This window comes from Erinaceus europaeus, chromosome 13 (assembly GCF_950295315.1).
Source record: "Erinaceus europaeus chromosome 13, mEriEur2.1, whole genome shotgun sequence".
NCBI classification, from domain to species: domain Eukaryota; kingdom Metazoa; phylum Chordata; class Mammalia; order Eulipotyphla; family Erinaceidae; genus Erinaceus; species Erinaceus europaeus.
Window position 1 is genome coordinate 7,195,521 of NC_080174.1, and position 72,089 is coordinate 7,267,609.

The following is a 72,089-nucleotide window of genomic DNA, read 5'->3' on the forward strand; positions in this document are numbered from 1 at the left end:
TCATTTCTCAATTTCTGTCCATGAATGAGATCAGCCCATATTCACCCTTCTCTTTCTGGCTGACCTCACTTCACATGGTTCCTCTCTCAGCAATGTGTCTTTGTTGAGTCTTCAGTCAAGATGGGACATTCATTTTCCCACCCCTTGGCTATGGGCTAGCCTTGTGACATGACCCGACTAGTCGAACAAAGCGGAAGTGATGATGTGTACCATCAGAGGTTCCCAGATGTTCTTAATACCATTTTTTCTTTTTTCTTTTTATAACCTTGAGAGATCACTCTATTACAGTTGTATTACCTAGCTTTACTGTAGCAATCATCTCTCTTTATATGTATACATATATATATATATATATATGCCAAAGATTACATTGTACATCTTAAATTTTCACAATGTTACATGCCTGTTCTATAATGGAGCCCGGGAGATACAAGATGGGACCCAGTGAGGGAGGAAGAGGTATAGGTATTTATCTATCTAGATTTGGAACAGAGAGAGAGTGAACTTCAAAGTTCCTAGAAGTGTTTTATTCTTTCAGTTGAGTGGTGAAACACAGATGCTTGTTGTGTTTTACTCTTTATGCTCTACACATATTTTAATATGTCATTTCTTCATTGCTTGAACTAGGAAGTGTATACATATCTAAGATGTAGGTGGAACAAAGACATATGGAAATGGCAAAAATGGACATTTTTATTTTTAAGACTTTCTGAGTGGGGGAGATAGTATCATGGTTATGCAAACAGACTCTCGTATGTGAGGCTCCAAAGTCCCAGGTTCAATCCTCTGTGCTACCATAAACCAGAGCAGAACTGTGCTCTGGTCAAAAATAAAAATAAATATTTTAAAGACTTTCAGAAGATTATTTAATCCATTTGATTCTATAGAATTGATTTTTTTTAACAGATAGGACAGAGAAAATGAGATGGGAAAGGTAGCAGACTTGCTTCACCACTAGTGAAGTTTCCCCCAGGTAGGTGGGGAGTGGGGACTCAAACCTGGGTCCTTGCACATGGTAATGTGTGCTCAATGGGTGTGCTACCACCAGGCCCCTGAGTTTTATTTATTTATTTATTTTTAAAGCAAATCACTTTTTTTGGGAAAAATGGTGACCGATAAGGCTGCTGTCACAGTCATATAATTTCTTTGACAGTTTGTCCTATTTCTTGGCCATAGGACACTGAGTCTCGTACACAGGTGCATTAAAAAATGTCACAAGCAGAAAAGTCAGATAGATTATTGGGGTAAAAGGAGTACTTTTATTTTATTTATTTATTTTTGTGACTCAAGGTTTATCACGGGGGCTCAGCACCTGCACTATGGATTCACTGCTCCTGGAGGCCATTTTCCCTATTTTTGTTGCCCTTATTGTTGTTGTTATTGGATAAGACAGAGAGAAATCAAGAGAAGAAGGGAAGACAGAGAGGGGGAGAGAAAGAGAGACACAGGCAGACCTGATTCACCTTTTGTGAAGTGACCCCACCCCCCCATGCAGGTGGGCAGCTGAGGGCTCAAACTGGGATCCTTACGCCGGTCCTTGTCCTTATCACCATGTTCGCTTAACCCACTATGCTACCTCCAGCTCCCAGAAACAGTTTCACACTGCTGGTGTGAATGTAAATTGGTTCTACCCCTGTGGAAAATAGTCTAGAGATTTCCTCAAAACGTTAAAAATGGACCTACCATACAATATGATTTCTCTCCTAAGTGTTTATCTCTGAAAACACATGCTCAAAGAGATCTTTGCACACCTGTGTTCATTACAACGCTGCTTGTGATTATCCAAATTTGCAAACAAATGTCCAGTGACAGACGAGTGGTTAAGAAAGTCATGGCATTTATACACTATGGAGGATTACTCCGCTGTAAGAAATGATGAAATATTGCCTTTGCTACAACTTGGATGGGACTTGAATCACATGGAGCAACAGAAACCCAGAAGGGAAGATACTAGATGATCTCATTCATTGGTGGGATTCAGGAAACAAATAGAAGGCTGGGTGATGACTCACTGGTTGAAAACACACATTATCATGTGCAATGACTAGGGTTCAAGACCCTGCTTCCCACCTGCAGGATGGAAGGTTCACAGGTGCTGAGGTAGCTCTGCAGGTGTCTCTCTCCCTCTCTATCTCCCCCTCCTCTTCTCTCAATTTCTCTCTGTCCAATCAAATAAAATAGAAAGAAAATAAAAAATGGCCGCTTGGAGCAGTGGAATCATAGTGCCTGCACCAAGCCCCAACAATAACCCTGGTGGCAAAGCAAACAAATAAACAAACAAGAAAAAGAAAACATTTTAACTACTGTTAAAGGGATCTTGCATGATCAAAAAAATCAGTCTGAAAGTAGGGTCTTTCTTTGGCATATACGTGAGTCAAAAACCAGAACTCAACAGGTATGGCCCTGTGAAGAAACCACGCCACAAATTTCCTGGTCCTCTGAAGGAGCCGAGAGACACACAGACCTGAGGCATGATCTTCATCAGTCATCAGGACACACACACAGAAACAGCTGGTTCATAACCCCCATCTCCCCAGGTCTTTGAAGAATGAATTGACGGGTAGATAGAAACATATAATTGAATGACCTCGCTTTGTTCCCTCAACATCTTGGTCTACTTTGCACAAATCCTAGAAATACCTACTGTCATCTTGCTTCACATAAATACTGTGAAAATTCGGTCCTGGTCTTGAGATTTTTGCTTCGTATTAACGTGAGGAGTTTCAGGGAGATCTCTTGGCTTGTCTCCAGTTTGATTCCTTCCTGTTCTCAACTCCTTAGTTTGTTTTTTTTTTAATCAACTTCCCTAAAATATAAGTTAGTTTGACTTCCAGTTCATAGTCCCATGCTACAAATAAGTCCAGGGTGAAAGACCCTCGGGAGAGAAAGGTCCATATGAATATAAGCTTCCAGCCTACTTGTCAACTGATTGGAGCTCAGGGGAGATCAGTAGAAGAGCCCCCCCCCCCACCCCCATGAACTCATAGAATCATGAGAAGTCACACTTTCTGGCTGTTAGAAACCACAGAGTTTTGTTGCAGTGGGTCTAACTGTAAGAATCGAAAACAATTGGCAGTGACTTGGAGACTGTGTAGCAGGTTGAAAGCTACACAGTTTTTTTGTTTTTTTTTTAAATTTTTTTTTTTATTATTTATTTATTCCCTTTTGTTGCCCTTGTTGTTTTATTGTTGTAGTTATTATTGTTGTTGTCGTTGTTGGATAGGACAGAGAGAAATGGAGAGAGGAGGGGAAGACAGAGAGGAGGAGAGAAAGATAGACACCTGCAGACCTGCTTCACCGCCTGTGAAGCGACTCCCCTGCAGGTGGGGAGCCGGGGTTGGAACCGGGATCCTTATGCCGGTCCTTGTGTGCTTTGCGCCACGTGCGCTTAACCCGCTGCGCTACAGCCCGACTCCCGCTACACAGTTTTGTTAACTTCTACAGAGAAGTTTTGTTAAAAACTGGAGACATGGGGGGGGGGGTGGTTTGCTACTGGAGGAAGGAGAAAGATTGGCCCACATCATGTAATGGACAAACTGATCCCTTATGAACTTGAAAGACAGAAAATATATCTTATAAACAGGTGAACTTGCTTATGATAGAGTGTTAAAAGTGAACATGCACTGTGACCATTTATCTCCAGGAAGTGGAATGAATAGTGAAATGTTTATTTTATAATTTCCAGGGAATATTAAACATGTTCTAGGCCTTTTATTTTTATTTTTTGCTACAAAATAAAATGATGTCACATTTCCCAAGTCTCTGGCTGGCAAAAGATCTGCAAAAGTATGACTGAGCTGCTGAAAATGATGAGATCATCGTCTCTGCCTCATCTTGGATGGGTCTTGAAGGAATCATGAGATCCTGTAGAAGGAGAAGAATGAATGTGGGATGATTTCACTTATAGATGGGAGGAGGAAACAAGGAAGAAAAGGCAAAACATACTTTGACACTTCGGCTGATTTAGTGAAAAATAAAACTTCTGTTAGGTTTTTTTTTTTTTTTTAAACCAGAGCACTGCTCAACTTTGGCTTATGGTGGTGCAGGGGATTGAACCTGGGAGCATGAAGCTTCAGGCACAAGCGTCTTTTTGCATAACCATTATGCTATCTCCCCAGCCCTTCTGATTTTGATTGTTTTTGATTGGGGTTTATCAAAATGGCAGGTTTATTAGGTACTTAAAAACCATGATGGCTTCGGAGAGTTAGGGTTCCAGGATACATTGGTGATCAATGGAGAAGCAATTGCAGAAGCCAGACCTTTCCACCTTGTGCACTCCATAATCCTGGGTCCATCTCCCAGAGGAATGAAGAATAGGAAAGCTATCAAGGGAGGGGATTGGATATGGAACTCCGGTGGTGGGAAATGTGTGGAATTTTACCCCTCTTATCCTATAATTTTGTCCATATTTTCTATTTTTTAATATTTATTTATTTATTTATTTATTCCCCTTTTGTTGCCCTTGTTTTATTGTTGTAGCTATTACTGTTATTGATGTCATTGTTGTTGACAGGATAGAGAGAAATGGAGAGAAGAGAAGACAGAGAGGAGGAGAAAAAGATAGACACCTGCAGACCTGCTTCACCGCTTGTGAAGTGACTCCCCTGCAGGTGGGAAGCTGGGGGCTTGAAATGGGATCCTTATGGGCCTTTGCATTTTGTGTCATGTGCGCTTAGCTCGCTGTGCTACCGCCCGACTCCCTATATTTTCTATTTTTTTATTTTATAAATAAGTTAAAAAAAACATGATGGGGTAAATAGTCAGGAGAAAAAGTCTAGCTGGACATGTGACAAGATCACGAGTCCTCAAGCTCAGTTCACCAGTGTCCAGCTACACCATGTGTGGGCTCCAGGGTGGGGGAGAAAGCACTGAGCAGGTCCCAGGAGAAGATGGAGATGGCCAGTGGAAGGGCAAGCTGGAAACAAGAGCGACTTCTGCTACTGGCTTGCTTCAGTGAACTCTTAGACCTTCAATTCCTGTGAGTTTTATGGGCTTTGCTATAGGTCATGACATCAGCCATATGCTAATTATGCTAATGGCAGCATAGTTTCAATTGGTATTTCTCTAATGATAGCTCAAATGGGCGTATCTTCAGATGTCAGTGGGCTATCCCAATTTCCCTTTTGAAGGTTCCACCCTGGGTATTCAATTACCATTCATCTTTGTTCCAGTCTGTTCACTGGCGGTGATGAGGACAGGTTTTAAGCTCACAGTGTTCTGGGGAATTAGCTGGAGGTTTCAGTCCTGGTGACTGCAGACTTGGCAAAACCATCCCAGTCATGCATCTCTATTATCTGAATTAAAAAACATGGTGCCCAATTCCAAATTCGGCACTCATTCTAAACTCTGCCATGTTCCCTGGCAATATTCATCTCTGAGGTCATCTTCCTCTCAAAGACAGAGTGCCCACTCCTTTGGACACCTTGCTGTAGGACTCTGTGGCATTTTGGAAACACATTGTCTATATGATGAATATTTTAATTAAAAAATTTTTCTTGTCGTGTAGGCTGTTTTTTTTTTAAAAAATCTTTATTTATTTATTGGATAGAGACAGCCAGAAATCAAGAGGGAAGGGTGGTAGTGAGGGAGAGAGACAGAGAGACACCTGTGGCCCTGCTTCACCATTTGTGAAACTTTCCCCCTGCAGGTGGGGACTGGAGGCTTGAACCTGGGTCCTTGTGCACTGTAACATGTGCACTTAATCAGGTGCACCACCACCCACCCCCTGAATATTTTTATTTTTAGTTTGAAGAAGAAGAAGAAGCAGAAGGAGAAGGAGAAGGAGGAGGAGAAGGAGGAAGAGGAGGAGGAGGAGGAGAAGAAGAAGCAGAAGCAGAAGGAGAAGGAGAAGGAGGAGGAGGAGGAGGAGGAGAAGCAGAAGGAGAAGGAGGAGGAGGAGGAGGAGGAGGAGAAGCAGAAGGAGAAGGAGAAGGAGGAGGAGAAGGAGGAAGAGGAGGAGGAGGAGGAGGAGGAGAAGAAGAAGAGCAACAACAAGAACCCAATGACTTCCTTTTCAACAAGTCAGGGAGCAAATAAGCAAGCGGACTTCACGAAGTTCACACCAACAGGATATGATTTCAAGCTATAATAAAAAAAAATGAATTTTTTTTTCCAAGTTGGGGCCAAGGGCATTAAGTTGGGATCAAGTTGGGGCCGGGCGGTAGCGCAGCAGGCTAAGCACACTTGGCGCCAAGCACAAGGACTATCGTAAGAATCCCGGTTCGAGCCCCCAGTTCCCCACCTGCAGGAAGTCACAGACTTTGTCTTTTCCTCCTCTCTCGATTTCTCTCTGTCCTATCCAACAATAATGATATCAATAATAACAACAATAAACAACAAGGGCAACAAAAAGGAAAAAATGGCCTCTAGGAGCAGTGGATTCGTAGTGCAGGCACTGAGCCCCAGAAATAACTCTGGAGGCAAAAAAAAAATGACCAAGTTGACTGGGTTTGGCGTAATGCACCAGAGCAAAGGACTCTTGCAGGGTGGGAGTTTGGGGGTGGGGGGGATTCCAGATCCTGGAGCATAATGGCAGAAGAGGACCTAGGCAGGGTTGTTAGAGATTTTACACATGTACCAACAACTGTATTTATTGTTGAATATAAACTGTTAATTCCCCAATTAAAAACAAAAGCAAGGTTTGTACTGAGCCATCGTGGGGTGTTTCTTTTTGCAAGTTGCCCACCAAGGGCACAGCTTTACAAAGGCTGGGAAGAGTAAGGCAAATTTCAGGTCTTTTGAAAACAACAGTTACTATCTCCTTTGAGAGAGAAGTGAAGCTCAGGAAAGTTCATTCCAGAAAAACACAGCCTGTGGCAAATCTCACGGCTTGCTTCTGTCAGTGGGTCTGGCTGCATTGCACTGAAGGGATGGGAGGGGAAATCTAGTGTGTGGCAGGCAATGTGGCCAGAAAGAAGCAGGTGCCCCAGTGTGAGTGAGGGCACACCAGGTCAGCATCTGCTTTCAGTCACTGCCCAGTGGGTGAGGGGTGGCCCAAATTGACCTGAGTTTGGGCCCTGGCACTACACGAGAAGTGTTGCAATACCAGCAGAAGCTCCCATGATAAAGTGTCTCTACCTCTCTCTTCTTTCCCCTTTTCTGTTTATGTGAAATAAAAAAGAATGAAAAAGTCTGTCCACAGACAGTGAAGTCATGGTTGCATGAGACTTTGGCACTGAAAATAAACCAAAACTAGAAAGGTACTGGGTCTTGGGTTTTCACCTCTCCCTTAGATTCTTAGTTAGCTGAGAGGGAGGGGTTGGGGGCCTCCTGATAGGCTGGAGTCCCCCAGATCATTCTAGCATGCAGTCAGTTCAGTCACTACCTTCTGCTGCCTCCCTGCCTCCCTCTGCAAGTGACCTTGGGTCCAGAGAAAGCCAAGGACTTGTCAGAAAGGGACAGGAACATAGCAGAGTTGCTGTGGGGAATTGCTTTGGGCTGATAGTGTTCAGTGGCCTAATTCTGAGTGAAGTTCCATGAAGGTAGCAAATCAGACCTTAGATACAGGAGAGCAAGCTACCTGAGACGGGAAGGGCCCCTGCTGGCCAAGCCGACAGCCAGGAATGAATGGCCTCACAGACACTCTGTAAGGACCCAGCATGTCACAGAGGCCATCGATATGGAATGGAGGCCCTTTGGTTGCATTTCAGATAAAGGGGCTGCAAATGATTAACTCCAAGATCACGGAAGGAACTTGTCCTAGCTTTCTGGGTCCATGGAAAGGCATGGTGGTTGAGCCCATCTCTCTCTCTCTCTTCCCAAATCACTTTATTGAAGAAATGTTGACTCACACAACAGCTTTTATCACAGGGCTACAGCTTCACACCTCCCCAAGACAGGTGTCAGTCTACCTTGCCAGCATCAAGTTGTCTTCTCCTCTCCCATAAGGTACCTTGTCCCCACCTCCTTCTCTCTTCCTCTTCTACCTCCTCCTTTGGAGTCCTTGATCTGAAACAGATCACAGGTTATTAACCTTTTGCCCTGTCTATTCCCTTGCTTTGTTGCTTAAGTCTCACCTTAAAGAGTGTGGTCATTTGGTCTATGTCTGTGTCCTTCTTTCTGACTTATTTCATCAGCACAGTCCCCTCCAGTTCCATCCATATTGCAGGGAAAGAGAAGAGCTTGAAGTTGAGGAGTACCATTCCATAACACTGCACACCTCCCTCACCTACCTCTCTGTCATTGGACTTGGGTTGCTTCCCAATCTCTTGAACCCATCTCTCTCTTTTTTTTTTTAATTTTCAACTTCTTAAAAAATATTTATTTAATTTATTTATTCCCTTTTGTTGCCCTTGTTGTTTTATTGTTGTAGTTATTATTGTTGTTGTCGTTGTTGGATAGGACAGAGAGAAATGGAGAGAGGAGGGGAAGACAGAGAGGAGGAGAGAACGATAGATACCTGCAGACCTGCTTCACCGCCTGTGAAGCGACTCCCCTGCAGGTGGGGAGCCGGATTCGAACCGGGATCCTTATGCCGGTCCTTGTGCTTTGCGCCACCTGCGCTTAACCCGCTGCGCTACAGCCCGACTCCCAAACCCATCTCTCTCTTAAGAAAATTTTTTTTTACTGGCCTGGAAAAATGCTCATAATATAATGTCAAGTGAGAAGTAGGGCAGAAAACATACATAATACAGTTTCGGTTTTGTTAAAAATGTAACATATACATATACACCACCACCACCACCCCACACTCAGAGGAAATAAAATATTAACAGGAAAATTTATAGAGTTGCTATTTCAAGTCAGAGGAGTACTGATAGATGGACAGTTTTTATTTTGCTAATGGACTCCCTGGTTTTTCTAAATTTTCATATTGAACTTGAAGTTATCCTTATAATAAGAAAAATGTTGTTAAAATACCTAAAGAAGACTAAGTCCAAAACACTTAATCATTTTCATCTTTATTGTCAAAAGAAAGGAGACTACTGTTTTCAATTTGCTTTTGTGCGTTCTTTTTAACCAAGTCCTGTTTATCTGTTTCATCTTCATTTGTCTTCTTTTTGGAACTTGCTGTTAAACCGGAATATTTTTCACCAGCGGAATGCTTGACTGGCTTTCGATAAATGATTCTTCATCAGCTGAAGCTGGTTCTTCATCTGCTTTGGCTGCTTTTCTTTCCACTTTAATTTTCATGACCTCATCAGCTATCAGGTCTCTCTTTCTTAAAAACCACCACTTGGGACAGTTCATCATTGTGGTCACCATCTTCATCTGGGACTGGAGCCTGAATTCTCTGCCAGGGAGCTTCACGAGCGCTGAAGCAGGGCTGCAGGCATCTCCTCTGTCTCCCTGCCCTTCTCGACCTGTCTCTGTGGAGTCATCAAGAAACAAACGTTCTCAGCTGCCCACGCCCCATCTTCAGAGACCAGCAGCCCAGGCCACAGCAGACTGACTCCCAGAAGTAGTCCTGTTTTTTCTTAGTGATTTAATAATGATTAACAAAATTGTAAGCTAACAGGGATACAATTCCATACAGTTCCTACCACCAAAGTTCTGTGTCCCATCCTCTCCATTCTTTATCCCTCTGGGACTATGGACCAAAATTCTTGATAGGGTGCAGAAGGTGGAAGGCTTCTGTAATGACTCCTCTCCCCCCTCCCCGAACACAGATGTTGGCAGGTCAGTCTATCCCCTCAGCCTGTTTCTCCAAGAGGAGTAGGATTAAACCAGTCTCTTTGGATGAGTTTTGCTCTGACTGTCTCAGCAGTCAGGCTGGGGGATGTTTGTGCTCTCGTCAGGGTCTGCATTAGGGATTCAGCTCCCTCTTTTTCTATCCATCCCTTTACAGTCTTACCAGGAGATAGGAACAGACAACACATCTTTGTTGCCAAGCTAAAAGAAGGTGCCATCACCACTTAAGATAATGGAGGTTCCTCTTACTCAGCTTCTGAAATGTAGGGAAATCAAAGCCAAATGCTGACTCCAGGTTCCACTCAAAATTAAAGGATTAAGATTCTGGAGAAGCGAGGGGCTGGGGGAAGCCCCACTTTGCAATGCCTTTAGGATTCTCCCAGCATTCCAAGGGTGTCTCTATGGAGATGTCACAGGTGTGGGGCACAGCACCTGGGTTTCACCTAGTAACTCTCTGTCTTTGCAGCCCCCTTCCTCTCCATGCTGCTCTGTGGGGAGGGGCTGTGGTAGACCCCCTCCCTAGAAGGCAGCGGACCAGAAAGACAGCTGTGGTCAGTGGTTAGTCCCTTCGATATTTCAGACCACCTGGAGGAGGATGTTGAGTGGTGGATTAGACATACTAGAGTTTGTTTCTCAGGAGAAGGTGGGGGGTCCACTCATGAGACAAGGGTTGAGTCTTCCTTTCTATTCTCTGTGCTTAGAACAGGTTTTTTTTTTTTTTTTTTTTTTTTTTTTAGATTTAATGGAGGCGGGCAAGTAAGAACAAATGTATATCGTTCTGTTTATGGATATAATTATCAGGGAAAGAAGCCCAAGCTAAGAAATTAGACCTGAGCCCAAGAATACATATGCTGTGATATCATAGCTGTACATTCTTTGTAAAAGATAAGAGAGAAAATTGGGGGAAAGGTGGTTTTTATTTCTAAGAGACAATTGTAGGACACAATATCCCTGCTCCCAATGAGTTCCTCCCCTTCCCACCCCCACCCTCACCCCCCAGTAACTACAAAAACACTACCCCAGCAACCTCCTTCTCCTCACCCCACACAGAGAGCACTGACAATCCCAAGAAACAAAATAAAACAGGGTGACGGCTGGAGGGTAGAGAAGATTGAGGACATGACATTGGAGCAGGAACAGAAGGAGGTGAGGGGGTCTGACTGTGTGAAGCAAGAGAACCACCACACTGGACAGAAGAGATAACCATGACAGAGTCTCCAAGGAACAGAGCAGATCAGTCAGTCACCTTCACCTCTGGAGACCAAGGGAGAGTTCTGGAAGGTGGCCACATATGCACTAACTCTTGAAGGAGTCATACTATTTCCATAGCTTCTAAGCAAACCAGTGAGAGAGGGGCACTCTGGTGTGTTCACAGGAACAGGTGTGAGAGCATCACCGATATTTATGGGGAAGAGGAGGACACAGCAGACAGAGGGGAGGCTGTGAATGAAGGTGTGTAAGTGGGGGAGATGTGGGTCATATTCAAGGCATGACAGAGTTTGTTTGGGAATCTTTGTTACATAAATGAATGGGAAATGTCACCATGTGAAAGCTGCACATGGATGGTGTAATAATAAAAGGCCCAAACACTCAATTCTGAAGCTTAGACCTTACTCTGTAGGCAAGTGGGAATGACAGAGAAGTTTTAGGTGGTGGAATGCAAAAACAGATCACAGAATTGAAGGAATGTCGGGGTCAGGTAGTGGTGCAACTGGTTAAGTGCACACATTACAGTGCACAAGGACTCAGGTTCAAGCCCCTAGTCCCCTCACCTGCAGGGGGAAAGCTTCACGAGTGGTGAGGTAGGGCTGCTGGTGTCTCTCTGTCTCTTTCTCTATCTCCACCTTCCTCTAAATTTCTCTCTGCCTCTATCTACTCTCTGTTATAAATAAATAAATATTTAAAAAATGTCTTAATGCCAGGTCACACACACACAAAAGGCCTGGGTTTAATGACTTGTATCCCTTGTGTCAGAGTGATTTTCATGCTCTCTCTCTCCCTCTTGTTTTAGTAAATAAACTTGTTGAAAAAAAAACAAAAGAAAAAAGAAAAGAAATGGTTGCATGGTTAAAGGAAGGCTTTGGAGTGGAAGCTGTAGTACATCCTCAAGAGATAATGTGGATTTGAACTCGGGTTGTGCTTCTAGTCTTTATTAGAAGGGGATCTGTCAGTTAATGATCAGCTGTAGAGCCGGGACCCTTCTCAAGGTGAATCAGCCTACCCTAATGCAAGGGAACTGGTGAACTAGCTCAAATCTGGAAAAATGTCCAGTGACCGGTGATGCTGATGGCCCAAGTAGACTGCGATGATTCAAGTCACTATGCTGAGTATACCACTGCCTGCTCCCCCTTCTTTTAATTTTAGAAAAGACAGACAGATGTAGACATATATATGTTGAGAGAGAGAGAAAGGAAGAGAGATAGAGAGACAGAGGAGAGAGGAGAGACCACTGCACTGCTCCATCATTAATGGAGCTCCCTAGTGGCATGGCGTCCCCATGTGATGCTAGGAAAGGAACCCAGAGTCTCAGGAATGATGAAGTGTGAGCTAGACCATGTGAACTATCTCTCAGTCCCTGTTTTTTCACGGGAGCTAGAATCCAGGGTCTCGACTACACTTGCTACCTCTGAGTGGCATCTTGGGATCAATGTTCTCATTTTTCATTTAGGAAGAAGAGAGAAGGTGGGGGAGAGAGGAGGACACAGAGAGGAGAGACACCCAGCACCACACTGCTATTTGTGAAGCTCCGCCCAGTGCTGTCCATGGTGCTCCCATGTGGTGCCAGGCTTGGAACCCGGGGGCCCCAAGCATAGCAGTGTGTGCACTCTACCAGGTGAGCTGTCTCCCACACTGAGTTCGATATCTTTTCTTGACCAGCGCTCAGAATCCTTCTTGAACCATCTTTAGTGATTCAGCATCTTCCTCTCCAGCTTTCTAGCCAGGCCCGGTTTCTGTTCTGTTTGCCCCTGCCCAGGACAGAACAGGCCACCACTCAGCCCACCCACCAGCCCCAGGAGAACACAGCTCTCTCCCAGCCCCTGTGAGCCCAGGTTCTGCCTGCTCTCACAGCTCCCTCTTCCACTCCTGCCTGCTCAGACCTGTTCAGGGCTGAGACATTTGCTCAAACATGGACGTGGGAGGACCAGTCTGGCAGGTAGGTGACCTTGCTTAGAACTTCCAAGTGTGAGGGGGGAGACAGCACCCTCTGGAGGTGGAGAGCGGCAGCGCCCCCTCGCCTCTGCACCACCCGTATCTCATGGACACAAACTGATTTTCTTGGCCATGTATTTCCTGCCACCGAAACTCCATCCGTTGTGCCCCCGCCCGGGACAGGGTGACGATCCTGCTGGTTCCATGGAACCACGTGGAACCCCCCCACACCTCAGCTCACCTGCGTGATTGCAGGTAAGGACAGCTTATTAGTTTGGAATTTATTGAGAATAAGTGCTTTATCTTAGTGACAAGCCTTCTATTTCCCCAACCCCCCTCTCTCTGCAGAATGAGAGAGAATATTTTCTGTGTTGGAAGGCTGGTCTACCTTCTGTTGAATTGGAGAAGAAAAACTTAAAGAGGCTCTTGTTGTAAGAGTTCTCAGCTCCCCGAGGCCAGGAACATCCACGTAGGTAGGGCTTTTGATTAGATCTGCTGTTTTACCCGTGGCAGTTACCCATTAAAACACTCTTTCTCTATGTACATCATTCAACAGCCCGGCTACATAGTACAGTAGTGGCTTCATTCTGTCTTGCGTTTTTTCTTTCTCTTTCTTTCTCTCTTTCTTTCTCTCTTTCTTTCTTTCTTTCTTTCTTTCTTTCTTTCTTTCTTTCTTTCTTCTTTCTTTCTTTCTTTTTATCCCATCAAAGCCACACAGGGTGATGTTTTTCCTTCATAAAACTCCCCCTCTTTGTTGGTCCCATGTCTGGCTCTTTCCAAGGAGCTTGGAAAGGAAGTGCGTGTGTGTGTGTGTGTGGGGGGGGGGGGGGGGGGCGGGCGGTAGGTGGGGAAAAAAAAGTAGGAAGAAAAAAAAAATCAGACCCACTTTCCTTTGTTTTGAACTGATTCCTGGGTGGAGGGAAACTTAGAGTGGAAAGGAGCTAGGAAACCTATTTTAGAAATGTTCCTAGGAGCCAACGTCTTAGTAATCTTCGCTTGAGCTTGACAGCTAACATGGGGGTGGGCCAGAAACACTGTCTGGGTTGGTGTCAGAGTTGAGAGTTGAACTAGGAAGTAGGATTACAGCTCAGGGCCTGTTCGATGAATCCACTGCTCCTGTCAGCCATTTCCCCCCCATTGTTATTGCTATTGTTGTTGCTGCTGTTGTAGTGGGATAAGACAGAGAGAAATTGATAGAGAAGGGTAAAGAAAGAAAGACACTTGCAGATCTGCTTTACCCCTCTGCAAAGTCACCCTCTGTGAAGTCACCCTCTTCAAAGCCACCCCCTGCAGGTGGGGAGCCGGGGGCTTGAACTGGATCCTTGTGCCAGTCCTTGCACCTAGCACTATGTGCACTTAACCCAGTGCGTACAGCCTGCCCCTGCCCTTTTAAAATATAATTTATTTACACAAGAGAGAAAGACACAAAGAGAAAGACCAGAGTACCACTCATTTCTGGATGATGGTGGTGCTAGGGATTGAACCTGGGACCTTGGAGCCTCAGGCATGAAAGGCTTTTTGCAGAACCATTATGCTATAGCTCCAACCCTTTTAAAATGTGTTATTGGAAATTGATCCCAGTGCCTCGGGCATGTAAGGTTTGTACTGACTGTACTATTGAGTCACCTCCACAGCGAGCCTCAGAAACTCATCTTCTTATAATTTATTTATTTATTTACCAGAGCACTGCTCAGCTCTGGATTGAGGTGGTGTGAGGGATTGAACCTGGAACTTCAGAGCCTCAGGCATGAGAGTCTCTTTGCATAACCATTAAGTTATCTACCTTCACCAGAAGCTCACCTTTTTTTAAAAAAAAAAAATTACTTATTTATTTTCTCTTTTGTTGCCCTTGTTTTTTATTGTTGTAGTTATTGATGTCATTGTTGGATGGGATAGAGAGAAATGGAGAGAGGAGGGGAAGACAGAGAGGGGGAGAGGAAGATAGACACCTGCAGACCTGCTTCACCACCTGTGAAGTGACTCCCCTGCAGGTGGGGAGCTGGGGGCTCAAACCAGGATCCTTATGCCGGTCCTTGCGCTTTGCGCCATGTGTGCTTAACCTGCTGTGCTAGAAGCTCACCTTCTTAACTACAGTAGCACCTGTGTTTAGCCTGCCCTGTTGCCTCTTTGTATTCCATTTTCTCTGCTGGCCTGGAGCAGAGATTTCAGGCATCCATCTTGCCCTCTCCCTCCTGGGCTCCTCCCACCAGCTGACCTTTCCTTGCCCAGGGATGTCCTTGTCTAGGGGATGATGAGGGCTAGGGGGACCTTGAACCCCAGTTCCACTGGGATTGTCTGAGGCTATGGCCATTTTTGTCTTTGTCTTCATCATGTGGGTCTTCTGCCGTAATAGGAGGAGAGTTTTTTTTTGGGGGGGGGATGGTGGTACCAGGAAGTAGTGTGAAGAGTTTTAGGAGCACACCTAGAGAGGAAGTCCGGTGTGGCTTAGAATGGAGCTAGAAGGCAGGGGCCTTTGAAAGCCTCCTGGAGGGAAGGGTCCAGAGAGTCAAACCATTTTTCTTTTTTTAATCAGTGATTTAATATTGATACACAAAACTGTAAGATAACGGGATAGTTTCATGTCCTGCCCACCACCAGAGTTCTGAATCCCCATTCCCGTCACTGGAAACTGCAGTGGTTCTCCCACGGTCACAGATATGGGTTGACTATTATTTTTTTATCTATCTATCAATCTATCTATCTGTCTATCATTTATCTATATTTTCAGTCCATGCTTTGTCTATGGTCCCATCTTCTCTTCCTTTCCTTTTAATTTTTTTTATATTTATGTATTTATTATTATTTATTCTGTTGCCCTTTTTATTGTTGTTGTAGTTATTATTGATGTCATTGTTGTTGGCTAGGACAGAGAGAAATGGAGAGAGGAGGGGAAGACAGAGAGGGGGAGAGAAAGACAGACACCTGCAGACCTGCTTCACCGCCTGTGAAGTGACTCCCCTGCAAGTGGGAGCCAGGGGCTGGAACCCGGATCCTTATGCCGGTCCCTGCGCTTTGCACCATGCGCACTTAACCATTTGTGCTACTGCCTGATTCCCTTCTCTTCCTAAGTCACACCTACACCTATTACCACTTCTGAATGTCCTTCCTTTTCTCCCCTTTTCCTCTGGGTCTTGATGGAATTGAGTTTCAGAGTCCTCTAGTCATTTTCCCCTAACATTTCCACCCTCTGGGAATATGGACTCAAATTCTGTCTATTTATTTTATTTTTATTATATTTATTTGATAGAGACAGCTAGAAATAGAGAGGAAGAGGGAGATAGAGAGGGAGAAAGACAAAGAGATACCCGCAGCCCTGCTTCTCCACTTGCAAAGCTTTCCCGCTGTAGGTGGGGACTAGGGGCTTGAACTTGGGTCCTTGCACATTGTAACGTGTATGCTCAACCAGGTGCACCACCATCTGGCCCCTTAACCAGAATTCTTTATGGGGATCAGTAGGTGGGAGTTCTGGCTTTTGTAATTGCTTCTCTGCTGGACATGGGCTTTGGCAGAGGGATCCATCCCTTCAGACTGATGAGAGGTTCACTCCAGGTAGGTAGCTCAGAATAAAAAGGCTTAGCTTCTCAACTCTTTGCTATTCCCCGCCTCCCCCTTCTTGTCCTCCAAGTGACTTGCACTTCTACCTGCTTCTTTTCATTTTCCTGAATAAAATTTATGATGTCTGAGGCCATGGCCTTCCCAATTCTTTGGGGAGCATCCCGTGGTGAGCCAGACACGATTGGGGCAATCATGAGCCAGACATGCTTTGGCAACACCCCCCAGCACTTGTCCTGCAGGACAGAGGCGATGCTGAACATGGCTCTCCTCCATGCACCAGCTCTCCTCGCGTCCTCAGGGATGCAGCCTTCCTGGTGGTGCAATAGGGGAAGGCACATCAGAAATAACCATTTTAGGGGCTGGGCGTGTCTCAGCTGGTAGGGTGCACACATTGTCATGTGCTAGTCCTCGGATTCAAGCCTCCCAGCCCCTACCTGCAGGGGGAGGGGAGCTTCACAAATAGTGGAGCAGTGCCTCAAGTGTCTCTCCTTTTGCTCTCTGTTTCTCACCCTCTGTTTAAAAAAGGAAAACACTGGGAGCTAGGAATGGTGGAGTGTGCAGGCACGGAGTTCTAGAGATTATCCTGGTGAGGAAAAAAAATCACCAAAAGTGTTGAGGAGATAGTATAGTGGTAATGCAAAGGACTCATGTCCAAGGCTCTGAGGTCCCAGGTTCAATCCTAAGCACCACTAGAAGCCAGAGCTAATCAGTCTCTCTCTCTCTCTGTATCTTTTTCTCTGCATATCTATCTTTAAGGTAAATGAAATATTTTAAAGAGGGAGAAAGACATAGAGAGAATAACAATTTTAACGCCAAGGGATCCTTATCATTCACATGTTGTTCTATGTAGATAGATAGGATATCTTTCATTTACATACTGTTCTATGTAACAAATGTGTTGCTGAAAAGAATCTCGCTAAGACAAGGCAAATAAAGTCTTGTTTAAAGGGAAGCAGGTGAAGAGATTGGAAGCACCCTAAATTCCCATCATTAGATGACTGGCTAAAGAAGTTATAGGAGATACATTCCATGGAGTAGTACTCTGCAATCAAAAATGATGATATATTATGTCCTTTGGGACAAGGTGGATAGGACTGGAGGTGATTATGCTGAGTGAGGTAAGTAAAGAGACAAAAGACAGCTAACAGTCTAGGGAACTGGTACACATGAGTTTGAAAAAAAATACAGAAGTAAGCAAACAGTTTCTAAGACTTAGTGAGAACTATGGTGGTTATCTCTGGGAGGTGGGAGGGAGGGTTGGGAAACAGAACTTTAGTGGTGGTGGGTGTGGTGTGGAGCTATGCACTGTAGCTTTACAGTCTTGTAAATTAATCACAAATTAAAAAAAAGGGGGGGTGTTGGGAACCAGGCAAGGAAGAAAGTTAGAGATGGAAGTAAGCCCTTAGACTCTGATACCAAACTAAGGTCACCAAAGGGGACAGGGCAGGGGGAAGAAAGGAGGAAGAGCAGTGGATTGTGGTGGAGGGAGCCCGGTACTCTGAAAGTGCTGAGTGTGGTGTGGCAACTCTCATCATTGAAGTGGAGTGCATTTAACCCCTAAAACATGCAACCTTGTCAAAGTACTGCTCAGCTCTACCTTATGGTGGTGCTGGGGACTGAACCTGGGACCTCAGAGCTTCAGGCGTAAAGATCTTTTACAGAACCATTATGTTACTTTTCCTGCCAGTTGTTTTGGTCCAAACAAAGCATTTGCTTTTGCCTGAAACAAACAAACAAACAAACAAAAAAACCTTGTTTTTTAAATCAACCTCAATTAAAAACAAAGAAAGCAAAGGGTGTTAGGGCCAAACCTATATGCAAAACTGCTTCGGACTTACTCAGAGGGCAGTCTGTTACTTTTGCCAAAACAAACCCTTGGCAAAGAGAATCTGTGAGCTGCAGACAGCTCCATCAGCAAAGGGGGGGGGCAGTGCCCTGAAAGTATGATAGAAATTAGAGACACTCCCTCCACAAAGAAGATCAGACTAGTGGTCCGGGAGGTGGTGCAGTGATAAAGCTTTGGATTGTTAAGTATGAAGTCCTGAGTTCAGTCCCCGGCAGCACATGTGCCAGAGTGATGTCTGGTTCTTTCTCTCTCCTCCTATCTTTCTCTTTAATAAATAAAATATTTTTTTTTGAAAGAAGATCAGACACTTCTTACGTAAGCACCATCCACTAAGGGATTACCCTACCGGAGCTCCGACAGACAGTTTTCTAAAGAGATACACATGCCCACAGACACATAAAGAAATGTGCCACTTAATTTATTATTAGAGAAATTCAAACTAAAACTACACTGAGATACCATCTCTCACCTGAGAGAATGGTTTCCATTAACAAACCAAGAAATGACAGCTGTTGGCGAGACTGTGGAGAACAGGTAACTCTGCTCTAACTGCTGGTGGGAATGCAGACTTGGGCAGCCCCTTTGGAAGACTGTATGGAGAGTCCTTAAACAAATAAATGTGGAATTACTTTATGATCAAGCAATTCCACTCTTAGGCATTTATCCAGTGGACACTCAAATACTAACTCAGAGAGACACAGGTACCCCTGTGTTCATAGCTGTATTATTCACAACAGCCAAAGAGTGGAAGCAGCCTAAGGGCCCATCAGCAGATGATGGGCTAGAGACGTTATAGGTAAATACTCTAAGGAATACTACTCTGTAGTCAAAACAGATGATATTATGTCCTTTGGGACAAAATGGCTGGAACTGGAGGTGATTATGCTTAGCAAAATAAATACAGAGATGAAAGATGAACTACCAGATGGTTTCACACTCATATGTTGAATCTAGAGCTCTGATTCACATGAACTTAACAAACAGGCAAACGAAACAGAAGCCAGCAAACTATTTCTAAGACTTGTGAGAAGGCTGGTGGTTCTCTTTGGGAGGTGGGAGGGTGAGGCGCAGAATTTGGTGGTGGGTAGAGTGTGGAACTGGACACTATCATCTTACAATCTTGTGATATACTGTTAATAGCAAATAAGTAAGAAGGGATTGTCAAATGTCACATTACTGGCTCTTTCTGAGTGGGTTCTCTGAGAATTGTTTGCTTCCTGAACACCCCCTCAAAATAGAGAAGGGATGCCAGCAACAGATGTTTAAGAAAAAATATGTGAGTGACAAAAAATAAAATGGAGGGAGTCAGGCAGCAGCACACTGGCTTAAACGCACGTGGAGTGAAGTGCAAGGACAGGCATAAGGACCCCGGTTCGAGCCCCCCGGCTCCCCACCTGCAGGGGAGTCACTTCACAGGCAGTGAAGCAGGTCTGCAGGTGTCTGTCTTTCTCTCCTCTTCTCTATCTTCCCCTCCTTGCTCCATTTCTCTCTATCCTGTCTAACAACAATGGCATTAATAACTACAACAACAATAAAAAACAAGGGAAACAAAAGGGAAAATAAATAGACATAAAAAAATAAAAAAATAAGATGGATAAAATTATCTAGCTAACTGTTTTTCTGTGCATTGAGAATGCTATTTTTTTTTCTTTTTTGGTGTTGGGGCCCCATTTTGTTAGCTTTCTGGGCCTTCTGTGTGGTGCCTTATTTTGAAGATCTCTAGTGTTAGAGAGTTCACTGCCAAGCGTGGTGTGTATGTCTGTGTATACTGAAACATAATTTTGTAACTCAGATTTATTGGCTAAAACTAGAAGGTCGGAAGGAAGAGGAAGGTAGGGAGAGAGAAGGAGAGACACCTGCAGCGCTGCTACGCTTTGCCCTGAGGTGGGGGACTGGAGGCTTCGACCCAGGTTCTTGCACATGGTGACATGCACCCAGTGGGATGTGCCATTGTCTGTCTGCTAAGTAGTCTATGTTTCTCCCTCTGGGGTGTGCATGTGTGTGTGTGGTGGTAGTGAGGGGACTGGAAGCTGGGTCATGTGCGTGGCAAAGCAGACACGCTTCCGGTGAGTTATCTTACCTGTGTCCTTATATTGTTATTTCAAGGTTTCACTGATTTATTAGAGGGGGGGAGGAAGAGAGAGAGAGAGAGAGAAGAACCAGAGCATCACTCTGTCACAGGTGGTGCTGGGGATCAAACTCAGGACCTCCCACTCGCAAGTTCTGTGTTCTGCCTGCTATGTCAACTTCTTGGCTGGTTGCAAGTGGAAAGTTAGAATGAAAGAAAGCAGAAAAGAGAGAAGTGAGTAATGATTTGAGTATGATGTTTTTGTTTTCATTGAGTGATATATATCCATAAAGTCCCCCCCTCCCTTCCTTCCTTCCTGTCAAATCTCCAGTTCCTCTCTCTTCCTTCCTTCCTTTCTTTCTTTCTTTCTATCTCTCTCTTTCTTTCTTTTTTTAATAGTGACAGAGAAGTAGAGAAAGAGACTATCGCACTAAAACTTCCTTCAATGCAGCGGAGTCCCCTTCATTTTTAAGAGAAGACATACTTAAAATTTATTTATTTATTTATTTATAATCGCCACCAGGGTTGTCGCTGGAGCTCAGCTCCTGAATTATGAATTTATCACTCCCTGTGGTTATTTTTTCTCTTATTTTTTCTTTTATTTTGATAAGACAGAGAGAAATTGGGAGGGGAGGGAAGTAGGGAAAGAGAGAGAAAGAGACACCTGCAGACCTGCTTCACTAATCTTGAAGCTTCCTCCCTGCAAATGGGGAAGAGGAGCTTGAACCTGAGTCCTCATGCTTGATAATGTGTGTGCTCAACTGGGTGTGCTCTATTTTTATTTTATTCTCTCTTATTTTATTTGAGAGGGAGGGAGGGAGAAAGAGAGAGAGAGAGCAAGAGAACGAGAGAGAGTGAGAGAGAGGGAGAGAGGGAAAGAGAGGGAGAGAGAGGGAGAGAGAGGGAGAGAGGGAGAGAGATAAAGAGAGGGAGAGAGAGAGGGAGGGAGAGAGATGGAGAGAGAGAGGGAGAGAGAGAGGGAGAGAGAAAGAGAGGGAGAGAGAGAGGGAGAGAGAGAGGGAGAGAGAAAGAGAGGGAGAAAGAGAGGGAGAGGGATAGAGAGAGAGAAAGAGAGGGAGAGAGAGAGGGAGAGGGATAGAGAGAGAGAGAGAGGGAGAGGGAGAGGGAGAGGGAGAGGGAGGGAGATGGAGAGGGAGAGGGAGAGGGAGAGAGAGAGAGAAAGAGAGAAAGAAAGAGAGAGAAAGAGAGAGAGGGAGGTGTGTGCTGGGGATTTGAACAAAACTCATTTTTATAAAAAGGCTGAACTTTCCTCCTTGAAACCTGCCATCAGTGCATTATTTTAGGTGATCTTCTCTACCTTTGTCTTATATCTGGATCCCGTCTTTCCTGGCATTCGGAAGGAAAAGTTGTCCTTGATTCTAAATATTCTGTTTCCCTTCAAGAAGAGGCTGTTTGTAACCACTACCATCCCTTCTAGCTTGGTGTGAGTTCTTACATCCACTTCCCCTCAAAACCACATGGCTTTCTGCCCTTCCTCAGAAAGCAGTGAAGATGTGAACTCTATTCTGATAGTACTTATCAGCCACCAGAGACACTCTGACAAATGATTCCTGAAAATAGAAGATAAGAATGGGTGAGTGCTTTTGCTGCCATTTCAGTCTCTCCCTTTAAAAAATCTTTTTATTTTATTTATTCATTGTTGGATAAAGTCAGAGAGACATTGAAAAGGGAGGGGGAGATGGAGAGGGAGAGAGACAGAGAGACACCTGCAGCCCTGCCTCACCACTCCTAAAGCTTTCCCCCTGCAGGTGGGGACCGGGAGTTTGAACCGGTGTCCTTGTGCACTGTAATGTGTGCACTCAACCAGGTGCGCTATCACCTGTCCCCTCCCTTTCAGTCTCTTTAGTTAGCTCTATTTTTTTTTTTTTGGTTCTGTTCCTCTCTGTCTGATTAAAAGAATACTGGTGGTGGGTGTGGTGTGGAGCTATACACTGCAATCTTATAATCTTATAACAAACTATTAATAACAAATAAAAATTTTAAGATATACTGTGAGCTGGGGAGATGGCTTCACTGAGAGATCACTGGGTTTGTATGCCCATCCCCAGCGCTCTGGGCACCAGTGCTGTTCTGGTTTTTCTCTCTTAAAACTATGCTGATAGGGAAATAGCCCGGTCTGTTAGTTCCAGCTTGCATACCTGAGGTCCTACAGGGCACAGGTTCAATCCCAAGGACCACCTTATTCCAAAGCTTAACAGTGTTCTGGCTACTCTCTCTTAAAATAAATAAATGGAATTATAGTCTTACCTTACAATTTTGTGAATCAGTATTAAATCCTAGTAAAAAATTGAAAGAGAGAGAGAAAGAGAGAGAGAGAGAGAATAGATAGACCCTGGTTATATACACTAAATCTTTTAAATTTTTTAATATTTATTTATTTATTTCCCTTTTGTTGCCATTGTTGTTTAACATTGTCGTGGCTATTGATGTCATTATTTTTGGATAGGACAGAGAGAAATGGAGAGAGGAGGGGAAGACAGAGAGGGGGAGAGAAAGACAGACACCTGCAGACCTGCTTCACTGCCTGTGAAGTAACTCCCCTGCAGGTAGGGAGCCGGGGGCTCGAACCCGGATCCTTATACCAGTCCTTGCGCTTTGTGCCACGTGCACTTAATTCACTGTGCCACCGCCTGACTCCCATACACTGAATCTCATACACATTTGGAGACTCTCTTTAAGATTGTGGAGATGCATCTCCATCAGGAACAACATAATGGATCTCTCTGTGGGCCCCTATAGGATCTTGACCTCAATGTGGATCAACAATGGTAGGGACTGTTCCATTCTCTGAAGGGAGGCTGGACAGCATACTCTACCTACCACCTGAGGAAGATGGGTTCTGAAATTAGTGCAGCCTGGAATAATCGTAGCAGTGACCACAGAATGTGAGCCCAGAGACCTACAGGGATGCAGAGGTTACAAGGGCTCCTGTGCTGAATATGGGCCCTGGGTCAAATCAATTACAGTTAACAATATTTATAGACTTTTCTCATATTTACATGAGATCTACAGTTCAGTCCTGAAATTCCATGCACCAGGGGTGATGCTCTGGTTCTCTATCACCTATCTATCTACCTATCACCTATCTATCTACCTATCACCTATCTATCTATCTATCTATCTATCTATCTATCTATCTATCTATCTATCATCTATCTCTCTTGTATCATCTGTAGTGGAAAAGTTTTTTGAGTGGTGAAGCAGGGCTGTGGGTGTCTGTCTGTCTTTCTGTCTCTCCATCTCTCCTTGCCATCTGGATTTCTCTCTGTCTCTAATCTAATATATATATCTTCCATTGCTATGTACAGTTACCATCACAAAAGAGAAAAGTATAAAATATTAAATGCCATATTTTTAATGGACAAAATATCAATATTTTCTTTCTTTTTTCTTTTTAATTTTTATTTATAAAAAGGAAACACTGACAAAAACCATAGGGTAAGGGGGTACAAGTCCACACAATTTCCACCACCAGAACTCTGTATCGCATCCCCTCCCCTGATAGCTTTCCTATTCTTTATCCCTCTGGGAATATGGTCCCAGGATCATTATGGGGTCTGGCTTCTGTAACTGCTTCCCCACTGAACATGGGCATTGACAGGCCGAGCCATACTTCCAGCCTGCCTCTCTCTTTCCCTAGTGGGCCGGGGCTCTGGGGAAGTGGGACTCCAGGACACATTGGTGGGGTCATCTGCCCAGGCAGTCCGGTTGGTATCATGGTAGCATCTGGAACCTGATGGCTGAAAAGAGAGTTAACATATAGAACCAAACAAAATTTTGACTAATCATGAACCTAAAGGCTGGAATAGTTCAGATGAAGATTTGGGGGTGGGGTGTCTCTGTTTTATAGATAGTTAGTCCTAGTTCAGTTATATTCCAAAAAATGCTATCTTTTTAAAGAGGTCTTTTTTGGACTCCCAACCCAAGGGTGGGGGTCCATCAACACCCCTTTCTTTCCTTCTTTTTTCCTTTCTTTTCCTTTCTTTCCTTCTCACTGCTCTGTATCCATGTTTACATCACACTTGTCAAGAATGTCTTCAGGGATGTCGTTTCTGCCTATTTACTGCCTTCTTGATGACAAGCTGTGAGAATAGGAGGGTCCAAGAGGAAGGGCTCCGCCTGTCTGATTCTCCAGCTCCAGGGTTTGAAACAGGACCTGACCCAAAGGTTGACCAATAGAGAATGAACAGGAGGTGCCTGACTTTATCTGGTGTCTTGATGTATAGTGGGCATGACTCCTAACTCCTAAATCATGAGGTCAGCCCCTTCCAGGTTAAGATTTGAATTAGGCAAGCTGTTTTTATTCATGGTTCTGTATTGAGTAGTAGTTTCAGGTTGACTGATGTGTAATCCACCCAACCTACCTCTGCACACAGGCACAATTTTACCTCTCCAGCCTTTTACTTTTTTCCTATTCAGACAGAGAGAGAGAGAGAGAGAGAGAGAGAGAGAGAGAGAGAAGGATTGAAAGACACCACCAAACTGGAGTTTCCTTCAGGGCTGTTGTTTCTCCCAAGTGGTGTTGGAGTTTGAAGGTGAGCTGAGCCTATGGCAAGGACGGTGGTCAACCATTTTGTTGGTCCCCCATCCAATGATTTTAAAAAGTATTCCTTTTTGGAAAAAGCTAGTAGGTCTATTTTATGTATATTACAAGGGGCCCATGACTTTACTAATTTTTGCCTGAGCCTGACATCTGATATACAATATTCCAGCCTTTAGGTTCATGATTAGTCAACAATTTGTTCTACTTTATAACTTAACTCTTTTTCAGCTACCAGGTTCCAGATGCTACCATGATGCCAACCTGACTTCCCTGGGCAGGTGACCCCACCAATGTGTCCTGGAGCCCCACTTGCCCAGAGCTCTGGCCAACTAGGGAAAGAGAGAGGCAGGCTGGAAGTATGGATTGACCTGTCAATGCCCATGTTCAGTGGGGAAGCAATTACAGAAGCCAGACCTTCCACCTTCTGCACCCCGTAATGATCCTGGGTCCATACTCCCAGAGGGTTAAAGAATAGGAAAGCTATCAAGGGAGGGGATGGGATACGGAGTTCTGGTGGTGGGAATTGTGTGGAATTGTACCCCTCTTATCCTATGGTCTTGTTGGTGTTTCCATTTTATAAATAAAAATTATAAAAATATTCCTTTTATTTATGAACATGAGAGAGAGAGGAGGGGGGAGAGGAGCACTGAAATGGAAAGTAAGACTGAGGAAATGTGACTAAAAAGCTGAACCAGTTCATTCAGGGCTATAGGGTTCTCAAAGCTTCTTTTCATGTCACCACATACTCTGGACTCTTCCTGTTCATATTTTCCCCTATAACAACAATTTCCCTTTTTGGGACTTGGTGGTAGTACACTTGGTAGAGCACACATGCTGCAATGCACAAGGACCCTGGTTCAAGTTCCCAGTCTCCACCAATAGGAGGGAAAGCTTCGTGAGCTGGTGAAGCAGAGTTGCAGGTGCTTCTCTGTCTCTCACTGACTGCCTCCCCAATGCTTCTCAATTTCTCTCTCTCTCTCTAACAAACAAACAAGTAACACTCCCCCTTTTGAAAGAGAAAGCATTTAGTAGTGTCTCCTTTAGGGAAACCAAAGGCCCTGTGAAACTCGATTGGCAACATGCATATAGTTCAGGAGGTCATTTGAAATCATAAGAAACTTCTCTGGAACTTCTGTGCTGTGAAAAGCCAGCTTGGGATACTTTCACTTGCATAACCCCTCTGGGACTCGTGGCATAAATTTGATCCATGCACAAAGACATCCCTTATTTAGAATGTGCTTTGCATCACAGGATATATTGTATTTGATTGTTGATCAAATCTTGGCCATGTACATCTAGTCTCTGATGTATCACTTGAATGAGACTTTATCCTTACATCCCACTGCTGGAGTCTAGATAACATTCTCGTGAATTAGTAGTCATGGAACATTTTGGTTGCGTTTACCAGCCCTAGTTGCAAACCATGCACTAGCCCCATCAAGCAAAGTGTCTCATCAGGCCAAGTGTCGCCCTTAATGACACTCTCATGTCACACCACATTGGGGACCAAATGGGTTTTTCCTCTCCACTGCCAAGTTCACCAGGCAGCCCCATTCCTCAGAGCCTCTCCCCTTCAGCAGACACCCTTCTTCTGCAGCTTTTATCTTCTTGTCAGAAATAGTGATGCCCCACATCATGAATTACAATTTTAACTCCATTGTCAAGTGGTTATTTAAAAACCAGAATGCACTTATTTATTTTTTTCCTGATGGGTGAGTTTAAAGCAGAGAAGAGTAGACAGCCTTGCATCAAAAGATAAAAACTCTCTATATACTATTCTTAAAAAGCAAAACAAACAAACAAACAAACAAACAACACACCAGAAAACACAGTTGAGACTTTTCTGAGCTCTTTTCCTACCAAATGTGGCCATTGGACTCCCATTCCTGACTGTGTTGAAGGTGATTGGTGCTCCCCATCATTCCCCCACCCCCAGCACTGATTTTTGACTTCCCTTGATACCTCGTCACAACCCATTAGGACTGAAAACTGACAAGGTCAGCTGCCACAGCAAAAAAAAAAAAAAAATAGGCACCTTTGAAAGAAAATACTGAAGTGCAGGGAAAAGTGGGTGACTAGGACTTGGGCAATGCTAGATGCTAGGACTCTGTCTCCTCTCTCCACCTCCATGCCTCCATGCCTTTGCCAAGGCTAGCAAAGTCAGCTGAATTTAAGTTGAGGGTTAGGAGAGCTGGTCCAAACACATGTGCTGAGCAGGCTGTTAAGTCCCAAGTCTCCTTTCAGAACCCGGGCTTCAGATAGGGGGGCACTCAGCTTTCTTGACTCCTCAAGGCTTTGCTTGAAATCCCAGCTTCTTAAGGCATGAGCTTTCTCTCTCTCTCTTTTCTGTGGAAGAGGTCGATGGTGTCCCTAGAGTCACCAGGATGATAAAAGCCAAGATTGCTTGTGCTTGAATGGTGGATGGCCCTGGGGACAGAAGTGGCTGTGCTAGATTCCCAGCAGATCTTCGATTTGCAGAGAAAAAGGTTTGAGTGAGCGCAGCCAACTCACTTGTCACAGTCTTAAAGAGTCAAGACACATGTTGATTCTAACTTGAGCTAAAAGGTTGGGAGGAAAGACAAAACCAAACATCAATCAATGACATGACATCAATTTGAGAAGCTTCTGCACAACAAAGAAATCACCACCCAAACAAAGAGATTCCTTAAAGAATGGGAGAAGATCTTTATATGCCATGCATCAGACAAAAGGCTAATAACCAAAATAAAGAGCTCACCAAACTCAGCAACAAAACAAACAAATGAACAAAATTCCTAAATGGGGAAAGGATATGAACAGAATATTCACCAAAGAAGAGCTCTAAAAGGCCAACAGACATATGAAAGTCCTTGATTGTCAGAGAAATGCAAATGAAAACAACAATGAGATACCACTTCACTCCTATGAGAATGTCACACATCAGAAAGGATAGTAACAACAAATCCTGGAGATGCTGTGGTGATAAAGGAACCCTCTTACACTGCTGGTGGGAATGTCAGTTGGTCCAACCCCTGTGGAAAGCAGTTTGGAGAACTCTCAGAAGGCTAGAAGTGGACCTTTCCTATGATCCTGCAATTCCTCTCCTGAAGATAGAAACACACCCATCCAAAAGATCTATGTACACCTATGTTCATAGAAACACAATTTGCAATAGTCCTAACTATTGGAGGCAACCCAGTGTCCAACAACAGATGAGTGGTTGAGAAAGCTGTGTTCTAGATATACAATAGAATGCTACTCAGTTATTAAGAACGATGAATTCACCTTCTTCATCTCATCTTGGATGGAACTTGAGAAAGAATCATGTGAAGTGAGATACGCCAGAAAGAGGAGGATGAATATGGGATGTTCTCACTCCTGGGCAGAAGTTGAGAAATAAGAACAGAAAGGGGAAATAAACACAAAGTAGAGCTTGGACTGAGTTTAGCGTATTGCATCAAAGTAAAGGACTCTGGGGATAGGGGACTTTTAGGTGCTGGTGCTTGGTGGTGGAGGAGGACCTAGGCTGAGGGTGAGAGTGTTTTGCAGAAAGCGGAGAAATGTTACACATGTACTAATATCTGTATTTATTCTAAACCATTAACCCTTCAATTAAAAAAAAAGGCTGGGTGGGTGCACACTGGGGGGCAATCCAAGCCCAGGGTTGGGAAGGGGTATTGGTGACTCAGAACAGTGACGGTGTAGCCTCCACGTGAGGAGAGCAGCAGGTGGTCATGGAATGCAGCCTAGGTTCTTCTTCTAGCGTTTGCCCTTCTTCCGTAGCCAGTCAACAGCGTCAGGTTGAGCCTGATGTAGTTTCGAGACCTCCTTTGAATCTGGAGAGGTGGCAGTCATTGACTATGTGGGTCATAGTCTGTCTGGAGCCGCAGGGGCAGTTCGGGTCATCTCTGGCTCCCCAGCGATGGAACATAGCGGCGCACCGGCCATGGCCTGTTGAATAGCAATTGAGGAGGGCCCAATCATAACGTGCCAGGTCAAAGCCGGGTTGACGCTTGCAGGGGTCTGTGATGAGGTGTTTGTTCTTTACCTCAGCTGACTGCCAACTCTGTTTCTAAGAGTCTGGAACAGAGAAGTTCAGTGTAGGCGTAGGGGACCAGGTTGGGTGACGAGACGTCAAGCGTTGGACAGGGTGGGCGAAGATATCCGCGTAGATTGGCAGGTCCAGTCGAGCGTAGACGTGGGAAATGAACTTAGATGATGCCGCAGCCTAGGTGAGAAGACAGCTCTCAGGTGGCTGTGTATCCTCTCCCTTTAAGGAGGATGAGGGTGGGTGAGGTCAACGGAAAGCTGACAGTCATCTCATTCACTTCATGAATGAAGGGGCATCTGTATCTCACACCATTCTGCCAAGGAGGAAGAACAAGAACTGATGCCTTTTGAGCTGGGGAGATAACATCATGATTCTACAAAGACTTTCCTGCCTGAGGCTCTGAGATCCCAGGTTCAAGCCTCAGAACTGCCTCCAGCCAGAGATGAGTAATGGTCTGGTAAAAAAAAAAATCATAATGAACTGAAATTAAAATAAGAACTGGGCCCTCAGTGAGTCTGCTGGTGTCCTCCATCATTGACCCCTGGTGTGCTTGGGGCTTTCCCACAGCACTGCCTTCTTGCCTTCTGTCTGTGAAGAGGAGCATGTGATATGGGGCTGTCAAAATAACTCACCTGGATAGTCCATCCATTTAGCTATGTGCTCAGCTCAAGTTTGAACTTGGCCCCCAGCACATCAGAGGAAGCTTCAGTGCTGTGCTATCTTCCTTGCTCTTAGATGATATCTATCTATCTATCTATCTATCTATCTATCTATCTATCTATCTATCTACCTACCTATCTATATATCTATCTATCCATCATCTATCTAATCTATTCATCATGTATCTGAAAAAGTTGGCTCAGAATGGTGAAAACCCAGTGGTGAAAAAAAAAGTGAACTGGCATTTCAACTGCTGTTTTCAAAATTATCATCTAGGGGCAGAGCAGTGATATGCCAGGTAGAGCACACCCATGACTGGCCGTCAGCATCTAGGTTCCCTCTCACAGGGATAAGCTTCATGAGGGATGGAGCAGTGTTTTAGGTGTCTCTCCTCTTTATCTCTCTTTTCCTCCCATCTATACATCTCTCTGTCTTTTACTTTCTATAAAATAAGAAAGACAAGTGAAAACATATAGCACCTAGCAATGATAAATGACGACCCCAGTGACAAAAAATTTAAAAAAACAACTCTTTGTTACCAATATATGTGACCCCCCCAAAATTCAAAGACCCTAAATGTGAAGCTCATTATTTCTTCAGAATTGTCATTCTCCTCACACTCCAACTTGAAATTTCTGACAAAGATAGTACTGGCTTAGAACCTCACCTATGTATTCTCAAACATCAGTTCTCCAGAACCCTACCTCATTAAAAAAAAAAAAAAGATAGAAACAGGCTGGGGTATGAATCCACTTGTCAATGCCCATGTTCAGTGGAGAAGAAATTACAGAAGCCAGAACTCTCGCCTTCTGTCCCCATAAAGAATTTAGATTCATACTGTCAGGGGTGGGGGAGAGGTTAGGGGAAGATGACCAGAGGGCTCTGAAACCCAATTCCATCAGGACCCAGAGAGAGAAGAGGAAAAAGGAAGGACATTTAGATGTAGTAATAGGTTTATGTGTAACTTGGAAAGGAAGAGAAGATGGGATCATAGAAAAAATGAGCAAGTATATATAAATATAGACAGATATAGAAATAATAGTCAACTCATATCTGTGACCTTAGGAGAACAACTGTAATTTCCAATGGAGGGACACAGAATTCTGGTGGTGGGAACTGTGAAGAATTATACCCCTGTTATCTCATAATTTTATAAATGAATATTTAGTCACTAATAAAATTAAAATAAATAACAAAAAAGAATGTTGTTTATTTTAGGAGTACACTTTATACCTTTTCCTAATGTGTACTGCCACATTCCAATGAGCAACAAACTATCAAGAATCCTTATTCTTTTCCACAGCCATTGGGCCATTTTATATTCCCAATACATTTCTCCAGAATTGTCTCTATGTCTTCAGTGGAAGTTACCAATCCTCCCTCAAGGTGATATTGTGAAATCTAAAGCTTGCCTACCAAAGCTCTTTAGAGGTGAGGAGTAGCTTACATCAGGAAACCAGGAAATGACAGGTGTTGGCAAGGTTGTGAAGAAAAAAGGGACTCTACTACACTGCTGGTGGGAATGGTTGGAAAAGTGTACGGAGAGTCCTTAAACAAAAAGTGTAATTACCTATGACAAAGCTATACCACTCTAAGGCATTTATCCAGTGGGCATTCAAAACACTAATTCAAAGGGACATATGCACCCTTATCTTCATAGCTGCATTATTCATAACAGCCAAAGAGTAGAAGCAGCACAAATGGCCATCAATAGATGACTGGATAAAGAAGTTACGGGACATATATTCCATTCTCTTCAATCCAAACAGATGATATTTTGTCCTTTGGGGCAATATGGATAGAACTAGAGGTGATTAGTATTAGTGATGAAAGACATATATACCAGATAGTTTTACTCAAGATGTGGAATCTAGAGAACTGATATACATGAACTTGGAAAAAAAATCAAACAGAAGCAAGCAAACTGTTTCTAAGATTTGTGAGAACTCTGGTGGTTATCTCTAGGAGGTGGGAGAGAGGGGGTGAAGAATTTGGTTGTGGGTGTGATGTGGAACTATACACTGTAGTCTTACAATTTTATAACACACTATTAATAACAATAATAATAAAGAGTTTTTTAGGGGCCCACCCCTACTGCCCTTCTGAGGCCCCAACCCCCTGGCTCATGTGTTTCTCACCATCCACAGGTTCCCATGGGGACCATTGTGTCACTGTTAATAATAAGGAAGCTACAACTATTGATTAGACACTAACAATGCTGGCTATTGTCCAAAGTTGCTCTTTCCTGAAAGTCGTCTGTGCTCTGGTGATTGCAGAAACATCTAGAGTTTTGTTTAGAGACACACAGGTATCTCCCCAAACCTTTTCACATAGTTGTTACCTTTAGCAGTCCTTCCAAATGCAAGGTCTTTCTTGGTTCTATTAGAAGAATGCCCCGACTCAACACTACTTAAAATCCACCCACTGTCTGACTCATTTACCCTACCGTCTCCCCAAATACCTTATCGTTTTGATTTCTCTAAACACTATCAGAGGACTATTGCTTTACCGATGAGAACAGACAGCGGTGAGATCAAACTCATAGCATTTGTTTTTTGACTGTTGTAAGATATATTGGAGGTTCAGTTTGCGCTTCATGAGACAAAATGGTGACTGGTAAAGATTTCAAGCTGTGTATATCAACTGCTGTTTTGTTTTTCATCACTTCATTGGTGGACTTTAGCTTGTAGTACAGTTATTTATTTATTCATGTATTTATTTATTGATTAGCTCTGGCTTATGGTGATGTGATGGATTCTACAATAGTTATTGACACATGTGTATATATTTTTTCCATCTTCTCATCATAGATGTCTGCAAAACACACTTACTCCCAATTTAGGTTCATTTCCAAAGTCTTACCACTACAGTTTCCTCCCTTCATTCTCTTTCTCTCTTTGAAAAATATTTACTGCATACAGACAGAGATCCAACCTCTGTGGAGAACAGTCTGGAGAAGTCTCAGAAGGCTAGAAATGGCCCTACCATATGATCCTGCAATTCCTCTCCTGGGGATATATCCTAAGGAACCCAACACACCCATCCAAAAAGATCTGTGCACACATATGTTCTTAGCAGCACAATTTGTAATAGCCAAAACCTGGAAGTAACCCAGGTGTCCAACAACAGATGAGTGGCTGAGCAAGTTGTGGTCTAGATACACAATGGAATACTACTTAGCTATTAAAAATGGTGACTCCACTGTTTTCAGCCGATCTTGGATGGACCTTGAAAAATTCATGTTAAGTAAAATAATTCAGAAATAGAAGGATGAATATGGGATGATCTCACTCTCAGGCAGAAGTTGAAAAACAAGATCAGAATAGAAAACACAAGTAGAGGGAGTCAGGCTGTAGTGCAGCGGGTTAAGCGCAGGTGGCGCAAAGCACAAGGACCGGCATAAGGATCCCGGTTCGAACCCCGGCTCCCCACCTGCAGGGGAGTCGCTTCACAGGCGGTGAAGCAGGTCTGCAGGTGTTTATCTTTCTCTCCTCCTCTCTGTCTTCCCCTCCTCTCTCCATTTCTCTCTGTCCTATCCAACAATGACAACAACAATAATAACTACAACAATAAAAAAACAACAAGGGCAACAAAAGGGAATAAATAAAAAAAAAACAACAACACAAGTAGAACCTGAACTGGAATTGGTGTACTGCACCAAAGTAAAAGACTCTGGGGTATGTGTGGGGGAGAATACAGGTCCAAAAAGGATGGCAGAGGACCTAGTCGGGGTTGTATTGTTACGTGGAAAACTAGAAGTTTTATGCATGTACAAACTATTGTATTTATTGTCGAATGTAAAACATTAATTCTCCAGTAAAGAAATTTAAAAAAAAAGGGAGGGAGTAGACAGGGATACAGACAGAGAGACACCTGCAGCCTTGCTTCATCATTTATGAAATTTTCCCCTGCACGTGGGGACCAGGGGCTTGAACCTGTATCCTCATGCACAGTAATGTGTGCACTTAACGAGATGCACCACAACCTGGATCCCCTTTCCTCCTTCTCCACAGTTCCTTGCTTTGGTGCAACACAGAAAATCAACTGCAGTTTACAAAGGATTTCAAAACAAGTTTGCATAGAGCCAGAAATTGTGGATATATACACTGAAATTTGGAGATAATAATTACCTACACACACACACACACACACACACACACACACACACACACACACACACACACACATATATGAATGACATGGATATAAGTATTTGTACATACGAAGCATACAAACAGGTATTTCTGTGTGTATGAAACTTGGTCCTGGGCATTTCTACATATTCTTTTTCTCCTCTTTTTCCACGCTTGCTTGTGAATCAGCTAAAGACTGCATTCAGTTGTAATTTGCACCTGACCTACAATGATGGCCACGATACTTTCACCTGTGGAAGAGAGAGATCCACTATATGCAGATACCAACGTGGACTCTTTTCAGCCTCGTCTTTACCCTTATTGTGGATAATCAGGTATTTTGATTTGATTTGTGAAATCACTGTTTTTGCAAAGTTGTAAGTAAATACAATCTTATTGAAAAGCAGGGGAAGCAAAGACAAATGGCTCATTAACATATGAAAAGTGTGCAAACTTATGAGTATCAAAGAAATGTAAATTGAAAGAACACTGAGATTTTTTCATCTATCAAACTGGCAAGTTGGAGACAGGATTCTACCCAGCATTTAAGAGAATGAACATTTGTTAAGAGAGTGCTTAGGCAACATGTGCATATATTTAAAAAATGTTCATATCTTTTGTCTCTGGAATCCTATTTCTGGGATTTTATCCTGAGGAAATATTGAAATATTTATAATGCAACATTATGTACAATTGGTGCTAATGAAAAACAACAAAAATATCCATAATAGGGGGTTAGGGAAACTATGATTGATCTCTGTGGTCTGCATAATAGGTGGACAAAGCTGGAAGGTTGTTTATACATTTTACATAGCCAGCGTGCACTGTAGACTTATATATTTGTATGTGTGTCTCTGGTAATGTGGGAGATGGTCATAATGCGTTAAATACCAAGAAACAAGCTACAGCCTTGTGTATTATTATGGCTCTAGATTCTCCTAAAACACTGTGTTTCTCCTCTGTGCATTGGCCAGTGACCTTGGAAGGGGGGGAGGTGGGCCATCCTGGAGGTCCTGGGAACCCTGCTGACGAGGGAGAGAACATAGAGAGGAATCACATGACCTCCTCTGGGAGAAGCTTCATAGAGATAGCTCATTTCTTGGGGGTACAGCAGGTAGATATACCCAAGGGTGAGGAAAGGGCTAAGGTAATCATTAAGGCACATACACAATATGGGGTTAAGTCTTGATCTATCAGGTTTTTGTTCATTACTGGGAAGTTACCATACAAGGTCTGGTCATGAGCTCACCATGCATAGGCAAGCTTCTCTCTAAAGGTGAATCACAAGCCGGGGGGGGGGGGAGGGGAAGTTAAGCAAAGCCAGGATATTTGTAGTGGGTTTCAGTTGGCTATATATGTTAACTTATGGCCTTTGTTCAAAGGGAATGAGGAAGCATGTGCAGGAAGGTTCCTGGCCTGGGAAACTCCATCCATCATAAGGTCATTGAGTCAAGTGGGGACCTGCTTACCGCCCCTCCTGTGAGGAGGGGGCTCGGGGTCAACCCTCTCAGACCCTCATGAAGATGATAGTCTGGATTTCCCAGAGAGTGGCTTTTCCCCACAGTCATGTGCTCAGAGAAGTCAGGATGGAATCATGGTAGCATCTGCAACTTGGTGTCTGGAAGGTGGCAGCACATAAAGTGAGACAAAATGGTTAATAAACAGGAAGCAAAAAGTAGGAACAGAGCAGATGAGAGCAGGAATCCTAGGGTGGAAGAAAGCTAGGAAGTCTACCCTAGGCATGTTTCCAGGAGCCCACATATATGGGAATCCTTGCCTGAGTTTGATAGCTAGCATGACGTTGAATAAGAACAATGTCTAAGAAAATGGTGTCAGAGTAGGGAAAAGGGCTGGAAAGTTGGATTAGGGCAGAGAGTAGCTTCTGTTCTTGAAAATATTCCGTAGATAGAATTATCTATTTACTGCTATCCACCCAACCCAGGGTGGGCATATATATACCAGAGCCTGTGTAGCCTCCTAGCCTCTGTTGGTCTGAGCTCGTAGCTCTTGGTCACAGATGGTAACAGTGCAGGCTGCACTCATTTCAGGACCAGTCTTCCTTGAGTGGCAAGGCAGGGTACTCTAGCCTCCCTTCAGAGACTGGGGTAGCCCCTACCGTAGCTGCTCTATGGTATCTTAATGACAGTGGGACACCTTAGAGTTTGATAGATCTCCCTGATGCTACAGTTCCTTGGTTCCCTCAATGGTTCTCTGGGGTTTGTCTCTGGGTTTCTACAGCTTTAAGCAGCAATTCCAAGATTACCTCCCCCCCTTTTAAAGGCCACTCAGTGACTGAGTGATTCTGTACATGCTTTTTAGATCTGCCGCATGGATTTGAGATGGATGCAAATAGTGGGCCTGCCTCCAATATGGTGACACATTTCTGCTTTAGTCTTTCTCTGCCTCATACCTTTCTCATTGTTCATGTGTGGTCACCAACCTCCAGATAACGATGTTTCCTTCTTGACCAGAGACCCCATTTCTTCTCTGATGAAATTCATTTCCCCCTCTTCCTGCTTCATTTATTGCTTGTTGATTTCTGCTTTTATTTTGATTGCTGTGGCTTCAGGCATTACAATTCTTGCCTTCACTGAAGCTCCCCAGCAGAATCTCCACATTTCCCTATCAGCAGAACTGGGGTTATATGTTCCACTTGGCTCCAGGGAAGCTAGGAGTTGGAACGCCTAGCAAAGCTTCGGTTGCCCAGTAACTGTCACAACTGGATCAGTCAGATCTGTTGATTGAATACACTGTGTCACATGATAAAACTGGGTCTTTTTAGCAGAGAAACTGGAAGGCAAAGAGAAGTGGACAACTTCTTTGTAGTATAAACTGTTACAACCCATAGCTAGGGAAACAAATAATTGAGAAATCTGAAAGGCACTTCAAAATAAATGCACTTACAGGTTTTTTTTTATGAGATAAAAATAAAAAACCCAACTACACAATATGAATTGCCTAGACAATCGCATTGAGAGTAGATGAATAAATCAAAATGAGTCAAACATGTTGGAAATGAAAAATACAAATATAGATATTGGAAAAGCAATACCTATAAATGAAATACTGAACCTGATATAGTGAGGAGAGAGAGAGAGAGAAGGAAGCCAGAGCTTTAAAAGCCACCTGAGTGCACCATTTAGAGCCAAGAGAGTTAGGCCCCCTGACAGAATAACAGAATTGCATGACTGAGGTATCATTGATCCTGGGTTCAATCCCTGATATCACAGTACACCAGAACTGAACAGTATTCTGGCTCTCTCTGTCTCTCTCTCATAAAAATAAATGCAAAAATATAAAAAGAAAGAGGGGTGGACAAAGAAAGGAAATTTTTTCTTATCTTTTTAAAAGTTTATTTATTTAATTTATTTGATAGGGCAGAGAGAAATTGGGAAGGGAAGGGGAGATAGAAAGGAAATAGAGACACCTGCAGCACTGCTTTGTCACTCATGAAGCTTCCTCTTTGCAGTTGGGGAGTATAAATGTGAACCCAGGTCCTTGTGTGTGACATATATACTCTCAACTGATGTACCATTGCCTCCCCCCCCCCCCCGAAAGTATATTCCTAAAGAGATTTGTGGTGGGTACATTGGGAAATTGTAAGTTGTTACTCTTAGGAATAAGTTTTGAAGATTTATCTATTTCATGAGAGAGAGAGGGAGAGAGAGAGAGAGAGAGAGAGAGAGAGAGAGAGAGAGAGAGAGAGATGCTGCCAGGGTACCATTCTGGTATATACAGTACCGGGAATTGAACTGGGAGCCTGCCTCAGGAACACAAGTCCTGTGTTCTACTGGTTAAGCTATCCCCATACCCAGGAAGAATGGAAGATGGTTAATATTTGAAAAGGAGATGTCTAGGGCTTTTCTAGAATGAAAGATAAACATGAATCCTGAGATGAAAAGGGCATCTTACTGTTAAGTGGAACAAACAACTCACTCTAAATGTATTCTAGTAACACTAGAATAGTGAGAATAAAAAAATAACAGGTGTCACAGAGAAAGACAGACTACTTACAGAGAAACAAGCAATCAGAGGTTTAAAGTCAGCAATGGGAAGTAGGGATTTCTTTCTCTCCCTTGAATAAAGCTTACAATTTCTGGAAAAATAAGTCAGGAGTGGCAGATACCTGTCTATAAGTAAAATCTTTGTTCTGATAGAATAGCTCACTGGGTGGGTGTCATTTTATTATGAGCATGACCCCAGTTTGAGCCCAACCCCTATCTCACTGGAGGAAGCTTTTATGCCATGCTGTGCTGTCTTCCTTTCTCCCTCTGTCCCTGTTTTTCTAACTGAAAAAAATCATCCAGGATCAGTGAAGCTCTTATATGGAAAAAAAAAAATCTTTAAAAAGTATTGAAGAACAACTACTAAACTATATTTCTACACTTGCTAAATTATGTTTTCATGCTAGGTTTAAAACACAAATAACTCAAAACCAAACAACACAGAAAAGCTAAAGCTAAGGAAAGACATAGGGAGAAGGTGTTTTCAGCATTAGTACAGACAAGAAATTCTCCGCTAGGACACTAGTAAGCAAGAGCACAGTAATTTATGATAAACAGAACTTTATTAAAACTTAAAATATTTTATTTTCCAAAAGGAACTTAAAAAAAGAAAAGCTAGAGAATGGAAGAAAATGTTTGCTGTACAGGTATTTGATAAAGGCAATGCATCCAGAATATATAAAAAGTAATTACAATTCCACAATAAACAGACAACTAAAAAAAGAAAGAAAAATATATTTGAACAGGAACTGCAAAATAGCTCACTCCGTAGAATCACATTGTACCACAATAAAAGTTGGTCTCTCTCTCTCTGTCTTTCAAAAAAAGTTAAAGAATAAAGAATTAGGTGAGGGTGACTGTTCAGTGGTATTGTATTGAGCATGCAGAAAAAGCTGAGTTCATTCCCAGGTACTTGAAAGAAAGAAAAAAGAAAGAAAGAAAGGAAGAAAGAGAAAAAAGAAAGGAAGGAAGAGAGAAATAGAGAAAGAAAGAAGGAAAGAGAGGACATTTGAATAGTATATCTTCAAAAGGAGATGTATGTGGGGTGGGGAGATAGCATAAAATTTATGCAAAAAAGATTTCATGCTTGAGGCTCAAGGTCTCGGGTTCAGTGTCAACACCATCATGAGCCAGAACTGAGCAGGCCATTTTTTTTTTCTATTTTATTTGATTGGACTAAGAAATTGAGAGGGGAGGGGGAGCTAGAGAGGGAGAAAGACAGAGAGACACCTGCAGACCTGCTTCACTGCTCATGAAACTCCCCACCCCCCGCAGGTGGAGAGCAGGGTGCTTAAACCTGAGGCCTTGTGCATGATTGTGCATGTGTGCTCATCTGCCTGGTCCCTTTCTCACTCTCACACTCTTTCTCTGTCCCTTTTTCTTGTATCTCTCTCATTCAAATTAATTAAGTAATTAGATAGTTTAAACAAGAGATATATGAATGGCCAGCATACACATGAATATGTACTTGGTATGTTTAGCCATTGGAAAAATGTTAAAAATAAGACACTGTTACTCTTATCCTATGGTTTTTTTCAAAGTTTCTAAATAAAAAGAAAGAAAAAAAAAGACAACACAAAGCCATATTGAGAAATCACTATTTTACCTGTAGGAGAGCTAAGAAGAAGACTGACAGTTCCAAGTGTCAACAAGGACATAGAGCAATACTCATCTTTTCTGTTGAGGACATACCATGGCACATCAGCTCTGGAGATTTGCTTGGCAATTTCTTGAAAATAAAATAAAACAAAACATTTACATACCATGTGATTCAGACATTCCACTTTTATGTGTTTACCTGCAAAGAAATGAAGACAAGTTTCAGACTATTTCTGCAAAAATATTCACAGAAACTTTAATTACAAAGGCTTAAACCTAGAATAAATGGCAAATTGATAACAATATGGGGAATATTACTCATCAGTAAACAGAATAAATTAATGAGGCATTGTCATATGGTGTCCTTTAACATTTTTTTGTTATTATCTTTCTTTATTTTTTGGATAGAGATAGCCAGAAGTTGAGAGGGGAAGAGAAGATAGAGAGGGGGAGAAACAGAGACACCTGAAGCCCTGCTTCACCACTCACAAAGTTTCCCCCTGAAGGTGGGGACTGGGACCTAGAATCCATGTCCTTGTGCATTGATTGTAATGTGTGCAGTCAACCAGGTGTGCCATTGCATGGCCCCCATGGTGTCCTTCTTTTCAGCTTTATGAAAAGGTTTTTTTTTTTGCTATCATTTTTACTGGAAAGTTAATGGTTTACAGTACAATTGTTGACACACAGATGCAATTTTCCATCTTTCTTTGATAGGACTCTGCAAAACACTCTCACTCCCAACTTCAGTCCTTTCTCGCCGTCAGCACCAGGACTCCAACAATGTCCTTGCTCTCTTCCTCCAGAATCCTTTACTTTGGTGCAATACACCACACTAAGTCCAGGCTTTACTTTATGTGTTTACCTTTCTGCTCTTGTTTTTTAACTTCTGCCTTTGAGTAAGATCATACAATATTCATCTTCTCTTTTTGGCTTCACATTGAATGATAGATGCCAGAGAGAAGAGTGTGTACTGCATGATTCTTTTTCTGCTTTGGAAGGGAATTTATTTATTTACTTATTTATTTTTATTTATAAAAAGGAAACCCTGACAAAACCATAGGATAAGAGGGGACTAACTCCACACAGTTCCCATCACCAGAACTCTGTATCCCATCCCCTCCCCTGATAGCTTTCCTATTCGTTGTGGGATGCAGAAGGTGGAAAGTCTGGCTTCTGTAGTTGCTTCTCCACTGAACATGGGCATTGGCAGGTCAGTCCATACTCTCAGCCTGTCTCTCTCTTTCTCTGGTGGGGTAGGGTTCTGGGGAAGCGGGGCTCCAGGACACATTGGTGGGGTTGTCTGTCCATGGAAATATGTTTGCCATCATGGTAGTATCTGGAACTTGGTGACTGAAAAGAGAGTTAACATATAAAGCCAAACAAATTATTGACTAGTCATGAACCTAAAGGCTGGAATAGTGCAGATGAAAAGTGTGTGTGTGGGTCCTCCATTCTGTAGATAGCTAGTAGGCATATTTTAGTTATGTTCCAAAGGGCTCATGACTATACTAGCTTTTCTTTTTCTTCCCCCTCCCCCCCTCAGCCTGACATCTGATATGCAGGTGGATCCAAGTTATTGTCTGGGGAGATGATGTCACGGCTGGAAAAAGGAGCAGAAAACTGGATCAGGGAAAAATAGTAGCTCCCAAATATGGGAAAAGGGTATAAATATTGTTGACTGTAAATCCCATTGATTTGATGTCATTTGGGGTCATATTCAGCTTAGGAGCCTATGTGACCTCTGCATCCCTGTAGATCTGAGCTCACATTCTGTGGTCATGAGTAGGAACATTCCAAGCTGCCCCAATTTCAGGACCCATCTTCCTCAGGTGGAGCATAGAGTATGTTGTCCAGCCTACTTTTGGAGGATGGAACATTCCTTACCATTGTTGCTCCAAGTTGAGGGCAAGGTCCTATGTGGGCCCACAAAGGGGTCTATTGTGTTGTACTGCATAATTCTATCTCTAAAGACTTGGAAAGAGTGGATACTGATATAAAACTGATCTGTGGTTGCCTAGGAGTGGGGACAGAGTGTGGGATGGACTCCAAATGGACACAGGAATTGGGAAGGCACTAGGAATGCCTGTCTCTTATTTAGTTTTAATTTAAATTGAATTAAAAACTTATATAAATGGAAGCAGTTTGGTGTATGCCAATTATCCTTAAGTAAATATGGTAAGAGAAGATTGACTTTTTAAAATACAGATAGTTTAGATTTTTTAAGTTCTGAATAAAAAAAAATCACGAGAGGTTAAAGTTAAGGTTAGAGCTAAGGTTAAGAAGATGGAAAAAAAAAAGAAACATAAAAACCTTTGAGTGAAAGAAAACAAATGAACCTCAAAGGGAAGACTATATGGTAAGACATTTAATGTTTCAATAAAAACAGTGCTTTGAGGATTTTATCTGAAACTGTGTTATATTGCCAACTACTAAAACTCAACCACTCTAATTTAAACATTATTTATTATGAAAATTTATAATGTCAGAGATGACTCAATAGTGTCCTTGCTTTGTTATGTGTAACTTAGGTCTAGGCCTGGTTCCCTGCCTCACTGGAGGAAACCTCAGTGTCATGGATTATTTCTTCTTGCTTTCTTCTCTCCATCTCAGTGTCTCTCTATCTGAAAAAAATCAGGATAAGGGAGATAGCATAATGGTTATGCAAACAGACTTATTATTGAGGTTCCTAAGTCCCAGGTTTATTCCTCTATGACACCATAAGCCAGAGTTGAACAGTGCTCCGGGGGGAAAAAAAAAAAAAAGAAAAACATGAAAATAGTATAGAAAGATCCAATAAGAAGTTGTCATATTTGTTAGTCATTATATAGCTCCTTTCCAAAAAGATTTCCATTATGCTTTCTTCAGAAGTTATCAAGAGGATCTTACCAATATATCCTGGAACCCCAGCTCTCTAGAATCCTACTCCACGAGGGAAAGACAGAAGCATGGGGGAATAGATCAACCTGCCAACGCCCATGTCCAGTGGAGAGGCAAGGGCAGAATCCAAAACTCCCACTTTCTGCACACTACAAAGAATGTTGGTCTATCTCAAACAGATCCCTCTCTCCACCATCACTGGTCATCTCCATCAGGAACTACACTATAAACCCTCTTGTGGGCCTCTACAGGAACTTGCCGTCAATGTATAACAACAATGGTAGGGACTGCCCTACTCTCTGAAGGGAGGCTGGGTCAACATACTCCGCCACTTGAGGAAGAGTGGTCCTGCAATGAGTGCAGCCTAGAATGTTTCTAGCTATGGCCAGGGAATGTGAGCTCAGACTGACAAGGATGCAGAGGTTACACAGGCTCCTGTTCTAAATACGAATAGACATGGCCCTAGGTCAGATCTATGGGGTTTATGGTTAACGGTATTTATCTACTTTTCTTATATTTGGGAGCTACTCTGCCCTGATCCAGCTTTCTAGTTCTAGTCCCAACTCTGACACCATCTTCCCAGATTATACTTTTAGCCCACCTACATGTTATCTGTGGGGCTCAGGCAAAAATTAGTAAAGTCATGGGCTCCTTGGAATATACCTAAAATAGACTTCCTAGCTTCTTCCTACATGAGGACCCCAAATCTCATCTGCTGTATTCTCACCTTTAGGTTCCTTATTATTAAACAATTTGTTCTGCTTTATATCTTAATGCTTTTCAGCCATCAAGTTGCAGATGCTCTCGTGATGCCAACATGACTTCCCTGGACAGACAACCTTACCAATGTGTCCTGGAACCTCACCTCCCTAGAGCCCTACCCCACTAGGGAAAGAGAGAAACAGGTTAGAGGTGTGGGTTGACCTGTCAATGCCTATGTCCAGCAGAGAAGCAATTATAGAAACCAGACTTCCCACTTTCTGCACCCCATAAAGATCTTTGGTCTATACTCCCAGAGGGATAAGGAATAGGGAACTTTCCAGTGGAGGGGATGGGATACAGAAATCTGGTGGTGGGAATTGTATGGTATTGTACCCCTTATACATGTCTTAATTAAGAGAGACCTCCCCACTGCAAGCCCCAGTCAAAAAAAGATATCTTGGATATTGACTTTACTTATCAAATATAGCCTATACTTTAAGCTCTATGTAAATTAATTCAAATTCCATGTTTATTGAGAACCACCCATTTTTCAAACACCATCCAGAGTGGCCTTAGCAAATGAGAATTTGGATGAGGTTTGATCTCAAGACTCCAGCAGACTTCTATTTCCGCAGGAACTCTACTTTCTTTTTTTTAAATTTATTTTATTATTTATTTTTTATTTAAGAAAGGATTAATTAACAAAACCATAGGGTAGGAGGGGTACAACTCCACACAGTTCCCACCACCCAATCTCCATAACCCACCCCCTCCCCTGATAGCTTTCCCATTCTCTATCTCTCTGGGAGCATGGACCCAGGGTCATTGAAGGTTGCAGAAGGTAGAAGGTCTGGCTTCTGTAATTGCTTCCCTGCTGAACATGGGCGTTGACTGGTCGGTCCATACCCCCAGTCTGCCTCTCTCTTTCCCTAGTAAGGTGTGTCTCTGGGGAAGCTGAGCTCCAGGACACATTGGTGGGGTCTTCAATCCAGGGAAGCCTGGTCAGCATCCTGGTGGCATCTGGAACCTGGTGATTGAAAAGAGAGTTAACATACGAAGCCAAACAAATTGTTGAGCAATCATGGACCCAAAGTTTGGAATAGTGGAGAGGAAGTGTTAGGGAGGTACTCACTGCAAACTCTAGTGTACTTCTACTTTCAGGTATATATTTTGCAGTAGTTTATGGATACGTGTGCACATAAGCTCTCTCTCACAGAAACTGGTGTATATCTAGGTTATGGGACTTTGTTAGAAAGTGAACCACCTGAGATGAAATTAGAGTGTACTATAAAAGGAAAGGTCTCACCCGAGTAATGAAGCTGAAGGGTTGTCATTCCACATGTGAAGTCTCTGGACACAGTCTGAGGTGAAGCATGTTGAGGTGGCCATCGTTGCGTTGGTTAGGTTGTGATCGGCGGATGCAATATTATTTGGTATGGATTGGGAGAGACATACGGGAAAGTGGGCCCTATCCAAGGGTTCCAGGACTGGGGGAAGTAGGGGCTCTATAGTGGAGATGTGAGGTTCCTGCTGTCTTAGGGTTCAAAAAGACAATCGATAGTTAATGTTATCATCACATTATTTGGTAATTGGGTTAACTTTGAAAAGTCCTTTTGTTATGGTTTGCTGTACAGTATCCAGTATCTTGTATATAGCTGTGCTATTGGATGCTTGTAATCTACTTGGTCTAGGCTTTTAAGAGAGTCCGCATATCAAATACACAGCCTATATATTAAAAAGATTCAGTTTGTGTTTTGAAAAACTTTGAGACATACAACTGATTTTCCCCCTCTCATATTAATTAACTACTGATTTATATGTCTACATTTTGCTAGGAGTGTACATAAACACCATTCCCACCACCAAAAGACTGTGACCCATCCCTCTCACCCACTCCCACCCCCCACTGGCTGCATGTCTACCCCTCACCACAGGATTTTTACTTTGGTGCCCTACTTACAATTTGGTCAGGTCCTGCTTTTAGTTTACCTTTCAGATCTTCTTAGTCAATTTCTGTTGATGAGTGGGATCATCCCATACTCATCTTTATCTTTCTGACTTAGTTCACTTAACATAATTCCTTCTAGCTCTGTCCAAGATGGGTCAGAGAAGGTGGGTTCATTGTTCTTGATAGCTGCATAGTATTCCATTGTGTATATATACCACAGCTTTCTCAGCCACTCATCTGTTGTTGGGCACCTGGGTTGCTTCCAGGTTTTAGCTATTATAAATTGTGCTGCTATGAACATAGGAGTACACACCTCTTTTTGGTTGGGTGTTATGGAGTCCTTGGGGTATAACCCCAGGAGAGGAATTACTGGATCATATGGAAGGTCCATGTCTAGCCTTCTGAGAGTTTTCCAGACTGCTCTCCACAGAGGCTGTACCAATTTACATTCCCACCAGCAATGTAAAAGGAGGAACTCTACTTTCTTACTGAAGCTCACTACCATCTTGGTGGAGAGAGATGGAATGGAATGGCTTTCTGCTCTTTTGTTCCAAGTGAAGCCATATCACTGTTTTGCCCTCTACCTGAAACATGCTAATGCATGTGTGGACAACTCAAACTGGAATCCTAAACCTCCGTTTCCTAAACATGCCTTTGTTCTTAGGGGAGCTGGAAGAGGGAAGCACAGACAATCTGTGCTCATCCCTGGAAGATGTCTCCTTCCTGAAAATATATAAGTCCACAGCCCTTTGTGTGTGCACAGTGGTTATCCTTACAGCAATTTGTAATGAACTCATATCATGAATCACAAAAGGTTGGCCAGTGCCTGAGGTAAAAATATCGATGGTTTATGTGCTAGAATGTGTCCTGTTTATCCCAATTGCAGAATCCTCAAACTGAAGTCAACTGGCAGGGAAAAAAATAAAAACCTCATCACCTCCGGCCTGCCATATTCCCTTAAATTGGTAATAAACACACCTAAATTGCTTCATTACCATGTGATAGATTCAGCATCTCTGAAGGTCCATGATATAAATCATTTCAATGGTGCGCCAGACCATTTAAAAAATTCTCATTAATTACCAGAAAGTCAGCTACAATAACACCTTCAATGTTCAGTTTACCTTTTGCGCTTGTGACTGCAGACACCTTCAAAAGCAGAGAGTGCCCAGGAGCTCATTAGTCATGGAGAACCTCTCTAGGTTTAGATTCTGAGGGCACGAGAACAGTTGCACTAATAGAGGATAGCGGGTCTTTTCCAGTGAGGAGGTGCAGTCGCTGTAGTTCACACTGAGATGGTCTATCCTTAACGTTTTTCAGAAACACCCAGGACTTATCACACAATCAGTGTTTTTGGAGCACAGCAAAGTGGAGGTGAGAGGGAGAGCGGTGAAAAGGCCAAATATTTTGTCCTTAACTTCTCTGATCTCCTCTACCCCTTCTTCTGAGATTTCTCGTGGAGAATCCTTGGTGTGGGCTCATAACAGCCAGGGATTTGGACATCTGATGGTTTCTTTTCAGTACAGAAACTCATGCCCTTTAATTTAGGAATACATTTCCTGAATGACTTTGCTGGAAGTTTATTCACTTCCTAAATCATTTTTCCCCCTATACTTTGTTTCTACCTTTGGTTATTGACCCTCCACACCAATCTCTCTCTTTCTCTATCTCTCTCTCTCTCTTCCCTCTCTCTTTCTGACTATATTACCTACAGTAACAAAGGTCCTCAAAGTTAATGGGGGAAAGTCAGATGCATGTGGAGTCAGGATGAAAATGGGAGCCTTAAGCATGCAAGTCTTGGGTTCTGTGAGCTGAGCTACTGTCCAACTGTGGTGAGTTGTTACTTGACAAAAATCCCAGAAAGATCCTTGTAGCTTACTGGATAAAATGCTGCAGGTTCTCTATTTTTGGGGTAGGAAAACTTGCAATGACTAAGCATTAGACACCAAGCCCTCATGGATGTATAAAGGAGAAGCTTCCAGAAGCCAGATCTACCACCTTCTGCATACCATAAAGAATTTTGTTCCATAGTCCCAGAGGAGAAGAAATTTTAGGGGAAGATAACCAGTGAGCTCTGAACTCCATTTATCAGGACCCAGAGAGAGAAGAGGGGGGAAAATAAAGGAAGGCCGCTCAGAAGTAGTAGGTGTGACTTAGAAAGGAAGAGAAGCTAAATAATAGCAAAAACCTGGAAGCAATCCAGGTGACCAACAACAGATGAGTTGAAAGCTGTGGTCTATATAAACAATGAAATACTATGCAGCTATGAAGCACAATGAACTCACCTTCTCTGACCCATCTTGGATGGAGCTAGAAGGAATTATGTTAAGTGAGAAAAGTCAGGAAGACAAAAACGAGTATGGGATGATACCACTCATAAATAGAAGTTGAGAAAGAAGAACAGAAAGGGAAACTCAAAGCAGAATTTGACTCAATTTGGAGTAGGGCACCAAAGTAAAAATCTCTGGGTTAAGGGTGAAGGCAGATGTTTGGCTTTACTGGGGTGGAGGGTGGGAAGGGGGAGGATGGGATGGAACATAGTCTTTTGGTGGTGCGAATAGTGTTTATGTACTCTCTTATTAACTTGTAGTCATATAAATCACTACTTAATATGTGAGGGGAAAAATTGATTGAATGTCTCAAGTTTTCTAATGCACAGACCACAGACTGTGTCTTTCAAATGTTGACTCTCTTAAAAGCTTAGAACAAGGAGAATAGAAGCAACTGGTGGCATTACTCTATAAGACATAGTTATATACAAATAATGTCAAAGGACATATTATGGTGATGTTGCGTATTATACAGCAAATCATAACAATGGGATTTTCAAAGTTAACCCAATGGCCAAATAATTTGATTACAGCAATAACTATATATTGCCTTCTTAAACCCTAAGACAGCAGGAATCTCCCACTTCCTCTATAGAGCCTATATATCCCCCAGTCCTGGAACCTCTAGGGTGGGGCTCACTTTCCTGCATGCTTCTCTCAATTCATACCAAATGATACTGCATCTGCTGATCCCAGCCTAATAAATGCAATGGGTACCACCTCAGCATGTTTCACTTCAGATTGTATCCAGAGACATTAGGAGTGGAATGTCAACCCTTCAGCCTCATTACTTGGGTGAGACCTTTCCTTTCATAGGATTCACCAATTCTATTTCATGTGGTTCACATCCTAACAAAGTCCCAAAACCTAGAGATAGACCAGGTCCCATGATATAGGGCATGTGTTCACATGTATCCATAAATTAGGGCAAAATATATACCTGAAAGCAAAAATACACAATAGTCTGCAGTGAGTCAGCATATGCAGCAAGCAAGTAGAAAGACCTAAAAAGACACCATAAAATTCCTAATGACATAGTGTCTACTTAAACTTAGATATCCTCTTCACCTACTTCCTATTATACTTCCCTCACTCACACCAAAGCTAACCTTATCAAAGCAAGGACTGCAAAAGCCAAATAAGGGCAAGAGACTGGGCACTCTTTAATGATGACTCTTCAGTCACTATCAGGTCATCCCATCAGCTGGGGCTCTAGTTGGGGAGTCCTGAGATTCCCAAACAGACATGATGGGCCTAGACCTGGAATAAATCCCTCTCTCCATTGTTTTCAGTTGTCTCTATCAGGAACAATACAATAGACCCATTTGTAGGCTCCCATAGGACCTTGCCCTCAATGTGGATCAACAACGGCAGAGAATGTTCCATCCTCTGAAGAGAGGCTGGACAACATACTCTATGCTCCACCTGAGGAAGATGGGTCCTGATATTGGGGCAGCTTGGAATGTTCCTACTCACGACCACAGAATGTGAGCTCAGGTCTACAGGGATGCAGAGGCCACATAGGCTCCTAAGCTGAATATGGGTCCCAGATGACATCAAATCAATGGGATTTACAGTCAACAATACTTACACACCTTTCCCATATTTGGGAGTTACTCTCTTCCCTGATCCAATTTTCTGGTCCTTTTTCCAGCCATGACATCACTTCCCCAGACAATAACTTGGATCCACCTGCATATCAGATATCAGGCTCAGGGGAGATGGGGGGGAAGAAAAAAAAACTATGGGCCCTTTGGAATATAACTAAAATAGGCCTACTATCTACAAAATGGAGACCCTCCCAACTCATCATATGAACCATTCCAGCCTTTAGCTTCATGATAAGTCAACAAATTGTTTGGTTTTATATGTTGACTCTTTTCTCAGCCACCAGGTTCCAGATGCTAATATGATGCAAACCAGACTTCCCTGGGCAGATGACCCCACCAATGTGTCCAGGAGCCCCACTTCCCCAGAGCCCCGCCCCATTAGAGAAAGAGAGAGACAGGCTGGGAGTATGAATCGACCTGTCAATGCCCATGTTCAGCGGGGAAGCAATTACAGATGCCAGACCTTCCACCTTCTGCACCCTATAATGACCCTGGGTCCATACTTCCAGAGGGATAAGGAATAGGAAAGCTACCAGTGGAGGGGATGGGATACGGAGTTCTGGTGGTGGGAATTATGTGGAGTTGTACCCCTCTTATCCTATATTTTTTGTCAGTGTTTCCTTTTTATAAATGAAAATCAAAAAAAAAAAAAAGAAAGAAAAAGAAAAAGAAGAGAAAGCAGGACTCTAGAAAAAATGGGTAAATATATATAAATATAGAAAGATAGTTATAGAAAGAATAGTCAACCCATATCTGTGACCTCAGGAGAACCACTACAATTTCCATTGGAGGGAATGGGGACACAGAGCTCTGGTAGTGGGAATGGTGTGGAATTATACCCCTGCTATCTTATAATTTTATAAATCAACATTAACTCACGAGTAATAATAACAATAAAAGAAAAGCCACAGCAGTTTAGTTGAGCCACTGCTAAAGGGCTAGTCCCTACCCCTTCATCTCCCCCACCCCCGCCTTGTTGGTCTCAGGGTCTCCAACTAGGACTGGAGGAACATGTTTGAAAGCAGTGCTTGTTCCTCTCTGGGTGAGAGAAGCCCTCTCTGGAAAGGGGCCAACACAAGCTGGCATGGGATTTCTCACTCCATCAGCCTGGTGCCCCCAAGCCCGGGAGACTCACACTAAGCCTCTGAGTTTCTGTTCCTCCTGAGCTCTCAACATTCCTTCCAGCTGAGACAACGACAGTGACATACACAAAAGTCATTTTGGAAGGTTTTCCATGAAGACACATCAAGGCCCAAGGAAGACGGGTTCTGACTGGTGCTGTACCACTGAGACACTATACAGCCAACCCCTACCTGATTCCCTTCAGGATTGACCCGAGCACATGACCAAGATCTCTCTCTCTCTCTGTGCTGGGCCCTCTTAAATACAGACCATTACATTGCTTCCCAGATGAATCTGTTTTCAGTGTTTTAATTTATTTTTTAATTTTTTAATTATTTATTTTTCCTTTTGTTTGCCCTATCTGATGCTTTTTTTGTTGTAGTTATTACTGCTGTTGTTGTTTATGTCATCGTTGTTGCATAGGACAGAGAGAAATGGAGAGAGGAGGGAAGACAGAGGGGGGAGAGAAAGATAGACACCTGCAGACCTGCTTCACCACTTGTGAAACAACTTCCCTGCAGGTGGGGAGCCGGGGGCTTGAACCGGGATCCTTTTGCGGAGCCTTGTGCTTCGTGCCATGTGTGCTTAACCCACTGCACTACCTCAGACCCACCTCTTTTAATTTCATGTACAGAGATAGCCAAGGTGGGAAGGAGAGAGAAGAGGAGAGACATCTCAGAACCACTCCACTATTCATGCCCATAAGACTTCTCCTTGGTACTATCCCCATGTTGCTCTGGGTGGTGCTGGGGCTCAAACCTGGGTCCTAGCTCATGGTAGTGTGAACTCTATGGGGTCAGTGAACTCTTGGTCTCTCCAGATTTTTTAAAACTAGTTGCAGAGAGAGGCAGAAAGAGAGAGAGAGACACAGAGAGAGAGAGAGAGAGAGAGAAAGAAAGAGAGAGAGAGAAAGAGAGAGAAAGAGATTATATTATTGAAGATTCCCTCAATTTAGTGAGGGTTAGATTCAAACATGATAGCCCACACTATCCAAATGAGTTATTTCAAGAGGCTGATTTTTTTGAGTCCCCCCCACCCAGGACTGTTTTTTTGGGGGGAGGGTGGGGAGTCAGTGCCTTCACAACTCCACCATTCCCAGTGTCCATTTCCCCCCTTTCCTCTGCACAGAGGGTAAGAGACAGAAATAGAGAGGGTGACAAGGAGAGACAGTGTACCACTGCTCCCCTGCTCATGAAGCTTCCCTCATGCGGGTGCTCAATGTAGTGGCCCCGGGTTCAAGCTTGGGTCCCCATACATGGTAACATGTACTCTCTACCAGGTGAGCCACCTGCATGCCCTCTTCCCTGCTCCTGTTCTCCAACGTGGACCTCGGTCAGCAGCTCATCACTAGAACAGGCTAATTAGAAGCAGGTGATTCCGAGAGCGTCTGGGGAGCTTCCACCGTCAGGCTGGGGGTTTCCTGTTTCTCACATGAGACTGGGAACGAGGCACTCAGGATTCACTCACAGCATGCTCAGTCCTCTCACTGAGCATTTCATTTCCCACCAGGGAACAAGTCTTCCATCTCCTCACAGAGTACGAGTGGTGCATTAGGGCTGAAAGGTGTGGGCTGTTCTCTGAGCAGCCCAGAGAGAGGGGCTACTGTGCAAAGGGCAGATGGCTGTGTGGGAACTCTGCCAGCTCTTGAAGAAGACCCTGCCCCTCTCTTACCTGGGATTATGCACTGTAGCTTCCTGAGTCTCTCCGCACCTGGAGGTACCTGGACTTGGTTAGAAACAAGTACAACATCTGAGGAAGTGCAGGGTTTTCACTGCTAGAAGGGAGATGAAAAGATAACCTTGAGTGTCTTTTGAGATAAAAATAGGTGGATTTGGAGATGACTATGCTAAGTGACAAAAAAATAAGTCAGGAATTGAAAGACAACTACTGGATGGTTTCACTGGTTTCATCGTTGTGTCTGGCTAGATGTCACAATGAAACTGTGATTTCAATAAACAAGTCAAGCTATGAAAGCGGCGCCATACAAGAAACTTGCATATTAACATACATACGAACATGCTAAAAAACTTATCAGTTGTTTTGTGATGTGTGATTTTTTTCATGCCCTTTATACCCTTAAGTGTGCTCCCTCATTTGCTTGTCCCCCAAGCTATTTTACAAAAGAGAAAAATTCCACTGGCAAATAGACTTGGAAAACTGTTTCTTTTACTACTTGGTGAGTTGAAGCAGGCCAACATGTAGAAGTAACTGGGGGATAAGTGAGGTCGAGAAATCAACTTGCATTTTTTTTAAGCCCACAGTGTTCCAAACCTACTTGACCAAAGAAAACATTACTTATTGTGTTAAAGAACACTTTTCAGTCTTCCATTTTGTAGCCCAAGTTGGGAAAGGATGTTTTGTTGGCCACATGCTTTAGTCAAGATAATGTTTAGATGTTTATGTAATTCCTCAAACAGGAAGTCTCTCATCAACTATTATCCTTTAAGCATACTCTTTATTTAAAGTCAAACTACACTTATATATAGAATTAAAGAGCAGACTCCTTCCAAGAGAAAATACAGCCACTTTGTTATTTAGAGGAGCGCCTAAACTTATTAAACAAATTATTTTAAAAGTGTGGTTAAGTGTCTAAATGCTACAATACTGGAAAGAAACGGTACTCCAAGCATGTCTTCCATTTTTTTAAAGTTAAAAAAAAGTTTAGAGTTTAATTGAATCATATTTGGAATGCTTTGTACTGACTATTACATTATTCAGTGCAATGGGAGTATACAGTCGGTTGTTTCTGTATTCCTAACAATAAATTCCAAACCAAAGAAGCTTGCAATGGAAAGAACTCGTTATTTTCATTTTTTATTTTTTTCTGCTGGGGCTTTGCTTGGGACTTATGTCTGAATGATCCAACCATTGCCATTGGAATCTTTTTTTTTCTTTTCCAGAAGGAGACATATATATGGAGAGACAGAGAGAGAGAGAGAGAGAGAGAGGAGAGACACCAAAACGCTGCTCCACCACTTTGAATTGTCTCTGTTTCATGGAATATTCTCATGTGGGGGCCAGTAGCTAGAACTCTGGACCTCTGTGCATGGGAAAGCATGCACCCTACCGGGTGACCTGTCACCCAGCCTCTGTTTGCTTTGACCCTTCCTTCCTTCCTTCCTTCCTTCCTTCCTTCCTTCCTTCCTTCCTTCCTCTCCTCTCCTCTCCTCTCCTCTCCTCTCCTCTCCTCTCCTCTCCTCTCCTCTCCTCTCCTCTCCTCTCCTCTCCTCTCCTCTCCTCTCCTTTCCTTTCCTCTCTTTTTCTTTCGTTTGTCACTAGGGTTACTGCTGGTGCTCTGTGCCTACGTGAAAATTCTACCATTCCCAGTGGTCCAAATTTTGTTTCTTTTTTGGCAGAGGCAGAGAGAGAGAGAGAGAGAGAGAGAGAGAGAGAGAGAGAGAGAAGAAGTAGTGCCTCAGGGTTGGTTTATCTACCTTCCTTCTTTCCCCTATTGTCTTTCTAGCTTTTTGTTTCCTTCCTATCCTCCTACTGCTAATATGTAGTGTTAGGGAGTGGACTGAGAGCACCACATATGCACAAGCATGCTGAGTGGTCTCTCCAGTCTGGTTTATACTCTAAGAGGAAGAGAGGGAGTGGAGAGAGAGAAGAGAGAGAGGCAGAGGAGAGAGAGAAGAGAGTGAGAAAAGTGAGGAGAGAGAAGAGAGAGAGGATGAGGAAAGAGAAGAGAAAGAGAGGGAAAGGAGAGAGAAAAAAGAGGAGAGAGATGTAGAAGAGAGAGAAGAGAAAGAGAGGGAGAGAGAGAGAGAGAGAGAGAGATGAAGGGAATAGTTAGAGAGAAGAGAGACACTAAAGCACTACCCCACCATCCATGGAGCTCCTCCAGTGCTGTCGGCAGTGCTCCCTTATGGTACTGGGACATGAACCCAGGACATCAAGCACAGAGCTGGAATTGTCTATTGGCTGAGCCACCTCTCAGCCCTGCCCCTGACTTGTTCTCCATCTCTCAACCGAGTCAGCTTCTGTTTTCCTTAATGGCAGCCCATGGGCTTTGTTCTCAAGTGGACCAACAAGTCCTCATTGAGCAAACATGACTCATCTGTTGGTCTAACACCACAGAGCGGCAGTCGGTCTGCACTTGCCCTGGAGAGAAGGTCTTCCCCAGGGCTTCAGTCAGGGGCTTCTTTTTGACCCAGTTGATGTTACTACCTTTTTTTCTATTAGTGATTTAATATTGATTTACAAGATTACATGTCAGCAGGGGTGTAATTCCACACCATTCCCATCACGAGAGTTCCGATTCCCCAATCCTTCCATTGCAAATGACCACAGTTCTCTGCAGGCTGCAGACATGGGTTGGCTGTCATCTCTACAACTATCTGTCTACATTTGTACATAATCACCCCCTTTTTCTTCCAGGTCCTCTCTTACCCTTCAAGCCACTCATGATCCTACATCCAAATGTTCCAATACTTTTCCTCCTCTCTCTTTCCAGGTCCTGAAGGAGCTGAAGTTCAGAACCCTCATATCCTCTTCCTCCTATCACTCCTCCCCACTGGGAGTATGTATCAAAATTGTTCTTGATGTTATTACTCAAATGTCCCTTATGTCGCCCTCAAATCTCATCTTCCCAGAAAATAGCTGGAATGGAGCTTCTCTTCTGCGTTCTCACTGTGGTCCGGTGTGGTGGCTCCTTGTGGGTTTCCAGTAAGGTATGAACTGTTAGCATCTGCAGTCAGAAGCCTGCTCACACCCCCCCCACCCCCAGATATCAGATATTTCCACAGGTCCCAGCACCTTTCAAACACTAAATACCCCCAGGCCAGGGAGAAGCAGCATCTTTTAGGAGCCAGAGGCAGAATGACTGCAATAAAGCTGTCAGTTAGGAAGTTATCTTTCATATACAATGGCTTCCCCTAAGCTCTTAAGCACATTAACTGCACCTGTAATTATACACACCTCGGAAAACGCATAAAAGCCACCTTCTTCACCAGACTAAATAAAACTGCCTAGTCTCGGCTGCCTGCTTTCCTTTAACGCCGAGGGAGAAGGAGAGGGGGGAAAAGGAGAAAGGAATGAAAGGAAAGAGAAGAGGTAATTGCCCATTAGAGAGTTGCTCGCTGGTGAACTTAGCCTCCTGTTTACAGCATTAATTTTGCTTTATGTGCACTACACTTGACATTGCTTGGAGATGACGAGAGCTTGCTGGTCTCCTGCTCTGTGTTGCTGATTCACATTGCTGACAAGGTGCTTAGTGATGAAGCAACGGTACAACCATCACCATCACCTCTGCTGCCACAAGATGGGCTTTGATTCTCTGGAGTAGTTGGACAACAGGGCAAACAAAGCACACGATTTCACACCACTATCTCTCCTCTCTTTGACTTACCTTCTTTTTTCTTTACTTTCTTATTTTTTCTTTATTAGGGGGATTAATGGTTTATAGTCAACAGTAAACACAGTTGTTGGTACATGTGTACAATTTAAGGCTTTATGCAAAACATTCTCTCCCCAGCCTAGGTCCTCCTCCACCACCATGCACCAGCACCTAAAAGATCCCCACTTCTCCCAGAGTCCTTTACATTGGTGCAATACACCAAATCCAGTCCAAATTCTGCTTGCATTTCCCCTTTCTGTTTCCTCTTCTGTTCTTATTTCTCAACTTCTGTCCTTCAATGACATCACCCCATTTCATCCTTCTCTTTCTGGCTGATCTCACTTCACACTTTATAGGATTCCTTCAAGTTCTATCCAAGATGAGATGAAGAAGGTGAATTCATTATTCTTGGTAGCTGAGTAGTATTCCATTGTGTACATAAGACTACAACTTTCTCAGCCACTCATCTGTTGTTGGACAGCTGGGTTGCCTCCAGGTCTTGGCTATTACAAATTGTGCTGCTGTGAATATAGGTGTACACAGATCTTTTGGGATGGGTGTGTTTGATTCCCTAGGATATATATGCATGATCTTGACTATTCTGTGCTAATGAGTCTAAAACCCCTACTAAGATGTTCCTTTGTGTCCTACTGTGTCCCACTCCTCATCCTTCTCTTCCACGTCCTCCTCCAACAGGTCTTTATCATATATATATGGAACTGGAGGCCAAAGACAATCTTGCTGAAGCTGGACTCTGCAGGTTAATCTCTTTCTATGGGATGTGTCCACTTACAACAGGTAGAGCCATGGACACAACTCTAGCTCAGTTGTCAGACTCCCTTCTCACATTAGGAGAAAGTAGACAATGGGCAACGACTTACCTTCACCTGATTTCAAAACCTGCTTCATAGCAGCCCTCCCTTCAGTAGAAATAATTGGCTGGTAATCCACAAGAGATGTTGAGATCACCTACAGCTTATTTTATGGGTCATTCAGGATCAGTTTTATGTCTGAATAACTCTTCCCACCATAGATTTACATACACACTTGTCCTTCATTTTCAGAGATGACTAAGTTGCCTTTTCACTCCCCATACATATTATTTCTGGGAAAGAGAGGTTGAAAGTGTTACTGAAAGCCCTTTGGGAAAGGAGCAACTATTCATCCATCACGGAATCTGCAAAGATGTAGAGATTTGCCATGAAAAGAACCTGGAAGTCAATAAGGCTGACTGTCTCCCCCCAAGCATATTCTCATAAACTTGGGAGAAAGGAAAATGTGTGCAAATGAACTGGGATAAGAACAGCAGCAAGCAACATAGTAGTGCAAAATAATAAAGAATAAGATGCACTCCATGTTAGCTATCAAACTCAAGCAAAAACCATGAAAGTATAGGCTCCTTGGAACATACCTAAAATAGATTTCCTCACTTCTTTCCACCCTAAACTCCCTATTCTCATCTGCTCTGTTCCTACTGTTTGGTTCCTGTTCATTAATCATTTTTGTCCTGTTATAAAGCCACCAAGTCACAGATACTATCATAATTCCATCCTGATATCACTGGGCAGGTGACCTTACCAATGCAGCCTGGAGCTTCACCTCTCCAGAGCTCTGCCTCACTAGGGAAAGACAGAAATAGGTTGGTGGTATGAACTGACCTACAATATCCATGTCTACTGAAGAAGAAATTACAGAAGCCAGAACTCCCATAAAGAATGCACACCATAAAGAATTTTGGTCCATACTCCCAAGAGGGGGAGAAATATTAGGGGAAGATGTTCAGAGGGCTCTGAACTCTAGTTCCATCAGGACCCTGAGAGAGAAGAGGAAAAAAGGAAGGACAGTTAGAAGTAGCACTAGGTGTAGGTTTGACTTAGAAAGAAAGAGAAGGCAGGACCTTAGGAAAAACAAATGGGCAAATATATACATATAGACAGTTGTAGAAATAATAGTCAGCTCATAGCTTCAACCTTGCAAGAACTGCTACAGCACCAATTAAGGGAATGGGGATATAGAACTCTGATGACGGGAACAGTGCAGACTTAAACACTGTTATCTAATGATTTTGTTTATCAATATTAAGTCACTAATAAAATTTTAAAAAAGAGAATAAGGTGAAGGATAACGAAACTGACAGTCGAAGATGTTCATAGCAGAACAGTTTATTATAGTTCAAGCTTGGAAGTAGCCCAGATATCCAATCGTGGGTGAGTGATAAAGAAAGCTGTGGTTTAGGGAGTTGGGTGGTAGCCAGTGGGTTAAACACACATGGTGCGAAGTGCAAGGGCTGGCTAGTTGCATTCTTAGCTCAGCTATTTCAGCTTTCAGCTCTCTAATAACCTTGAGATAATTAGTGTTTTCTTCCAGGGTCTCATTTGTTGTTTCTGCATTTCTGATGACAATTCTTTCAAACTCTTTATTCACTCCTGTGATTATTTCCTTAACTAGTGTTTGGATGTTGACTTTGTTATTTTGTGGTTCAACCTTTGGGGGGGCTTTTAGCTGGATTCTTGTCCTGGTTCATTTCTCTAATATTTCTTTTTGTTGGTTTAACCATTTTATATAGTGTGTTATGAGGTACTCTGTCAGCACTTTTCAAATTATTGATCACTCTTTCCTGGATTGACTCCTGTCTAAGTAAGGTAATAAAGGGTTCACAGTTGTGGAGATTGACAGTTGTTTCAGTATTATTTTAATCCCTGAGTTCCTGGAGCTCAGTGGCTTAAGATGGAACTTTCGGAAAGCAAACTGGCGTCTGTTCAGTGATCTTACCAACAAATCTATTCCTGCAATTCCAATTAACTCTATCCCCTCTGAAGATTCCTACAGGCACTTCCGCCAAGCCATCTTCAAAGCAGCTTCCCAAGCCATTCCTCGTGGGAGACGTGCTAACTATACGCCTTGTCTTGATGCTGAATGCGAGCAACTACTAAAGCAGTATGATGAGTCGGGCGATCCAGATGTGGCTGACCATCTCATTGCCTCCCTGGATGCAGCACTCCAAGCCTGCTGGCAACAACTCACGGAAAGTCTGAACTTCACCCACTCAAGTAGGAAGGCCTGGAAGCTTCTTCACAGACTGGGTGCCGGTAGCCAACCCCCTCCCGTCTCCCATCCTCCCATATCTCCAAACTCAGTGGCCAGTCACCTAACTCAAGTTGGATGTGCTAAGATCGACCCAGTCTGGAAAAGAGAAATTTCCCATGAGTGGTCATCCCACTTCCGGTTATCTTGTCCATCTCCAAAACTCTCTCCCTTTACACTGTCTGAACTGGAAGACACTTTGAAGAGAGTTAAACCGGGAACAGCTGCTGGCTATGATAACATCACCCCAGAACTCATTCTTAATCTGGGTCCCGTGGCAAAGAAGTGGCTTGCTTCATTCCTGTCTCACATCTTGGAATCTGAATCTATGCCCAAAATTTGGCGTCATGTGAAGATAATAGCGGTTTTGAAACCAAAGAAAGACCCAACACTGGCCGCCAGCTATAGACCAATTTCTCTCCTCTCCGTGTGTTACAAACTCCTTGAGAGGCTGCTTCTGTCACGTATTTCTCCTCTTACAGAGAAATTCCTATCACCCACCCAAGCTGGTTTCCGCCCAGGAAGATCTACCTGCGAACAAGCCCTGGCCCTCTCAACTTACATTGAAAATGGATTCCAGAAGAATTTAAAGACAGGTGCTATCTTTGTTGATCTCACAGCAACCTATGACACGGTCTGGCACCGTGGTCTCCTAGTCAAGATCTCAAGATGCCTGCCTCCATGGGTGGCCAACACTATATCGTTTCTTCTCCAAAACAGAAGATTCTGGGTGCATCTGGGTGACAAGTCTAGCAGATGGAGACTTGTCTCAAGTGACCTCCCCCAGGGCTCTGTTCTGGCTCCTACGCTATTTAATATTTACATCAATGACCTCCCAGAAACTTCTTCAAGGAAGTTCATCTACGCCGATGACATCTGCTGTGCAACTCAGGCATCCAAGTTCGACATCCTCGAGGAAACACTCACAAAAGACATGTCTCTGATATCTGATTACTGTAAAAAATGGCGACTAATCCCTAGCACTGCAAAAACGGTATCATCTGTTTTCCATCTACACCATGCCTCGGCCTCGCGTGAGCTTAATGTGCAGCTTGGTGAAACGAGAATCCGGCATGAAGCCCAGCCAGTCTATCTTGGCGTTACTCTCGATCACACTCTGTCATTTCACGAACATCTCATAAAAACTGCAGCAAAGGTGGGCGCGAGGAATCACATCATTGCAAGACTGGCCAGCTCCTCATGGGGCGCGAGCGCTTCCACACTACGATCATCATCTCTGGCATTATGCTATTCCACTGCAGAATACTGTGCCCCAGGATGGTTCCGTAGCCCCCATGTCCACTTGGTCGATTCCAAATTATATTCCTCCATGAGGATAATTTCTGGAACCATCCATTCCACCCAGGTTCCATGGCTGCCAGTTCTTAGCAACATCGCCCCGCCAGATATTCGTCGGGATGCGGCATCATCTAAGTTCATTTCCCACGTCTACGCTCGACCGGACCTGCCAATATACGCGGATATCTTCACCCACCCTGTCCAACACTTGACGTCTTGTCACCCAATCTGGTCCCCTACGCCTACACTGAACTTCTCTGTTCCAGTCTCTTGGAAACAGACTTGGCAGTCAGCTGAGGTCAAGAACAAACACCTCATCACAGACCCCTGCAAGCATCAACCTGGCTTTGACCTAGCACGTTATGATTGGGCCCTCCTCAATCGCCATCGAACAGGCCATGGCCAGTGCGCTGCTATGTTCCATCGCTGGGGAGCCAGAGACGGCCCGAACTGCCCCTGTGGCTACAGACAGACTCTGACCCACATAGTCAACGACTGCCACCTCTCCAGATTCAAAGGAGGTCTTGAAACTTTACATCAGGCTCAACCTGACGCTGTTGACTGGCTACGGAAGAAGGGCAAACGCTAGAAGAAGAAGTGGCTTAAAAGCCTCTTTTGTTCTTTTTCTTCCCTGCAGGTTATGGGAGCCTGAGGGCTTTTAAACTGTAAGTAGGCTTCTTATCTTAATCACTGACTCATGAGCAAGAGATAAAGCAGGGTGGGGCAGAGATAAGCCAGTGGTTATGCAAAGAGCCCCACTGCTAGGCCACCAAGGTATAGATCTTCTCCTAAGTTTCCTTGTTAGTTCTCTGTCCCCTGGTGTCAGCACAGGGACTCCCTCCTGCTGCTCCAGATTCTGAGGGCAGTAGCAATGGGGACTCACAGTTGCATTTGGTGAGTCTCAGGGGAGTCCTCTCCTCCCTTCAGCCGTCTTTTTGTTGGTGAAACAGACTGGAGGTGGTGTCTCAACTGGTAAACTGCCAGACTGTAAGCAACCACTTAACACTTAGGCTCCTCTCCATTTATGAGCCATATGTGTTTGCGCTCACCGGTGATTTGGTGGGTTCCTGAAGTCATTGTAATCCTGTCTTGTTGCGGTCTCAGGTGGTCTTGAAAGCTGTGGCTTTTATATACAAGTGGAATACTACTAAGCTGTAAGAGTTATAGAATCTCCTTTTCCATATTTTGGATGGAATTTGAAGGGATCTTGTTAAGTGAGATAAGCTAGAAGGAGAAGGATGAGTACTGGTGATCTCATTTATTAGGTGGGACTTAAAAAGCAAAGGAAGAAAAAGAGAACACAGAGTGAAGCTTGGAATGGGTGGGGCGTATTGCAGCAAAGCAAAGGACTCTGGACTAGGGGAAGATACGAGCAGGGAGTATGGGTCCTAGGGACAGGATGGCAAAGAGAAATTTGGGCTGGTAGTGGAAGTGGTGTGTACATACCTATCACAGGGAGGTGAGAGACTGTATCCATGTTCAACAACTATCTTTTAAATCATCAGATACCATTGCACTCCTGTGAAAATATCATACATCAGGAAAGATAGTAACAATAAAAGCTGGAGAGGTTGTGGGATAAAGGAACTCTTTTGCAATGTTGGTAGGGATGTAAATTGGTCCAACCCTTGTGGAGAGCAGTCTGGAGAACTCTCAGAAGGCTAGGCTAGAGGTGAATGTGCTCTATGACCCAGCAATTCCTCTCTTGGAGATATATTCTAAGGAGTCAAACAGACCCATACAAAAAAGATTTGTGTATACCTATGTTCATAGAAGCACAATTTATAATAGCAAAACCTGGAAGCAACCCAGGTGTCCAACAACAGATGAGTGGATGAATAATTTATATGCACAATGGAATACTACTCAGATATTAAAAATGATGAATTAACTTTCTTCATCTAATCTTGGATAGAGTTTCAAGGAATCCTGTGAAATGAGATAAGCCAGAAAGAGAAGGATGAATATGGGATGATCTCACGCATGGGCAGAAGTTGAGAAATAAGAACAGAAGGGGAAACACAAAGCAAAACTTAGGAGCCTAGGCAGTGAGACACCTGGTTAAGTGCACACATTACAGTACACAAGGATCCAGGTTCAAGCCCCTGGTCCCTACCTACAGGGCTGCAGATGTCTCTCTGTCTCTTTCCCTCTTTATCTCTTTCTGACCTCTCAATTTTTCTGTCGCTATTCAATAATAAATAAAAATTACAAACAAATAAAAAACAAAACAGAATTAGTACTGGGTTTGGTGTATTGCTCAAAGTAATGGACTCAAAATGGGTGGAGTCCTTCAGATCCTGGTGCATGATGGTGGAGTAGGGCCTAGGCTGGGGGTGAGAGTGTTTTACAGAAAACTGATAAATTTTACACATGTATCAACAACTATAGTTACTCCAAACCATTAATCCCCCCCAATAAAATCATTATTTCTCCAAAAAAATAATTAAAAGAAAAGAGAAGGGTCGGTGGTCTGCTACACAAGACTGGTGACTTGGGAAAGGGAATTAATTTCAGAAGATCAAGGTAGATTTTCCATGTGATGTTCAAAAATCACTTGGAACTATCGCTTTTATTGAATATGGAGTTGTTGAACTAGCCTTGTGTTTGAACTAGCCTTAATTTTTTTCAATAATGTCCTATAACTGGATCTCACTTCAGTGGATCTAGGAAGTGGGGAAGGGGCAACTCTAAGTTGGCAAGGACATCAAACACACAGAGTGTGAATCTAATCCTGTAGTCAAAAGACCCCAAAGTTAATATTCTTTGAATGTTAGAGAACAGGAAAGCAAAGGAGGCAGGGGACCATTGCAGACCGGGGGGGGGGGGGCAACTATGGAGAGATGTGAAATTGGGGCACTCTGTGAAAAATTAAGTAGAAGAAATAGACTTAAGCAGAAAATGAGATTTGGGGGAGAATTTTGCTTCTGGTACTTCCTGGGAGGACCTATTTGGGGACTCTTGGAGTCATCACTTAAAATAAGGCTTTGCAGGGATTTTCAGAGCCTGACTGATGTTTTTTTCTTTTCAAAATTATTTATTAGTTTATTTTATTTGATAGGACAGAGAGAAGTTGAGAGGGGTAGGGAAAGCAAGGAGGGAGAAATATAGACACCTGCAGTCTTTGTTTTATCACTTGTGAAGCTTTCTCCTGCATGTGGGGGGTGGGGGCTCAAACCAGTGTCCTTGGTTGTGGTAATATTTATGTTCAACCAGGTGCAGGCCTTCTGGTTGATATTTCTTAGTGGTGCACATAGCAGTGTGAGAGATTTGTGCTAGGGAGAGGAGCTGCTTTGGAGGCCCAGGTACTTTATAAGAAGAAGCAATTTTAATTTGTGTAGAACAAAAAAGAATTGAGGTGTATGAACCCTTTCAAGCTTTGACAGATGTGTCACATTTGGCTATTCTGCTTTTTTTCAGAGATATAATGAGTAGACTTGCATCCATCCATCTATCCATCCATCCATCTATCCATCTATCCTCTATGTATCAAGGACCCTTATGTGACAACTTGTTCTAAGCCTAGCAATACAGAGTATGACACATGGATTCCCTATTTTGTAGAATTCACATCCAAATACAGGACATTTTCTTTGCTGGATATGGAACTAAGTGCTTTTTTTTTTTGCATTAGCAGCACTTGAGATCATTCAAATATAACTCAAGTATCTTGCCTATTATTGACAAAGTTGAGTTCATCACTATTCGTCCCTTTATCTTTCCAATTTTTGCAAGGAGAAGTTGCTCCATCTATCTATCTATCTATCTATCTATCTATCTATCTATCTATCTATCTATCTATCATCTATATTTCTTTCTGTAGTTTTTCCTTCTCCAGAATGCCAGGTAGCTAAAGTCTTCTAGTACATAGTCTTCTAGATTAGCTTCTTCCACTTAGTAATATGCATTTAGGGCTCTCCTATGCATTTTCATGACTTGATAGCTCATTTCTTCTTAATAGTGAATGATATCATGTTGTTTGAATACACAGTTTATCCATTTACCAGCTGAAAGAGATTTTGGTTGCTGCCAAATTTGGGTAATTAGCAATAAAGCTGTTGCAAACACGAAAGGGTTGTTTCTGTGGAGAAAAAAAAGTTTTCCCTGCATTTAGGTAAATATCAAATAGCATGATTGCTGGACATTATGGGAAGTGAATATACTTTGTTCTTTTATGAAGCTGGTGAACAGTGGGACTTCCCAGGGACCACTTTGTGTTCCTCTAGAAATGTCTGAGAACTCCTCTAGCTCTACAATGTCACTGGTACTTGGTTTTGTCAAGAGTTTTGGATTTTGGCCATTTGAGAAGGTGTGTAGGAGAAGGACCTGACTTTTGTTCTGTCTTGTGGTTTTCTAGTGACACTTAATGATGATCCTTTATACTCTCCCCACCCTCTCTTTAATTGAGATGATTCTGAGTGATGAAGTTCTCCTGGAGACTTTTTCCTTCCCCTTGAGGCTCTGGGAAATGAGACTCTGTATATGTTCTTGGTCTTTCTTTGCTCTCTAGCAAAATCACTAGAAATCATGCACACCACTGATTGTAAGAAAACCCAATAACTAGATTGTGCTGAAGCTTTTTTTTTTTACATTATGCTTTACTCTTTTCTGTGATTCATATAAATTTTCATATAAATGGAAAAGTGTACACCTTGTGTTTCCAAAGGAAGGAAGGGTTAATAAATGGACAAAGAGGCTCAAGATATTTATAACTAAAATATGCCTACTAGCTATCTACAAAACGGAGACTCCCCCAACTCTTCATCTGTACTACTCTAGCCTTTAGGTTCATGATTAGTCAACAACTTGTTTGGCTTTATATGTTAACTCTCTTTTCAGCCACCAGGTTCCAGATATTACCATGATGCCAAACAGACTTCCATGGACAGACAACCCCACCAGTATGTCCTGGAGCTCCAATTACCCAGAGCCCCACCCCACTAGCGAAAGAGAGAGACAGGCTGGGAGTATGGATCGACCTGTCAATGCCCATGTTCAGCGGGGAAGCAATTACAGAAGCCAGACCTTCCACCTTCTGCATCCCACAATGACCTTGGGTCCATACTCCCAGAGGATTAAAGAATAGAAGAGCTATCAGGGGAGGGGATGGGATCCAGAGTTCTGGTGGTGGTAATTATGTGGAGTTGTACCCCTCTTATCCTATGGTTTTGTCAGGGTTTCCTATATATAAAGGATACTCTTGAGACCAGATTCTCTGTATATTGCCTCTCATAGGGGTGAAACTAGAGATGGCATCTTATAAACTGTGAAGTTGTTAAATTGTGAGTAAGAAAGATTTCCTTTTCTAGGACCTTAGACTTTGTGGTCATTATTGCTCAAGTTTCTTCTTGTCCATCTTCTTAGTCTCCATTCTTGGGATTGTGGCCTCCCTTGGTTCTGCTGACTAGTTTGTGTAAAACCCCAGCTCAGCATTGCCTCATTCAGGCAACAGGAACATAACCTAGACAACTAGATTGGCTAATTTATTCCTGATGTTAGAAGAAGGTGGCATGACCTGCTAATGCCCATGTCTAGTGTAGAAGCAATTACAGAAGCCAGGAGTCCTACCTTCTGCACCCCATAAAGAATTTTGGTCCATACTCCCAAAGGGGAATAAATTCAGAAGCAGTTATAGGTATCATTGTGACTTAGAAAGGAAGAGAAGGCAGGACTATAGAAAAAAGGGATAAATATATAGTTACTCTATAAATTCTACATATAGTTAAAGAAATAATAGTCAATCCATGTCTGTGACCTTGGGAAAACTGTTTCAGTTTCCAGTGGAGGGAATGGGGACATAGAACTCTCATGGTGGGAATGGTGTGGAGTTGTATCCCTGTTATTTTTAATTTTATCAATCACTAATAAAAAAAGATAAAAAAGACAGTGGCAAGAAATTACATCCATTCCCTTTGCAAGTAAAGTATCCTGCCTTGATACTGCAGTTTCAGAATTCAGGAATTACAAAGTGTCCAGAGCTCTGGCAATGGTACAATTTAGTAGGCTGCACCATTTTAATAGTCTTGCCCTTAAATAACAGTGGCCAAATGTTGTGACAAATGTTCTAACTCAGTCTGCAAATGATGACCTTATTACTGCAGACATGAACAATGGAGGGTAGCTGGTGCTGGCTCCTCTCACTTTTCCTTGTCCAAACTTGAAAAGAGATTGTTTAATTATAGGTGGGCATATATGAAAAAAAAAGTCTGTGGTAAGGACACTACTCACCAGCTTACAAGGAGAACTTGTGAACCCTGATGGTTTTCATGTTGCAAGACGACTCTGCCAGGCTCTTGGATCATGTCAGGACTTAGGCACACATTTTTCTTGTCCACAAATGCATTTTTGTTTTGAAAGGATCAGTTGAACATGGCAAGTGGGACTAAGGCATTGACTGGCACTTCCTTTGAAAAATGCACTAAAATCCTAATAAAGGATTAGAAATGATCTAGACCCACAAGAGCTCTACAAGATCCCAGTTTTGAAGGTCTCTTGGGAAGGGGCAGAGATAGATCTGGTTGAAAGTCTTCTTCTGAAACAGCTAGAACCTTCCTGAAAAAACTGGGTGGTCCAGGAGGTGGCATAGTGGATAAAATGTTGGTCTCTGAAGCATGAGGTTCTGAGTTTGATCCTTGGCAGCACATGTACCAGAGCGATGTCTGGTTCTTTCTCTCCTATCCCTCTCATTAATAATAATAAAAAAAATGTTTGGTGCACTGGAGCATGACTTTGGAGCTCTGCCCACCTAAGGTAGCAAAGCAGAGATCTAAGACTTGGAGCCACCATACTCAACTGAAGGCAGATATTGTCATGTATATATGTTAAAGTTTACTTACTGACTAACCATCTAGAGCTCCACTTAAACCATTCAAACTCAAGAGTCTCTCCACTGGTGCCCACTGACCTAATAAAGGAAAAGCCAAGCGTTGGGGGTTCAGTATTCCCAGCTCCTTCCTTAACTCTGTGACTCCTGGGTCCTATGACTCTGAATAAGTTATTCGCTCTCTCTAATGCTCCTCTGATCTTGTGGGTTAGAAGTATTGACATCCTATAGAATTGTGAGGACAAGGTGAATTTTTGAGGTAAACACCCTTCAGAAAGCATGTCACTATTTCTAAAGACCATCATTTGGGTTTGGGACAACCATACAGATATGCTTCTAATGCTTTTGCCAATAATTTATTATTATTATTTTTAATCTGGCTCTTTAAAATTCAGTTCAATAGAAAACACACAAGGAGATTAAAATGACCTTTTTTTCCCTCTACCTGTTGTAGCCATATTTAATATGTTATGGGAGCAAACTTGGGTAGATGAGTCATTTCAGTATAATTTCACATCAGTTTCATAGCATTATTATTTGAACTTCTTTCTTTCATCTTTTCTCAAGTTTATATCAATTTCCCATCCAGAGGACTTTTGCTTTATTGGGGTGGTTTAATGGCTTATAGTACAGTTGATGACACTTAAAAACAATCCCTCATCTCCCCATGATAGGTGTCTATGTGTCTAGAATATACTCATTCCCCCAACCTAGTTCCTACACCAGGACCCCAGTGTCCCTTCGTCCCATCCCTTTCTTTCCTTTTCCAGAGTCCTTAGCCTTGTTGCCATATCACAATACTTTCAAAGACATAGATTACACTGTAAAGTATTTGTGGGAAGATCCAGAACACATTTTACATCCTGCAGGATTGGCAATGATCTCCAGACACCTATCCCTCTCCCAAGCCCTGTGATATCTCACTATTACTGAATGAACATCACTTATACTTATATCTTGATGAATGTCAATCTAAATTAAAATATGCTAAGTTTCTTAGCAGCACCAACAGATTTCTTAATTAACCTATGAATACTGTCAATCTGTTAATATAACTCTCTTGTTCTTTGAGAAACGAGTTATGTCACATTTCTTTTATTTACTCCAGCAATTTCAGAGTGAAAGTACTCCACAGGGTATTTCAAACTTCATTTGGAAAGTAAAGAAAATAGGAGTAACCTAAATTGAGTTGTCAGAATAGTACAAAACTTTTTGGCTTGCAGAATGTCTCTTTTCTACTTTCTCTCTCCCTTCTCTCTCTCTCTCTCTATCTCTCTCTCTCTCCTTACTTCCTTTTGTTCTCTCTTTTTCTTTCTTTTGTCATCACAATACTGGGTCTCAGTGCCTGCATGATGAATGTATTGCTCCTGACACCACCCCCCCCTTTTGATAGAGATAAAGAGAAATTGAGAGGGAAGGAGGGGACAGAGACAGAGAGACACTTGCGACATAGCTTCAGCACTCATATTGGAGGTTGGGAACGTGGGCGTTGAACCCATGTTTTTGTGCATGGTAATGTGTGTGCTTTGTCAGGTGCACCACCTCTTGCTCCCCATTTCTTTTCTTTCTGAATCAGTCAAGTTTGAGATTTATATGTTTTTCTCTTTCTCCACTATATCTTGGCTGGATTGCTTCCTTTTCTTCTACACTTCTAGTGGTGAGGACTCTTCCTGGGGTTTGGTTCAAAGTCCTGGGGTTTGGTAGTAGTTTTTATGCCATTAGTCTGACTTTCTTTCTTTGTAGTTCTATTTTTTATTAGCGATTTAATATTGATTTACAAATTATAACAGGGGTATAATTGACACCATTCCCACTAACAGAATTCTGTGTCCCCAGTCCCTCAACTGGAAACTGTAGTAGTTCTCCCAAGGCACAGATATGAGTTGACTATTATTTCTATCACTATCTGCCTATATTTATGTATATTTGCCCATTTTTCTATGGCCCTGCCTTCTCTTCCTTTCTAAGTCACATACACATTTTGCTATTTTTGAATGTCCTCCCTTTCTTCTTCTTTCTCTGGGTCCTGATGAAGTTGGAGTTCAGAGCCCTCTGGTCATCTTCCCCTAACATTTCTCTCCCTCTGGGAGTAGGGACCTAAATTCTTTATGAGGTGCAGAAGGTAGGAGTTCTGGCTTCTGTAATTGCTTCTCCCTTGGATGTGGACATGGGTGTTGGCAGGTCGATCCGTAACCCCCAGCCTGTTTCTGTCTTTCCTTAGTGGGGCAGGGCTCTGGGGAGGGGAGGCTCCGGGACACTTTGGTGCGGTCGTAGTCGGACTTGCTCGACAACATTGATACAAAGTGTTCTTTCCTCCCTACAATGGACTTCAGGTACCCAGAATTGCCTTTGCCATATTCCTTGTTTCATTCCCATCTAATTATTTCTCCATCTGTGGCTCATTTTAATTGTTGCAATATAATGAATACACAAAGATCAACCCCAACTCAATAAATAAGGTACTGATGACATTGTATGCTCACAAGCACCCCTCATCCTCCCCTGTACATTCCTTGTGAAGTCTTCTGGGACTAATTTTTTTTTTCTTTATTCTCTTCTCACTCTTAGTCATCATGGCCTAATATTCATCTACACCATTTCAGGAAACTGTAGCTTATTTTTAAATAAAAGAATACTTCCCCACTCTATGGATACAGAATTTGTTTGATCGATCTGTTTTCCCATTAATGGACCTGAAATGTTGAGATGGCCAACTTTTGGCAAAGCTGTGAAGTAAGATGAAGTTCATATTTGATTCTTTAGAATGTCTTCCTTTTTAAAAAGTTTTTTTCCTCAATTTTTTATTATCTTTATTTATTTATTGGATATAGACAGTCAGAAATTGAGAGGGAAGAGGGATATAGAAAGGGAGAGAAATGGACACCTGCAGCCCTGCTTCATCACTTGCAAAGCTTTCCCCTTGCAGGTGGGGACAGAGGCTCAAACCCAGGTCTTTGTGCACTGTAACACGTGCACTCAACCAGGTGCCACTACCCGGCTCTGAATGTTTACCTTTTTAAAATGTAAAATACTTTATTTATTTTGATGAATCATATATATATGTATATAGAGAGAGAGAGAGAGAGAGAGAGAGAGAGAGAGAGAGAGAGGGGAGCACTGCTCTACTTTGGTGGACGGTGATGTTGGGCACTGAATCTGGCACCTCAGAATCTCAGGAATAAAGTTTTGTTTTTTTTGGCATAACCATTGTGCTGTCTCCTCAGCCCTAAAATGTTATTTATTTATGTATTTATTTTACTGACATCAGGGTTATCACTGCAGCTCAATGCTTGCGTGATTAATCTACCTTTCCCAAAGACCTATTCTTTTCTATTTTTATTACATAGGACAGATAGAAATTGAGAGGACAGGGGGAGATAGAGAGCAAGGGAGAAAGAGAGACACCTGAAAATCTGCTTCAGCACTTGTGAAGTATACCCCCTGCAAGTGAGAAGCAGGGCTCAAACCCAGGTCTTGTGCACTTACCCAGGTGTGCCACCATGCAGGCCCCTCTAGAATGTTTTTCCATCTTCTCTCTTTCTTTCCTTCTTTTCTTTTCTTTCCTTCTCTCTCTCTCTCTCTCTCTCTCTCTCTCTCTCTCTCTCTCTCTCTCTCTTTCTTCCTTTCTTTCTTTCACTGCCAGGACTTTACTGAGATACAATTCTCTCTGTAGGTCTTTTTATTTTTTTGGATAGAGGGTGAAAGACAGAGAATGAAAGAGAGACAACACAAGAGAGATGAGATCTCACAGCACTGCTCCATCACTCCTGAAGCTTCTCTTTTGCACAGTGCTCCTCTGTGATGGTCGGAGCTCAAAATCAGGTCCTCATGCACAGTGAATACTGTTCCTTCCCAGTGAACTCCCTCCTGCCTCCTTATGCTCTTCTCTGTCACTTTCTCAGGATATCGTCTGGCATCTTGTCTGGCACATGATAAGATGTTACTAACGTTTAAAAGATTGTAAGTCACAGATAAGACTGAAGGAAATCCCTGTCTAACAGAACTAGCTATGTCGAGCTTCTGCAGCCTCACACTGATGCCGGAGGGAAGTGTGTCAGGATCTGTTACCAAGATCTGCATGGGTGGGGGCCTTTATCCTCTTCACATCACTGGAGCTCATTGAATTACCTCCTTTCCAGACATTTACAAAGCAGCGGAGGTCAACATAGTGAAAGAGAGTCAAGCTCAGTGCCTCCATGCTTGCAAGTCTTGTGCTCTTCCACTGGAAAGCCTCTGGAGTTGCTAGTGGAGAGCGTTAGATCCCCAAACTCTCTGCAAGGTATCACTGAAGGAGAGTGTGCAACAGGTGGATTTATGAGGCACATCTGCTGATCCAATTAATGAAGCAATTAGCGTGGAAGTTCTGGAATTTCGCAGTCCATATAGCAGCCCAGGCGATTCTCATCCATGTTGATGTGGAGATGCAGCAATCTGGCCTCAATTTCTTTCCATGGGGAAGGAAAGTGAAAGTGGAGAGTCAAGTGACGTTATTTCTTTTCTTCTTCTTTTTTTGCTGTAGAATTCTTTTTAAAATTATCTTTATTTATTGAACAGAGCCCATCAGAAATCAAGAGGGGAGGGGGTAATAGAAAAGAGGAAGCACAGACAGACACCTGCAACACTGCTTTACCATTCACAAAGCTTTACCCTTGCAGGGGGGGACTGGGGTCTCAAACCCAGGTCCTTGTGCATTGCAACATGTGTGCTCTACCAAGCCCACCACCACCTGGTCCCCTATTATAGCATCTTTCCTTCCTTCCTTCCTTCCTTCCTTCCTTCCTTCCTTCCTTCCTTCCTTTCTTCCTTCCTTCCTTCTCCTCTCTTTTTAAAATTTCTTTATTGGGGGATTAATGTTTTACATTTGACAGTAAATACAATAGTTTGCACATGCATAACATTTCTCAGTTTTCCACATAATAATACAACCCCCACTGGGCCCTCTGTCATCCTTCTTGGACCTGTATTCTCCACACCCACCCACACTAGAGTCTTTTACTTTGGTGCAATATGCCAATTCCAGTTCAGGTTCTACTTGTGTTTTCTTTTCTGATTTTGTTTTTCGACTTCTGCCTGAGAGTGAGATTATCCCATATTCATCCTTCTGTTTCTGACTTATTTCACTTGACATGATTTCTTCAAGCTCCATTCAAGATGGGCTGAAAAATAGTAAAGTCACCAATTTTTTAAAAAATATTTATTTTATTTATTTATTCCCTTTTGTTGCCCTTGTTGTTTTTTTTATTGTTGTAGTTATTATTGTTGTTGTCGTTGTTGGATAGGACAGAGAGAAATGGAGAGAGGAGGGGAAGACAGAGAGGAGGAGAGAAAGATAGACACCTGCAGACCTGCTTCACCGCCTGTGAAGCGACTCCCCTGCAGGTGGGGAGCCGGGGTTCGAACCAGGATCCTTATGCCAGTCCTTGTGCTTTGCGCCACCTGCGCTTAACCCGCTGCGCTACAGCCCGACTCCCTAAAGTCACCATTTTTAATAGCTGAGTAGTATTCCATTGTGTAGATAGACCACAACTTGCTCAGCCACTCATCTGTTGTTGGACACCTGGATTGCTTCCAGGTTTTGGCTATTACAAATTGTGCTGCCAAGAACATATGTGTACACAGATCTTTTTGGATGGGTGTGTTGGGTTCCTTAGGATATATCCCCAGGAGAGGAAGTGCAGGATCATAGGCTAGGTCCATTTCTAGCCTTCTGAGAGTTCTCC

At 43.0% G+C, this 72,089-nt stretch overlaps 1 long non-coding RNA gene across 2 annotated transcripts; it reads left to right on the top strand.

Annotated features, from left to right (window-relative positions):
- The first annotated feature begins 12,853 nt into the window (after positions 1–12,853).
- LOC132542472 (uncharacterized) lies at positions 12,854–43,534 on the top strand. Of its 2 annotated transcripts, none has more exons than XR_009553481.1 (3): positions 12,854–13,035; positions 13,129–13,253; positions 42,901–43,534. It is a non-coding gene; the product is annotated as an uncharacterized LOC132542472 (long non-coding RNA). The 2 variants fall into 2 exon arrangements; XR_009553480.1 differs by lacking the exon at positions 42,901–43,534 and adding an exon at positions 25,042–25,411.
- Positions 43,535–72,089: the final 28,555 nt, after the last annotated feature.